A 72,089-nucleotide genomic window follows, 5' to 3' on the forward strand; every position below is an offset into this window, starting at 1 on the left:
ATCCATGGAGGAGAACATGCCGTATCCGCTGGTTGCATCTGCTAACATGTCGATGTTAGGTAGAGGAGAATCATTTTTGGGGCGGCATCTGTTCAAGTCTCTGAAATCCATGCAACACATGATTTGTCCATTTTCCTCGTGTCTGAACTGCAAACCGGCTTGGATCCGGGTATGACATGTAGATGATGGGTGACCAATCTAAATATGGAATTTCTTCATACGTCTAGGAAAATATGTCCTGGTATTCCTTGAGAATTTGCACAAGTATCGTGTGTTCCTCCGCAGACAAGGTCGAACTGATGGAGATAGGCCTAGGATATTCCTCATCCCCGATGTTCACAACTTCGAGCTCATCAGTTGTGGAATTGGTACCGTCCTGCATCTGTCGTGGAGCATCCGGTACTTCCTCTCGTGGCTCGTCGTTGTAGTAGGCTTCCGTACGACCTTTTCTTGGCGAACCTTGGATGTCCTGAGAGTCTTGAGAGTAATCACATTCGAAGACGCTCCTATGTCGATAAGGACCCTCTTAAACTCTGAATCCTTGATACGCGCAGTGACATGTAGGGCACGGTTGTGACCTTCCTCTGGTTGATTGCAACAAAACGTCTCCGCCCGCTAATTCTTCGAGAGGTGTAAAAGTTCGCATAAACTTTCCTAGAGAAACTGCTTCCTGATCCGGCCTCTGGTTCATAGTGAAACTATTGACTTGAGGAGGATCGTTGTGAGGATCAGTCCCCGGTGTAGGAGTCTCCATAACATGACCACTCATATCTGATGTTGCTTCTTTGATCAGGTCCATGTAGGCCCGCGCCGTAGAAGTACCTTCTCCGGGTGCGTTGAATGCGTTCCTTATTGGCTCCAGGGGTCGTCGCGGCTCTTGTGGCAATCGATCAGTTAATGTTTTAAGAAAAGTGAGTACCTCTTTCTGAATTGTAGCCATATCCGCTTGAGTCTTAGCAAGAACTTCCTGCCTCTCCATCAAGTCTGCGATGGTAATGGATTATGGTCCTCCTCTCGTCCCTACGGCTCCTTGTCCTGACGAAGGAGTGGAATCTGTTGCTCTGGTGACCACCGGAGGCGTTACACTTGAGGAGATGTCAGGATTCGCGGCTGCTCCGGCTCTGGTGATGGGAGGCGTTACACTTACTGGAACATCTCCTGCTCCGCTGACGTTGGTGGTAGAAGTGACGGCTCCAATAGATGTAATGACCATAGTGGCTCCACTGACAGGTACATCAATACCGAGACTGTTATCCACACTAGCTCCATCAGAATTGATTGCTGATCCAGACCTGAGTTCTACCATCTTGAAATGGATTGATGATCGAATTGGTCCTAAGATCTACCCTTTTCGAAATTGATAAAGTTGAATCGGATTTTGAAGAAATTGACTTTACGACCGAGAGATTAACCTCCCGCTGTGGTCGCCAATTGTTTATGGGTGAAAACTGTTTCTGCGGTTTTTGGTAAATGTGGGTGTGTGGATGAGAAACGAATCTAAACCCTAAACAAATGCACTGCACGGGAGTGCTTTTGATTCGAGAAATCAATCTGTACAACTCTGGCCTAAACCAAGAAATGGTCGTTCCAGACTTGCTTCTGTCACAAAGTGAAGGAGATGGGGTTGATCTTAGGGAGGGAAGCGAAGAAGGTGTTGAGATTGTGAAGGTGTTGGCTGTGTATGACTTGTATCAAAAAGCTGAACTGGCTTGCAGAATGTAAGCTATCATTTCTGGTGTTTGGATACGGTTGTACCAACACTTGGTTTTTGTCCTGTCTTGGAAATAGGGAGGAGAACCTATTTATACAAGTCATTGAGCCTTACCCACGTCTCTCGTGGGAAGTAGAGGAAGTGGAGTGATGGAGTAGTGGAGTCGCGTGTGTTAGTGTCACACGATCAGTCTTGCCCACTTCTCCCATCATCACTAACCGCCCATGTCTTCCTGACATGTTCTTGTGATGGCGCGTTGTGCGCTGCACGCTGTAAACCGCCAGACCAATACCTTAGTATGTATCCCCCAGTTTGTGACATGTTTGATGCCTCGAATGTGTGGATCGTGGGACCCACAGAAAGTAGCATGTGATGCTTGATTAAATAACTAAGTTATTTAGGAAGTCAATATTTATGAAATATCGTGTGTATTCTATGCATGTAATGCATCGAATATATTCAGCATGTATGAAGCATCGCTGTTTTGCGGATTAACGGAGTAAGTCACGAATTAAGCATCTTAAAATAGAATCACGTCCAGCCTTATTCGAGTGATCGTTTGGAGGTTGTACAGGTAAGCCCTGACTTGGTCGATCACTTTGTGTGGAAGAGTGGTGGACGGTGATCGTGGTGATGCCTGACTGGTCGCCTAACTCCTGTCTTAGGCTGTCCGTCCAAGCTGGCGAAGTTGGACGGACGAGATGACTTGCGACCCACATCTGCGACCGTAAGATTAGGGTTTAGGAGGTGCGCAAGTACCCCTTTTCATCTTGGTCGAATCCAAGCATGGGAGAGGCTTTTGGCAAAACCGATCGGGCATGCGTGTAGACGTCTTGCCAGCGTTCGTGTCTATACCTCACTGTCCAATGGAGATGTGATCTAAGCCACTCAATTTGTCCAGCGAAGTTGAGTGGTCGAGATCGTTTTACGATTAGGACCGCATCACCATCTAGTTTGGGCGCACGAATCGAGGCACCTAGTCATGGTCAGCCTTGGCCGATTGGTCACACATGTAGACGGGACCACGGTGATTGTGTTGGCATGCTCTGGGCCCTTTGAATCTACATCTACACCATCCATCTATGCCTGCGAAGATGGATGGTTGAGACTGATTTGCGACAATGTGATGTGCCGCAAACCCTAATTAGGGTTTCACGTCCACGCTACTTTGGCTGGACGAATTAGCAAGCCACGCTCCTCTTTTGGTGAGGCCGACTATGTGGGGACCACATTGGGCCGATGATGAACACGTCAATACCCGCCTGACGGCTATGGGTCCGATCTAAGCCATCCAATCATGCCGGTGAAGTTGGATGGTCGTGATCAATTTGAGACTTTTAGTGGAATTTCCTGCGACCCTTTAAGCTTTCACGTCGGCCCAACTTCGGGAAACCGTACATGGTTCTGTGGCTAGGTCAGGGAAGGATCGATTATGCAGGCGTGAAGGGGGTCATCCGGTGTGCAGGAAAAGCTTTGTCCAACCGGTCATGGGATAATCCACACCGTCCAATCATGTTGGTGAAGTTGGACGGTCGTGATGAATTTGAGACTGCCATAGGCGGTCTTGTGCGCACAAGCTTTTCCAAGCTGCTCCACACCATCCTAACCATCCCATTCTAGGCTGGTGTTCGGTGGACGTTTGGGAGGCGTGGTATGTATTCTACCGACCAGGGCATAAATGGGCCCGCTGGTGGTCATTAAAGTGGTAGCCTGCTCCTGCTGAGGATCATCTAGGCTGGTTAAATCATGCGGCCAACTTACGTGGTCGTGATTGTTTCTGAGACTGATATGGATAGTCGGATTCAAACATGATCAATCGGGCTAGTATAACACACCGAGAGATGTAGCATGTACGGGTATTTCGTGTATGCTTCATTATTAACACTTGGATATTCGTGTTACTCTGCTGAGAGCAACACTCAGTCGTCATGTCGCACTAATAATGAGAGTTCTGCAGGAAATACAAGGCTAAGAATGCATTAATAATGCTATAAATTCACAGGGTACATGGGATTGTTGCCACATGCTCCATTCTAGGTAAATTAGCAAAGTGAAGAAGTATTCATCATTTTATTAGTGGCTTTATCCTTTGCAGGATGTCAGCGCATAAATTTGGTTTCACAATTTTAGCCCTGAACTAAAATCCACCATCAACACTATGGTGTACCGTTTTAATCATAGCCATTTATTACATACTAGAAATATCCCATGATGTAACGGCACACGTTGTAACATTTATCTTCTATCACGATGAACCCCGAACCTAACTAAATTACCTATAATATGGTGTTAATGTTCGGTGAAAAGATTGAATAAAAGGTTTATCTAATTTAATTATTGATTCTAGTGAAAATATAGGTGGCCTCTAATATATCCTCAAAATATGATTAGGCTGAATCTGGCACATTTCGTATTAGTATTTTATGATATTTTTTAAGGATTAATTATGATGGTTTGTACATGTATATACAATTACCTATCCTTTCGCTTTCCTTATCATTCCAAAATAAAAATGTGAAAAATTATAAGAAGAAAAAGGCCTGCACATAAGGTATTAAAATAAATACGATATCTCATCCCAAAATATATGCGAGTATATATTTTCTGTCTCCTAAAAATACTGACTTTCTCAAAACTATAACTTCCCTCAAATATTGATCGATCTCCGCTACGTCTTTGGTTTTCACTTCAGATAAGTTAGTGAAACCCTTCAAATTCTCAGGTGATGCAGATCAACTGAACGGATTTTAAATCCATTCTTTGATTTTCCATCTCATATCTACTAAATTTTTTGGAAATTGCGATTTAGTGATTTCTTATATCAGATTTATGGTGTGTACGTGGTCGGGGAGAAAACATGTAAAACTCCTTATGTAACTATGATTGTTTGTACATGTTTATTAATTGAAAGTTTTGATTCATAGGAATGTAAAAGTTGGTTTTGATTCTTTGCACCAAACGTCTTCATATCACCAATGTCATTTACAAACAATTTTGTGCTTTGATTTGTTTCTTTGTTTCTAGGTATGCTACAGGATTTTGTTATTTATAAATGATTTGTAAAAAATATTTCTTTTTGATGCATGATTTAACAAAAAAAAAAAACTTGTTATCATGGATTTTCTCTAAAATTGTTTTTTTATGCCCCAAAGAATAACTTAGTTTTCATTTAATTTTGTGGATTTAATTGAAATTTTCTATTGCTAATTTTGAGAAATTATTCGGTTATTCATTTATTTATTTATTTGTAGATGGAGAATACAATGAAGATATAAAATAATGACATAATTAAAGCCAAAAATCTTAATCATTTTTGTTTAGTAAAATTTAATTTTTATTTATGATCCTAATTGTGACAAAACCCAATTAATGTATATTCATAATCATTATAGGTTACAACTCTTGCATCAATCAGATGTCTTTCTCTAAGATAAGACTAGGATGGTCGGATGCAACGTTTTTCTCTCAAAATGTTATCCGACCGTCCAAGGCTCAAAAACCCCTTCTATTTTGTATTATAGATTTTGATTCTAATTTTGATTGTGCCTTTCTAACCGTTAATTGATTTTGTGGACCAAATATGGAGTGTGATCTTGCTGGTTTTGCAAAGTAGTTGTGTTAGTAATTTCTTCGTTACTTCTTGCAACAAAAGGTTATCAACATACAGTTAACCATGCATGGTGACATCGTCACTGCATCTTCCAAGTATTATAAATGCATGACTGAAATGTCTATAAATTGGACGAGAAGGATCATTCTTCTTCAGTTTTCACTCCAGATATTCAAATAGGTATATGACCAAATCCCTTTTGCATAGTACTAATTGTAAGTTCCGTTTGAGGATCTAATGAATACTTAAAAATTTTAAACTCTATATTAGGCAATTGATGACTTTTATTTTAACATTTACTTATCATTCTGTGTTTATGTTGTTGAATGTAAGATTCGGGATTTGACTCTTTAGGGATTCGACCTTTTGTATCCCTTATGGGTCTTCATTTGCGATCGAACTCAGTTTAGCTGGTTTAGAACAAACTAATAACTAAAACACATTTTGAAGAGGTACAAAGCATTATGTACACACACAAATACATATCAAATGGATAACTTTTACAATAAAAGGATTTAAGTTTCATCCATTGTTATGTATTCGTTACATACATAAGGCCAGATGTTCTAATTCAACCCAAATTCTGATGGGTTGAATACTATTATACATGCTATGGTTGGAACTCGTGCAATTCAATGAGGTTAGAGATCCAGTTACGAAATACTCTGTTACTCGTGCATTTTATGTTTCCTCATAATATTATGGTTCAAATTTGATGGAGACACAATCAACATCATTTTTTATTATCATATCTCAACAATATAAAGAATTTTTGTGAACTCACATTATTATGGTATGCCACCAAAAAATTTATCAGTTGTTACAAGATCTTATAATAAATTTATTTCTTTAGATGTTACTCTTCATTTAGAAGAACTTATCACCTACGATAATATTTATCCAACAAAAGTAAAATGTTTACTCCTTTTTATTTTCATATTCATTCTTATTATTACTTATTTAATTGATTCTGATGAATCTGGAGTTGTGTTCAATTCTAATTTTGATTGTCATTTTTTGACAGTTAATTTGGCTAATTGAAATAACACAAACTTTATTAGGCGTGTGTTTTTAGTTAATAACTTATGGTGGAAAATAGTAATGTCCTTCTTAAAATATTATGATTTCAATACATGGGTGAAGGCTATCAAAGGTTATACTCGTCCAATATTTATTATATATGGTATAACCACGATCAAGGAAATCGACAAATATGACGCAGTCGAAGTCAGTGCTGCAAAACCAAATTCTGATGGGTTGAATGCTATTATACATGTCATAAGACATCAAAAAAAATATGGGATATATTGGAAACCGTATTTGAAGGAAATACCTCAGAAAAAGAAGCAACGTCTGAAAACCTAACTTTCGACTGTGAAAACCTTCATATGGCTTATGAAGATTCTAATGAGGAACTTAACCAAAAACTTTCTAAATGTTAAGCGTAGAGTGAATTACTTGTGCGTAAGCGTCTAATTAGCAAAGGAGATAAGTAAAGACTAAGCAGGAGAACATAATACCATATTATTGCTTTAAACTTTTAGTACAATGGACTTTAAAGTAAGTAAAAATACTCGGTACATTGGAATAACAAAGGTAATGGTAGAGAATGGCTTGGTTGAACTCATAATTAATGGTATGTCAAACTTGTTGTAACCTTTAGATGACCAAAATTATATCTTGATTTATAGTCTATTGAATCTATCTGAAACTAGGATTAGAGCATGGTACTTGAGTATCAGAAATCACTGAATACCCTCAAATATTGAAAATTGAAGAACAAACAAAATATCTGTGAAAACTTTATCAGCAAAGGTATGTGAAATCTGACTACCCTATTGACTCATTAATTTTACCATTATAGCTACTGAGATAATGTCGTACGAATTTAGTATATGAAGTATTACAAATAAAAAGTTTTCACTCCAAGCTTATACTTACAAATCTTGGAACATGAACTCAAGTATTAGATTTTCATAGGTTTTATCACTATTGAGGTTGAGAACAATTTTTATTGCTCAAAAAATAATGTTTGTGATATATAAGACTAAAACATCAAATTGCACTTTTGTTCACGAGCTGGTTTTTTGGTTCGCGGACTATATAATTTATTGATTTTACTGAACTCTAAGGCGTACAAGTGTTCACAGACTGGTTTTCTTGGTTCGCGAACTATACAATTTGAAGGTGTTACTGAACACTTTGTAAATTTTATCTTGTGTTTGTGAGCGGATTTATTGGTTATGGACGATGCACTTTTTGGTATGCTCCTGCATTTTTTTCCAAAATAGCTCTTGTTCAAAAACTGATTTTTGAGTTCGCGAACTAGGCACTTTTAAATATGTTACTGGAAAATCCAAACATCAAATGTACAAGAATTGATTTTATTTTTCGGGAACTAGCATGTTTTCGTCTATTCCCGTAGATGACAAAATCTAGCATATACCCAGTACTGACAGCTCCACAGGTCATACGAGCTAGAGGCTGAGAGAGAATCTAGGTCGAGGTCGGGTAGACGATTCTTTAGTACGTGTAATACTTAGAGGACATCATACTCTCATAACCACGACCTGAAGACGGAGACTTAACCAGGTGCACGATCTGAGTTCCGGAACCCACGGTGAAGATAGAGACCGAAGACACAACTAAAAGTTAAGACTAAGAGCCCACGACCTGGAGTAAGAATCACATGCCAAGGAAAGCTACCCAGGTCGAGGAGATCATTCGAGAAGAAAGTGACGTTTGAGTGGATAATGACGTCATCTATAGCTAGATTAGGCGGTTTCCAATTAGGCATACTTCCTGCGTGATATCTACTCTAGTATAAATAGCCAGGAAGGATATGCTTGTAAATCAAGCAAAATATATACAACATTTATTGTTCAATAAGAAATACCTTTCAGTGATTCTCGCTCTTGATATTTCTGGACTGATAGAGAAGATAATCATAATCCCATAACCAGTTCTAATCGAAATAATCACATGTAGTAGTATTGTGATTGATCAGAATTGGTGATCGACTCGACGAATCATCAAATAATAATTCTGTGTAGGTATTTATAGGAAGTCTCTATGCATCTTCATTGGCGCTAGAAAAATCTTTTAACATCTACACTATGATTGAAATATGAAAAAACATTATATATCGTAATCTTGATGTTTGGAAAACCCAAATTTGGGAGAAAATACGATTTTCTAAAAAAAAACTATATGTGCATGATTTGTTGATCTGAAAACGTAGATCTAAGCTCTGTTATGCATAAGACACATTAATTTTAAATTTTTCATGATAACTAACATGAATCGTCTGCATTATAGCCATCTTAATATAGATCTGAGCATGATATGCGTGTATTACATCTAATATTACATTCTAATCATAATGATACATTACTACTTCGATCTGATATGAATCTTGTTTATGATGGATGTTTTGAGATCTCCCTAGTATACTATTTCACATTATCTTAGATTTATCGTCTCACAATTGAAGCATATTAGCTAAGAATCATATAGATCTAGCTTTTTGTTATCTTTTTCTCATCAAGAAAGTGCAAAATGCATGAGCTGAGTTAATCATCAAAAGATTCGGTTCATAGATGTCATAATTCATACAGAATAAGCTTTACCTCATCATTTTGATCTCGTTATAATGTAATAATATTTGCATGATTCTATTTACATGGCATTATAATCTTAAATCGATGCTTTCTCTGATATAAGAATGATTTTGGGAGAAAATCTATGAATTATTGTTCTCATGTTATTTCTTGTCTACGTCTATAGATAATAATTGTTGTTAAAATCTCTCGCAAATATGTGATTTATGTTGAGCATAATAATCTATTATCGAAGGTCGAAACGAAAGTCACAAAAATTTGAGGTATTTTCTTGCATCTAAAAGAAGATGAATATCTCTGAAAGATGAATATCTTCAAATATGAAAATCACGTCGTGAGTTATTGATTTTCATCTAATTCACTTAACATTTTGTTACAAATAATCATAGATCTAACTGCCAAAACAATAAATCTCACTACCATGTCCAAAAAGAATCTTCCAGATTTGGGTATAGAATAATAATTACCCCAAATCAAGAAATATTTTTCTGGGTACAATCTCTCAAGTTTGATTGTCACTCTGTCTAGTACAAACATATGACAAGCTTAACACCGAGAAGAGTATTACCTCCACGACCTGGAGTAACTTCCCCAGGTTGGACACCAACATATGAGGTGGTACCCCCAACGAGGACAATACCTGAGGAATAGAAAACAAATATCTCACCTCAGATACAGATAACACCAACATATGAATGCGAGACAATAATTCTATCGACCTCATGATGGGAAGCTCTAACTGCGTTGTATAATCCCAAGTTGAAAACAATTTCTTGAACCTCCTTACATTCCTCGTCCAACGACCAACTTGACGTTTTTTCATGTAGATTGTGGAGATTCAAAATTCTAGCGTCATGTTCAGGATTCTGCACAGTAAAAATACGTTGTTGAATACGTGCAATATGGCTACACAAAATTTACCAAAAACTGCAACATTTCTATTACCCGGTGACGCCAAATTTCGGCAGCGATGTGGTTCGCATATCCAAATAGGACTTCACCATCACTGTCCTCTTCAAGTGGCAACAATTGGTTTAAAGTGTTTTTATTAGTCTTTTTCTTCGACCCCTTCTACTGAATGTGGTTCCTCAACGTCTTCCTCATCAACTTGGTCATCAAAATTATCTGACTGTTGTTCCTCCATAACAACATTTGTTCCACCAACATTAGGCCGTGAAGGTTCTACGTCTTTGGGTGAATCAGAATGTGGTGCAATTGATTACATGACAACAACTGCTTCCTCATTTAAAACAATTTCTTCCAACGAATTTGTAGTTTTAGCACAAACTAATTCGGTTATAATCCCCTGCTCATTCGTTTTGAAACTGGAATCAAATGTTTGGTTTTTGTTAATTTACTACTAAAAGGTAATGGGTTGCGTCATAAATATAACATAACTGACATAAAAAGTGGCAGTTAATTGGTTACCATTGTGCGAGTTGAAAGCACATAAAATACATAAAGGAAACCTCATATCCATTTTATATTAAACAAATATATATATTCGATTGTTGTAGAACAGATCATGCCCAAAATATAGGCGCGGGCGCGCGACCAATCCCCTGAATTAGTGAAGACAATTTCTATCAAACATCCCGAATGAATCAACAACTTGGGAGTTAGGATGCACAACTTCTAAATCCTGACGTTTGTTTTACCTTTGTTGACCAGTCAAATTAAAGGGTCGTACAAATTATCAACCTAAGTGGCCGAACTAAGCATTGGAATAGTTTTTAAAAAAATAGAAGAGTTTCATATTCAATACTTTTGTTTAGTAAATGGACGAATAACCTGCAAGACCGCCATTAACCAAATTATAAAGAAATTTTACGAAATTACTCAACTCAAAGCAGAAATTTAAAAAACGATAGAAAATCACTTGGGATTTCGTGGTGGTGACATTTATTCCTTTTCCCTTTATCTACTCGCCAGAAAAGGTGTCTCTTAATATTTTTTTCGGACCGGCTACAAAACCAGGATGAAGTAGTACTTCGATTATCAATCTGATTCGTATTTTTCCATAGTTTTAATAAGAAATAGAAAGATGGTTTGGATTATCTTTGATCGACAAACTTCTTCAAATTTGACCAATGATTTATTTACTTCTCGTCAGGCATAGTCTTTTGTGAAAACTACAGGGAGACCCATTCTACAGATTTTCTACACCATGAAACCCACGGGCGGAAAAGTTCACGCGCGCACCCAATTTTCGTGAGAAAATGTCTCCCAAACCCACAATTTATAAATTTTGGTTTCTTCGTATCTTTTCTTATTCTTCTTCTTCACGAGAATTACTTCTTCAATTATTTTTCTTTTCTTCCTCCCAACTGTGACTTACGATCAATAATATTGATAGACAGTATAATCACATGAAGATTGGAAAGAATAGATGAATGCAATCGAAAGTTAGGGTTTGAGGTGATGTTATGAGATGAATCGAGATCTTGTTGTTTGTTATTTTCGAAAGATGTATGAATGGGTTTTTTTATTTAATTAGGTATTATGATTGAGAAGATGGATCTGAGATGTGTTCTGAGATGGAGATAGGGTTTTGTAATTGTTTCAATCAACATAGAACATGAAGAAAAGTTAATTTGAGATTTAGAAAATACAGGGAATAATAATAAAGCTTATTTGAGCTTGGATGATGAATAACGAAGAAGAAGAAGAAGATGCTGTTATGAGTGCATAACATGTCATGCAGTCAAAAAATGGATGCATAACACATTAGACGGCATCTTTGTTATTTTGTGTGAAATTGAAAATTGATGCATAATGCATCATGCAGTCAAGAAAATGGACGCATAACTTGATATGCATCCAAAATACGGCTGCATAATGCATTATGCATCGAGAAAATTGTTGCATAATCTTTTATGCATCGAGAAAATGGATGCATAACCTGATATGCATCCTTAAATATGGTTGCATAACCAATTATGCATCAATTTTTTTATGTACGGACTAAAATCAACCAAAACAATGGCTACATAACTCGTTATAGACGCATAACTTTGTTATGCAGTCGAGAAAATGGATGCATAATTCGTTATGCGTCTGCATAACGTGTTATTCATCTGTTTTGGAGGCTGCATAATGGATATGTAGTCAGTTTTCGAAAATTTTCCTTAAAACGATGATCACCTCCGACTTTTTCGTGAAAAACAAAAATTTGATATTGTTGTTTGTACTCGTTATGTAGCTCTCTTAAAAAGATTTTCAACGATATAAAATTTGTAAAATTCCAAGGCGTGGATTTTTAGATATGTTATATCCAAGTTACGTTGCCAATTATACCCCTGAAAAATTAGGTTGTATAACGAGTTATGCTTGAAAAAATAGTATGCATAACGAGTTATGCATTGATTCTTAATAATTTCGGATTATTTTGGGTGTCACGGTATCTAAAATTAATTGTGGGCCTGACAATAAGAATATTATTTTTTTGGGCCTGCGCCTAAGTTTCCCTAGTCTTTTCCTTAGAACGATTTTTTGGGGACCGTGGTTTTTTTGGTGGGACCATGGTTTTATTTTGGGTAAAGACGTTAGAAGTAAATCTAGGTCACCCCTTATCTAGATATTTATATTAATACCTAAATTGCCCTCCTGATTAATTTTGGGTGATGATTAGTTAGTGTTAATAATAGTTAGTGTAATGATTAGTAAAGATAATTAGTGAGATTAAAAAATCATATGATTTTTTTTAAAGAAGTAGAATTATTGAGAGAGTAAAGTTAGAGAAGATGAAGAAGGAAAACATGAAAAACGATGGATTTTACCAACCACAACCGGAGGAGGGGTATTTGGGTACCCAGGTATGCTTCAAACTTAGATAATGTTGGTTAAATTGCTCCAAATTTTAAAAAAAATGAAATTTTTTATGTAGATTTGGGCCAGTTCGGTTACCATATGTCAAGAATATGTAACCGAACACACCTGAAAGTATAGTTCGGTTACGTTTTCCAAACACGCAGGTCACCGAACTCGCTCGTTAATGGAGGTTTTGGTCGTACAGTGTAATGTTCGGTTACCTAGGATAAAATGGTAGGTAACCGAACTTTGAACTTAACAATTTATTTGGGTACATCTTGTGTGTTCGGTTAGTTCGCAAACTTCAACGCAACCAAGTTTCCAACCGAACTTCAGGTTAAAAGTAACCTAGTGTTAGAAGTTCGGTTGGTTCGCAAACTTCAACATATTTTGCGAATCAACCGAACTGGGCTTATATATGCAATTAGGCAAACGTTCGGTTACTAAGAAATTTATTTCTTGGCGAATTAGGTAGAGTTCGGTTTTGAAGTTTCAAAGGTAGAGTTCGGTTACAAAGAAAACTTAACATTTTTGCGGACGAACCGAACTTGTGAACTTCTCATTATTTTCGTAAACTAAAGTTCGGTGATATCCTTATTTTGCGAAGGAACCGAACTTATGGACTTGTGTTGTTCTAATACAAGGAGTTCGGTTAAACGTATTTTTTTTGCGAAGAGTTCGGTTAAGAAAAAATTAATTCGTGATAACCGAACTTGTCTCTGAAAAAAAACCTCCATTAAACCTCTCTGCAGCTTCCATTTTCAACTCATTTTAATGATTACTTCTCATTTATTCAACCAAAAACGATGACAAGTAATGGGTTTGTGAGAATATCTTTGTTAATGTTTTAAATTAAACTACATATATAGTGGTGGTGGTGGTTGGTGGTGGTGGTAATCGGAGGTGGTGGTGGTAATCGGTGGTTGGTGGTGGTGATAATCAGAGGTGGTGGTGGTGGTAATCGGCGGTGATGGTGGTGGTAATCGGTGGTTGGTGGTGGTGATAATCGGAGGTGGTGGTGGTGATAATCGGCAATGGTGGGAGGTGGTGGTGGGAGAAGGTGGTAGTTATATATATAGGTGGTTATTGGGTTGGTTTTAAATTAAATTAGGTTAAGATAGGTTAGCCATTTCAACGTTTCAGGACACCCCTTATCACTATAGGGAAGGTGGCCTAATAAAACCATGGTCCCCTCAAAAAAACCGGGGTGCCTAAAAAATCTAAAAAATCGTTCTTTTCTTAATAGACTCTGGGCCGTAACCACGACGGTGACCCAGTAGGCCTAAATATTAAGCCCGCTATTAAGAAAATCCTTAATAAAACTTATCAAGAAGGGTTAGAAAACCAGAGAGTGATGAAACTTGGAACCAGCTGAACCTCCTCTTTCTTGTCTCTCAAAAATCTCTCTATCTTTTCTTCCAAGTTTTTTTCCATTTCAGCAGTCATCATATATACTTTATCCCCTTCCTCTCTCCCCTCTTCCTCTATTCAATACAGAAGAGGAAGAAATATGGAGAGAGCAATTTTACTCAGAACATTATCATGTTCTTCTTCAATTAGTGGCTCCAGACTTTTCTTCTTTCGTTCATTCCAAAATCTTACAAGAAGAAGAAATCCCTCTTCTACAATATTTTCTCATAAACAACAACAAAATGGGTTCTTTTCAAAGACCAGAAATTCATCTTCTTCTTCTTCTTCTTCAAATAGATGGATTTCAACTGCATCTTCTCCTTCTTTAATATCACCACTGCAAAGAAGAAAATTTTCTTCGTTTTCTCCGTTAGCTGCTGTGCCCCAGAATGTTTCTTCATCAGGTACTTATTATTACTCTTTTACTTGTTTTGATTCTTAATTTTTTAATTGCCAGTTTTGAGTAAGACCTAAAAATCTATGTTTTTTGCTTTTCTTTTCTAGGATTAGTTCAGAATGATGTAGCTGAGAAACTCGGTTTTGAGGTAGTATCTGAACAAGAAATTGATGAGTGCAAATCAAAAGCTGTACTTTACAAGCATAAAAAAACTGGAGCTGAAATCATGTCTGTAGCTAATGATGATGAGAATAAGGTTTTCGGCATCGTTTTTCGTACTCCCCCGTAAGTTCAATTTGGTTTTGCTCTTTAAAATTTGGTAATATGTTCTATTGGACACTAACTGATCCGTTTGATGAAAACTACAGTAAGGATTCAACTGGAATTCCACACATACTTGAACATAGCGTGTTATGTGGGTCGAGGAAGTACCCATTGAAGGAACCATTTGTTGAGCTGTTAAAAGGGAGTTTACATACCTTCTTGAATGCGTTCACATATCCCGATAGGACTTGTTATCCAGTTGCTTCTACAAATTCTAAGGTGAGCACTGTACTAATAATAGAATCCATGTGGTCGTGGTCTGACATATCAGCTCGTTTTTTTTTTTTTTTTGGTTTCTTTACTGTTGTGTATTAAGAAATTGTCATCTATTTGTTGCAGGATTTTTACAATTTGGTCGATGTATACCTTGATGCTGTTTTTTTCCCCAAATGTGTGGAGGATTTTCAAACATTTCAACAAGAGGGTTGGCATTATGAGCTCAATGATCCTTCTGAAGACATATCTTTTAAAGGTTCTATACTTTTGTCTATTTTGGTGCTTAAATCAGCAAAATCTGTTTTTCCTTTTAGTTTAGCTATGGTTTTTGTAAGTTGACAATTTCTCTTTCCCCTTGTTTATGTCGATTGCAGGTGTTGTTTTTAATGAGATGAAAGGAGTGTACTCGCAGCCTGATAACATAATGGGTCGTGCTTCTCAACAGGCAAGCTTCTCTGATATTTTAATTTTCATCTAATATTTCTTTTTTTTCACATGTAAAGTAACATAAATACTGATTTACAATCACTTGTTGGACTAGAAATCCCAAATCAATGTAGTCTTTACGAATTCCTGTTACCGTTTCTCTTTCAAATGATACATGCTGCATTGGTGACTTTTCGACGGGCTTGTGTGAGATTAATGCGACGTTAAGATCTCCAACATATGCTAATTTATCAGGTCATCTGATATCTTTTTACATTTACACGCAGGCTATGTTTCCTGATACTACTTATGGTGTGGATAGCGGTGGTGATCCACAAGTTATACCCAAATTAACATATGAAGAATTCAAGGTTGGTCATTCATTTTCTGCGTTCTTTGCTTTTTAGTGTAAGCTATTTCTGAGAGTACGGCATATTTATGAAAACTTCAATTTTCAGGATTTTCACCGTAAGTTTTACCATCCCAGCAATGCTAGGATTTGGTTTTATGGAGACGATGATCCAACTGAGCGACTACGTATCCTAAGTGGTATTTATGTTACATTGTTGACTTGAAAGTTGTTTATCAAACTATTTACTCATGAGTATACTAATAATTAATATGTTTAAATTGTATCTTTTTATTTGTTGATATACAGAATACCTCGATTTATTTGAGTCAAATTCAGCTTCCAATGAATCCAAAGTTCAACTGCAATCACTGTTCTCGAAACCAGTGAGGATTGTTGAAAAATATCCTGCAAGCGAAGGTTCTGATTTGAAAAAGAAACACATGGTATGCCTTAACTGGTTGCTATCTGAGAAGCCCTTGGACTTGGAAACTGAACTTACCCTTGGATTTTTGGATCATCTTTTGTTGGGAACACCTGGTGCTCCTTTAAGAAGAATCCTACTAGAAAGTGGTTTAGGTGAGGCTATTGTTGGTGGTGGAATTGAAGATGAGCTCCTTCAGCCCCAGTTTAGCATAGGACTGAAAGGTGTCTCTGATGATGACATTCAGAAGGTTGAAGAGTTGGTCATGAGTACTCTTAAGAAATTAGCCGAGGAAGGTTTTGATGCGGAAGCCGTGGAAGCTTCGATGAATACGATAGAATTTTCAATGAGGGAAAACAACACTGGATCATTCCCTCGAGGCTTATCGTTGATGCTTCGCTCTATCGTAAGAGCTTCAATTTTTAGTTTTTTTTTTCCCAAGTTGATTGTACCAACAAATCTTATTACATCTAGGTTCTAATTCTTAATTGTTCTTTTCATGCAGGGAAAATGGATTTATGATATGGATCCTTTTGAGCCATTAAAATATGAGAAGCCTCTAACTGCCTTAAAGGCAAGGATAGCTGAAGAAGGTCCCAAAGCTGTTTTCTGCCCATTAATAGAGAAATTTATCATAAACAATCCTCATCTTGTTACTGTCGAAATGCAGGTGACCATTTCAATCTGCTATTTTACTTAAGTGTAATTCATACTTCATGTGATATTCTTCTTAGCAATGGTATCTTCAATGACAGCCTGATGCGAAAAAGGCTTCTCTAGATGAAGCAGCTGAGAAAGAAATTCTGGAAAAAGTTAAAGCTGGTATGACAGAAGAAGATCTTGCAGAACTAGCACGTGCCACACAGGAGCTCCGACTTAAGCAAGAAACTCCAGACCCACCAGAAGCTTTGAAAAGTGTACCAAGCCTCTCTCTTAAGGATATTCCCAGACAGCCTATGCATATACCTATAGAGGTAATTAGATATTTCCATCTATATATTTTATCTGTCTAATTTCAGGTGGGGATCTTATGGATAGAATTATCTTAATAACTGTAGATTGGGGAGATAGATGGAGTAAAAGTATTGAAGCACGACTTATTCACAAATGACGTTCTTTACACTGAGATTGTATTCGATATGAGTTCCTTGAAGCAAGAACAACTTCAGTTGGTCCCATTGTTTTGGTAAGCAAACATTTTCTTTTGCAGACACATGGTCGTTGGTCGTGTTTCTTATCTTTATCTCCTCATTTCATCGCTATAGTTTTTTCCAAAATAAAGCTGTCCTTTCAACACTTACTCGCACGTAAAAAGGTTGACGGTCTAAGATGTTGGTTAGAGCTCAACCTGGCATGGTCTTTTCGATGCATCTGGCCGTTCCCCATGTTTCTAGCTCAAATGATTATCTATAATTTACCAAGATCCACACTGTAGAACAAGTATTGACACTTGAGTTCGTTAATTAGTCAATCGTTACTAGAGATGGGCACAAAAGACTTGGATTTTGTTCAACTCAATCAGTTAATTGGAAGGAAGACTGGAGGAATATCAGTGTATCCGTCCACATCATCTGTAAGAGGAAAGGTGGATCCATGCAGCCATATAATTGTCCGAGGTAAAGCCATGGCTGGGCGTACTGAAGATCTATTTAACTTGGTATTTTTCTTTTCCAACTCAAGCTACAAGTTTTTTGTTTTTAATCCTTTTCTTCTTCGTTATGCTTTGTTTGTAGAGTGATTTAATATAACTCTGACAATGCAACATGAATCACATAATTAATTGTAGGTTAACTGTATCCTACAAGATGTTCAATTCACCGATCAGCAGCGCTTCAAGCAATTTGTTTCCCAAAGCAAAGCAAGGATGGAGGTACTTACCGAACTTATCCTGTTTTTCCAAATTCTAATATTGAGGAGCTGAGCACCTCAGCATCTATCTTTTAATTATATGTGTTTCATATTCATGCTACTACCAGAACCGCTTAAGAGGCAGTGGCCATGGAATTGCTGCTGCAAGGATGGATGCTAAATTAAATGTTGCAGGATGGATTTCTGAACAGATGGGTGGTCTTAGGTTAGTTATTTTAAAATTTTAATATCACTTAGTAGTTTGATTCAATTTTCTTATGCGTATTTTCAATTATCTTTTTTGTCATTTGGGAACTATGCTTTAGTTGGTTTGGTATTTTATCTTCTACTTTCTTCTGTAGTTACTTGGAATTTCTCAAATCTCTCGAACAGAGAGTTGACGAAGATTGGGCCGGCATTTCTTCATCTCTGGAAGAAATACGCAGATCCTTACTTTCCAAAAAGGGATGCCTGGTTAACATGACAGCTGATGGTAAAAACCTCGCCAACTCAGAAAAGTTTGTAAGCAAGTTTCTCAATTTGCTTCCATCCACACCACCTACTGGAAATACTTGGAGTGCACGTCTCTCTCCTGGAAATGAGGCCATCGTGATTCCTACTCAGGTATTTGATCTTTGTAATCTTACTTGATTTTTCTCTCGTTTCAGATGTCCGTAAGTGAAACTTACATTATGCCTTCTACGTGTTTGTCAGGTTAACTATGTAGGCAAGGCTGCCAATATATATGAGACTGGTTACCAGCTTAATGGAAGTGCATATGTTATTTCAAAACACATTAGTAATACATGGTTGTGGGATCGTGTGAGAGTCAGCGGTGGCGCATATGGAGGTTTTTGTAACTTCGATACTCATTCAGGTATGACCTTGTTTTTAGGTTCTTAGCTTTTTATTTGACTGTTTCACAATATTTCTGTTGATCTTGTTAACACTGGATTATGTACTTGCAGGAGTATTTTCTTACCTTTCATACCGTGATCCTAACTTGCTAAAGACTCTTGACGTCTATGATGGAACCGCCAACTTCCTGAGGGAGTTGGAAATGGATGATGATACTCTTACGAAGGCCATCATTGGGACCATAGGAGACGTGGACTCCTACCAACTACCTGATGCTAAAGGTTACACTAGGTAAGGATGAGTACCAGTTCAGTCTTCCTTCATACTGGGGGCAGTTTTTATTTCTGATAAACTATACCACACAAGCAAGTAAAAATTCTGTACTATTAGCTAAGTGAGTAGAATAAGTGATTGTGCGTTCAGTTTTCTCCTTGAAAGAGAAGACAGTAAGAAACTAATATCTAGATGATCATTATCCGAGCCTGCCAATTGAATTTAAAAATGAAAACGTTTCCAGACTCTCTTGTTTACCTTTAAAGCTGCCTTTGGTTTTTTGTTTGATGGTCTTCTACTGTTTACTTTTTTTTCTTTTCCAATCTGAACTCATCATTGTTTGTGTTTATACAGTTTGCAGCGGTACTTACTTGGAATCACAGAGGAAGAAAGGCAGCAAAGACGTGAACAGATATTGTCAACCAGGTACCATCTAACCAAATATGTAGACACTAAGTCCTGGGTAAATCATCGGAGGAGTGTTTTTTTGTTGTATAACCAGGGTTCAGGAACTTTAACGATTTTCTGATTTTTGGCTGTTGCCTGAGCCCAGAACAGGATTTTCTATCTGTGACCCTACTGTCTAAAGGTTCTTGGGACTCGTAGTTCATGGTGATGCATGATATCTATATCTGCAAGACCATCGGACTAATACCATCTATAATGTGGCCATAAGTACGGACTGTCATATTAATGATATGTTTCTGGTGCAGTGTGAGCGACTTTAAAGAGTTCAGCAACGCACTCGAGGCAGTTAAAGACAAAGGAGTTGTGGTTGCGGTGGCATCTGCTGCTGATGTTTCTGCAGCAAATGAGGAGCGACCCAACTTCTTTGAAGTGAACAATGCTCTTTGAAGATTATTCTGAGCCTTCAATTTTTCAGAATAATCTTCCAGATTTGAGTGCAGATGTGATGAAAGATCCAGGTAAAATAAATATCTGCCGTCATCATTGAATTTGAGAACTAATACTTCTAGTGATTAATCTCATCCACCAACATCCATTTTTGTGGTAGGACCCAGTGAACACTTAACGGGCTAAACTGACAAGCCTGCGAATTGATTTGACACAGGACGATTATCATCCACGAATAAGAACTGACACATTTAGTAGTGGTTTAAAACTTGGGAGCATCAATGGTGGTCAATACATAAAAGTCTCAACTTCTATAGATATCCAAGGGTTTGCCTTACTGATTGCAGATTCTTCCAATGTTTCAATAGCTACATTTGTACTTTATTCTTACAATTTTTCTTACAAACTTTACAGCTATACAATATACGCATCATTAGAATTGCTCTCATCTCGAAAATACTAGCTTGTTTATTTGAAAAGATTAGAAGAAAGATGAGATGAAAGTGTTACTAGTAGTACTAGTACCATAAATACAACCTAATTCAACAACCCTTAGATTCATTATTCCAGTTGGAGGAATTGCTGATTTTGTTTCAACGTTTAACCAAGTGGGGTGGTCCTTTGCTCCATGACCATGATTCTGAAGGAGAATTTGGCAGTGGTGGAAGCAACATGGCGTTCTTGCACAACCCAAAAGGCCATCCTTCACAGTGACAAGGCTCTTTTGTTTTTGAACACCTTTCATTAGCATCAAAGAACTTTGTAACCTTTTTACTAGAACAGCGAGATAAACAACTCCTAGGCGAGAAGAAAACCTCCCTACTTCCATGTGAGCACTGAGAGAAGACCTCCCCACTTGCGCTCGAACACCGAGAGAAACAACTACCAGCAGAAAAGTAGGTTTCTTTCTCCTCGTCATCTTCTTCTTCTGTTTGTGGCAAATTTGGGTTATTGATGAACTCGGTATTCATGGAATTTAAGACCTGAAGAAGGTTCTGTGTTGTTGTGTATCCATTTTTACGCCTCAACCTTGCTTCCATAGCTCGAGCTCGAATTGCACGAATAACCACCTGAAGAAAATATATGAACGTAGTTATGAAAAACAAGCACTGAGAGAAGACCTCCCCACTTGCGCTCGAACACCGAGAGAAACAACTACCAGCAGAAAAGTAGGTTTCTTTCTCCTCGTCATCTTTTTCTTCTGTTTGTGGCAAATTTGGGTTATTGATGAACTCGGTATTCATGGAATTTAAGACCTGAAGAAGGTTCTGTGTTGTTGTGTATCCATTTTTACGCCTCAACCTTGCTTCCATAGCTCGAGCTCGAATTGCACGAATAACCACCTGAAGAAAATATATGAACGTAGTTATGAAAAACAAGCATGAATACAATCTAACATATAATCAGAATCAGCCTTGCTATAATCGGTAATACTTCTTGTTCATCATCAACACCATCGTCGTCATCGTCAGTAATTTCATACTCCTCTTCGATGTTGAATAAGGTGGGAGAATTTGAACCGAATGTGCAGCACTGGCAAAAGGCTTGTTTCAGGGCTTCACGGAAAAGATGGAGTGGTTTCCCAGGATGTTTAGTTTCTTCTTCTGCATGTGCAAAGAAACTCATGCTGCTGCAGGCCAGAATCCAGAGAAAGAGAGACGGAGTCATTCATGTGGGCATAAATATTAGCTCATTTATATAATGGTAAAAGATCAAGAAACGTTTGATGAAATTAATATTAACATCAATTAAGTAGAAAATGTCTTTGTATGACAATGGCTTTGCAGCTTAAAACCCTTGGTGGTTTCTACTCTTTAAGGCAAAGATTTCTGTTTTGGAAAGAGTATGAGAAACTCATCAAATAGGATTAGACCTCCTCTCTCTATCTCTCTTGGGAAAACTCTCCTTTTCCATTAGTGACGTTGCTATTGATGTTGCTGTTTGAAAAAAGTAATGGTGAATTGAGTGGACAATAAATATTCAGATGACGGTTTGTTTTGAGTAAAGAGAATATATATAGAGAGAATAGTAGGTTTCCACTTTTTATGTTGATGGCGTTTTTTCTCTACTTCCAGCGCCACTAGTGGAGTTGGTAGTTTTGTTGTTCTCAGTTTTTACTTTACGTTACGTTTTTGTAAGTAAGAATACTTGGACATCATACCAAACCGTGGTTGTTTTCATCGTCTGTGAAACCGTGTTTTCATCAATTTCAGGGTCATATAGAAGTTGAGTAATTCAACCTGTTACCTTGGTTTCAGATTGTGATCATCGGCCTAGAATAGAATTTGCATTTCAATCACACGAACAGGAAAAGAAAAAACTTGTTCATTAGACGGCTCTGGGAAAACAAATAAAAAAAAATCATACTCTGTTGATGTTGTATACCCCTATCATTTACCAAAAGAATGTGATTTAAGTATTGACGCTTTGCATCATAATTACTCTGTCTCACAAACTACACATCCACCCACTGATCAAACATCTCCGTGGCGTTTACAGTAAGGACTTGGAATATATATATGAGCACAAATTCCAAGTAAAATACCTAATTGACAGTGTAGGAGGATTTCGATGGTTAATGATTCAATTAAAATGCATCGATCTCTCCAGTGCGTATATCACTCTGATTGTAGAGATGTATACTTGAGACTGAAGGCCCATTGTCATCAAAATTTTAAGCTCGCCTTGATCATGTGCTGGTAACACCAGATAGCCAAGGAACAAATACAGGTGCTGTTGAATGAGAACGTCTGTACGATTCTGCGTACTTCCAGTGGAAAGTGACTTTAGGAACATCTGCCTGCATTTTACAAATCAAATAGTGATGTCAAGATTTGAAGCATATGGATCCCTTAAATATGAACAGCTTTTATATTAATATTTAGCTCATATACAAAATGATTTGTGCAGAAAATCTATGGTTTAAGGCTCCTGCAATCCTAGTATAAAAGGGAAATAGCACGCACAGTTCAAAGAATGTAGTCATTCCTCTACTCTCTATGATGATCAATTACAGTTGCCACAAAATTGCACGTGTTATTTGAGCTATCATATTTGAAACCCTTCCCCACAACAGATTCATTTTGCAGTAGCTGGTCTATGGTGAAATGAAGGATGCAAACTACACCTAATCCTTCTATGTTTAACTCAGCCACTATAATCTAAAAGTGAATCTTAATTATGTTTATGGATCACCTGATATATGGTGATACTGACCAAAAAAAGGGAAATAAAGAAATGGGCTAATGTGAGGAATACAACAAATTTTTACCTGTTTCAGCCAGCATTCCTGGAATTTGTGTTCATAAATATCTGGTGAGTGGCAGCCATGCTCGGACGGGCAATAAACCCATATATTACATTTCATTTCACCTTCTCTTGCATTTTTAGCTTGATCTAAGCAAGCCTGGCAACAGTCAGCAGCAGTTTCTTTATGATGTGTAAGGCCCCATTTCACAGCAGCACCGCCATAATCAGTATGCAACTCAGCATTGCATTGTGGTGGAAGCGGACGGCCAGCTATTATGTTGTCTTCTAAACAACGATATAAAGATAAAAAAATAATATTTAGTCTCAAAGGATTTTCTACAAAATGATAACAAAATAGAGCACTGAGAGATGTCTGAAAATTTAGAGAAGAAGAATATAGAGAGAACGTAAACAAGGATAAAAATGAAATCTGCAAATGATAAACCAATCAGTTTTCGCTCACCAGGTTCTTCTTCAGGTCTGTCATCGTGTTCTTTGTGGATGATTTCAGCTGGAAACCAAACACCAAGATCCTCCAAGAGCATGTTCCAATCAGACTCCAAGGCTTTTTTCAGCTTAGCTACAGAAAAGTGACCTTCACACAGTAAGCACCGTGAATTGGGATTCAAAATAGTAAGTACTCAATGACACAAATTCAACGAAAGCAAATTCTAGATAGAGGAAGAAGAGAATACTGGCATCTTTTGCTGAAGATGGTGAACTTGAGTTTTCTTTTCCAAGTTGGAACTTATTGGTTTCTTCTAGTTTTTCCTTACGCCATATCTCAAGTGCTTCTGCCAATTGAGAATAAGGCCATAGTGTTCATCAGAAATATTCATCAAGAAAACAACACGAAAATTATGCTATTTGCAAAATCAATGAAACAAACTATTACACAATAAAACACCAAATAAAACCTTTCACTTAATACTGAACATGCCTCCTCCGCCTCTTCGTTAAATATGAAAATTTGATGGTGGCAATAGTATATTCGGTTAAACCTTCCACTTATTAGACCGTATGAAATTAAGAATGATGAAATTGCTGGTTTAAATGAAACAAGATATTCATCTTATTATACTCTCATTGAAAGCTCGAGAAAATTTATTAAAGCAAGTTCGCAGCGGAATTCATTATCTACATGATAGCTAGCCTACCATATACCTAGTTGAAGGAAGATACTATGGTGGCCATACATATACTGATTGCTACATCACTTAACTTTACAAGTTGACTATGAAGTATCAAAAAATTGAACTACACGAATACTATTCAAAACCAAAATGTAGAAATAACAGAGGATATTTCAGCAAACCCCACCTCTTTGTTCGCTTAAAGACGCAGTTTTATTCAATCCTTTCAACCTTTGGAGAAGCTCATCAGCTATTTTTTGTTTCACAGGCTTTGATAATTTAACTCCCCTTTTCCCTCTAGATAATTCCTTCTTGATTCCCTTCACCTTTTCAAAAAATTTAAAGTCAAAATCCCTCTTTGAATGAGCAGAACAGATCTAAAGATTAAATCAACAAAATTAAAACCTTTTTATAAAAAGAAAAATTAGGTCTTTCTTACCAGTTTAATAAGGTCTAATGGTTGAGCTGCTTCTCTTATCCGAATTGATTCTTCCATTCTCTTAATCTGATCTTCTGTATACTTACCAGCTACATCAAAAAAAAAATTTAACCCACTATGAGAAATGGGTTTTGCACAAAACACAATAAATTTGATTCCTTTAGGAAAATTAAATCAAAAATTAGAGATTGGGAGACTTACTGAAGTAGGGGGATAAAGCATTGTCGCCATTGTTGTTGCTACTGGAAGTGTAGATGTAATAAAGAGAATGGATAATATACAGAGCAGCAACCAAGTTAATTGAACAAATAATAATTGTAGTTTTCTTATATGATGATGAAAAACATCCTCCTCCTCCTAATATCTTCCCTCCTCTCCATACAGATAACTGCCCCATTTCGATTTCTTCTTCATCTCATCATCTTGTAATCTCCTCCACTCCTTCTCTCTTCATCCAAATCTTGTTGATTTACAAAAACAGACAATACCCAGAAAACTTTTTGAATTGTTTTTCCGATATAATTATGATTTTGCACAGAGCACGAATCGATCAATCTAATCTTTACCAAAACGAGTAAAGTAACGAGTGTTAAACAGAGTAAACAATTCTCTCCCAGTCTCTCTCTATCTCTTCTCTTTGTATCTTGTATCTTTTAGATCCTCTGTTTGATTTCATTCAATGTCGGACAACTACTTTCTTTTCATAATATTTCTTTTCGGGGGTTATCGTCCGTTGGATTTTCATTTGTAATGTTCCCTTATTATAAAAAGAGACAATCTTGATATCCAATGTTTAGAGATTCACGTTTAGATTTTTAATCATACATCAAAGAGATTCAAGTTTTTATCTAATGCGACATGCCGTCCACATTGCCTTTCAGAAAGGTTGCTCTTCTGCCGGCCGGCAATGCAACAACTTATCTTTTCTTTTTTCTCAAGGAAATTTAAGCCCTATGGACTATGACTGCATTGACTAGTCGTTTAGCAACACAAAAATGAAAAGAAAAGAGTGCGCAGTTGCTGCTGCTACTACTAGAGCATTAGAGTACTCAAAACTTAAAAGTGAGCATTGAAACTTTCTTTTTCTTAATTTTGCCACACATTCATGATTTAAGATGTAATCACAAATACAAAAAAACTAACTTATAAGCAGTCTAGCTTGCTGTTAATATATATTCTTATTTAAGGATAATATATATTGTTTCCTAGTATATAGAATTTTTGATTTATCGTAATATTGGGCTCTATATATTCATGAGCTGTGTAACTAGAATTGTGAAGATTATCATAATAAGAATTATCTTATTCTCGATCCTGTATTTGTGAAGATGGTATCTATGAGCTAGGGTTCTTGAATCATGGGTAGTGATTCAGAATTATACCAAAATAAATCAAAACAAAAAGGGCATATGGAATACAAATCTGCTCCTATTATCGTTCAATCTGAAGGTGCACCATTCAAGGATGAGATTGTTCTTGATGAAACAAACTATGATTTGTGGTCACAAATCATGGAGATGCATATTGCTGAAAAAAGAAAAAACCTCCTTTATTATGGGAAGGACAAGAAAACCTACCGAGGAAGATCCAAGATATGAGAAGTGGCACACAGATAATCAAAAGGTCAAAAGATGGTTGTTGATGTCTATGTCACCTGAAATCATGAAGAGATATATTCGGTTACCTACTGCTAGAGAGATTTGGGATGCATTATCTAAAGCCTTTTATGATGGAGATGATGAGATGCAGGTATTTACTCTAAATCGACGAGCGTTTTCGGCAAAACAAAATGGCAGAGCACTCTCAATTTACTATGGAGAACTAACTGAAATATTTGGAGAGCTGGATCATCGTGACAAGGTGGTTATGGAGAATTCTAATGATATTGAAGCCTATCGAAAATCAATTCAGCACCTAAGGGTGCATATATTCCTTGCTGGTTAGATGAAAGTTTTGAGCAGATCCGTGGTGAAATCTTGAGAAAGGATCCTATTCCTGAATTGGAATCATGTTATGCACTAGTTCGTCGTGAATCTGTTCGACGTACAACGATGGCAAAAGAATCGGAAGAAGTTGAACCTGCTGCTACGGCAACTCGAAACCGGTACTATCAAAAAGGGTCTTTTCAGAGATACTCAAAGACTGAGGTGGACAAGTCATCACTTAAGTGTACACACTGTAATTAATATGGACATACATTTGACATGTGTTTCGAGTTGGTTGGATATCCAAATTGGTGGGATCAACATCTGGAGAGGAAGAAGGAGACAAAGAAAAATTCTGGTGCTCCAATGGCTTCAACAAAAAAGGGAAAGGATTCCATGGTAATATCTGCATCAGTAGCAAGGACAGGTAACGATGGTAAGTTTTTAAATGTTTCTTCACTTGTTTCGAATAATTCATGGATAATTGATTCCGGTGCCACATACCATATGACATGTGATTCTAAACAAATCTCTCCCCTTAAACCATCCTTAGAAAAAACAGTCTCTACTGTAAATGGCTCACAAGCTCCAATTATTGGTGAAGGGTCAATATCTCTCACTGAAACTTTAAACTTAGATTTTGTCTTAGTAATTCCTACATTAGACTGTAATCTCCTATCAATTTCCCAAATAACTAACACTTTACATTGTGTAGTGATATTTTGGCCTGACTGTTGTGTTTTTAAGGACATCACAACGAAGCAAACAATTGGTTATGGTGTTAAGTGTGGGAAGCTATATTATCTGGATTTGGTGTCAAGTAGTTCGGATAAGCTGCGTCAAACTCTTCTTGCTGATGGTTTTGAGGGTGAGAGACAAAAATCTCAAATTTTGTTATGGCATCGACGATTGGGACATGCATCGTTTGGTTATTTAAAAAAATTATTTCCTAGTTTGTTTGCAAAACTTGATATTTCTAGTTTTCATTGTGAAGTATGTGAACTTGCAAAAATCCATCGTGCTTCTTTTCCATTATCATTCAATAAGAGTCCAGTTCCTTTTATGATCATACACTCTGATGTTTGGGGGCCATCTAAAACTACTACCATGGATGGTTCAAGATGGTTTGTTACTTTTATTGATGATTGCACTAGAATGACGTGGGTGTGTCTCATGAAAAACAAAAGTGAAGTTACCGCCTTGTTTCAAAAGTTCCATAAGATGATTAACACTCAGTACAACAAACAGATTCAAGTACTTCGGAGTGATAATGGTGGTGAATATATGGATTCTGACCTTCAACATCATTTGGAGGGACACGAAATTATTCATCAAACTACTTTCTCTAATACGCCTCAGCAGAATGGAGTAGCAGAGAGAAAGAATCGTCACTTACTGGAAGTGGTCCGTGCTTCATTGATAGAAGCACATATGCCATTGATGTATTGGGGAGAGGCACTTACTTTTGCAGCATATCTTATAAATCGAGTGTCATCCAGTACCATTGTGTTCCAAACACCCCATCAAGCTCTTGCTGAAGCAGTTGTGGCTCCAACTGTTCCTAATTTGCCGCCTCATGTGTTTGGTTGTGTAGCTTATGTTCATCTGCACAAGAACCAACGTGATAAGTTGGCTCCTAGAGCTCTGAAGTATGTATTTGTGGGATATGCGACAACTAAAAAGGGACACCGTTGCTATCATCCTCCAACCAAAAGAATGTTTGTTACTTTGGATATTGTATTTCATGAAGATACTATGTATTTTTCATGTGAGTCTGAACTTCAGGGGGAGTACCATAAGGAAATTCAGACTCTTAACTATGATGAAGATATATCGGAAATTGATGTATCTGTTATTGTCAACTCTGATGATATGGTAAGAGAATCTGTTGATGAAGGTTCTTTAAGAGAAGAGACAGAAAGTACAGTATTGGATCGTGATATAGAGATTCAAGATGAGGTTATGATAGAAGAGATTCCAGAGTCTACACTACCTCAAGAAGATGAAACACCAAACCAATCGTCTGCTACGGATGTTCTTGAATAACCAAGGAAACAACTTCCACAACATGTAAACAGAGGTATTCCTAAACCCAGATATGAACTTGCAATCTCTAGTAAGGTTAAGTACCCTATGAGTCATTATGTCTCTCACCATCGTTTGTCTAAAGCTAATAAGGCATTCGTGAATCAACTATCTATTGTTTTTATTCCTAACAATGTGCAGGAAACATTAGCTGATCCAAAATGGAGAGAAGCTATAGAAGAAGAAATGAGGTCCCTTTTTCAGAATGATACTTGGGATTATGTTGATTGTCCAGAAGGAAGAAAGATTGTGGGGTGTCGTTGGATTTTCACCATTAAATACAAGGAAAATGGTGAGATTGAACGTTATAAAGCAAGATTAGTTGCTAAAGGGTACAGCCAAACTTATGGTATCGACTATACAGAAACTTTTGCTCCAGTAGCGAAAATCAACACAGTACGAGTCTTGTTATCCCTTGCTGCAAACTTGGATTGGCCTTTGTAGCAGTTTGATGTGAAGAATGCCTTCTTGCATGGTGAATTAACTGAAGAAGTTTACATGGAGCTCCCACATGGTATTTCAGTTCCAGGATCTCATGGTAAGAAGGTATGTAAGCTAAACAAGTCATTGTATGGACTAAAACAATCTCCAAGGCCTGGTTTGGCAGATTCACCAAATCTATGAGGAACTTTGGATATCGTCAGAGTAATTCTGATCATACTTTGTTCATAAAGAAAAGGAAGGATAAAATTACTGCTCTTATCATATATGTAGATGATATGGTGGTGACAGGAAATGATCCAGAGGAGAGGAAATCTTTGCAAAGATACTTATCAAAGGAATTTCAAATGAAAGATCTTGGTTCATTGAAATACTTCCTTGGGCTTGAAGTTTCTCGATCTGGTGAAGGAATTTTCTTATCACAAAGGAAATATGTTCTTGATCTGCTAAAAGAAGTGGGCATGTCAGCCAGTCCATACACCTTTAGAAGAAAAGGTAAATTTGTGTATTGAACCTGATCAAGTTCCTGCTGATAAAAGGAGATATCAAAGACTTGTGGGGAGATTGATGTATCACTCACACAAGGCCAGATCTTGCTTATGCACTCAGTGTTGTTAGTCAATTCATGCACAATCCAGGTGAACAACACATGGATGCAGTTTTACGTATTTTGAGGTATTTGAAGTCTGCTCCTGGAAAAGGAATTTTATTCTCTAAAAATGAATATTATAGAAAGGTTGTGGCATATACAGATTCTGACTATGCAGGAGAAATAGATGGCAGACGTTTTACTGCAGGCTACTTTACCTTTGTGGGAGGTAACTTAGTTACTTAGAGAAGTAAGAAACAAAATATTGTTACACGATCAAGTGCAGAGGCTGAATTCAGAGGTATGACAGATGGCATTTGTGAAACTTTGTGGTTGAGGCTTCTCCTTAAGGATTTGGGGGTTCCTCTCAAGGATCCTATTACTTTGTATTGTGATAACAAAGCTGCGCGTGATATTGCTCATAATCATGTTCAGCATGATCGTACTAAACATGTGGAGGTTGACAGGTTCTTCATCAGAGAGAAGCTGGACAAGAACATTATTGAGCTGTCACCGGTTATGTCTGAAGAACAACTTGCAGATATTCTCACACATAGAGTGTCAAGCAAAAAATACTTGAGTTTTCTGGACAAGTTGGGCATGTGTGATATCTATGCACCAACTTGAGGGGGAGTGTTAATATATATCCTTATTTAATGATAATATATATTGTTTCTTAGTATATAGGATCTTTGACTTATCGTAATATATTGGGCTCTATATATTCATGAGATGTGTAACCAGAATTGTGAAGATTATCATAATAAGAATTATCGTATTCTCGATCCTATATTTGTGAAGACTTGCTTGCTGACCGAATCCAAAACTAACCCATGCATCAACTAAAGTACAATCCAAAAATAATCTATATAATGCTTTCCCTGTCAAGAATCGGAATTATACACGCCTCTTCTCCTCCAATCTTGCTTTCCTCATTCTCCTTTCTTCTGACAGTAATTTTGCAAATCTTCAAAAGAAAGAAGGTAAGAATAAATATGTGTTGACATACAATTACAAAGAATTTTAGATAGGTTTGGTTAATTACACTACCTAGTGAGAGCTTGTTCATTAGTCCCTTCACTCTCAACTGCTTCATTCAAACCAGTGTCCAGATTCACTCTTGAAACAGGCTTCTTTAACAGCCTTTCACCTATCTTCACAAGCATCTCCAAGTTCTTTTTTGTTGCTTTATCCGTAGATGACGCATCCCCACTCAGTGAGTCATCCTACATTTGCAAGTCGATTTTTTTTATCACAATCTTTTTGCATCAATTAAAATGATATATGCATGGTAAGAAGGAAACCAGAATAATCTGTGTACCTGAATCCTAAGGTAATTATCCTCGCATCGACTTGATCGAAAAATATAAGACATGTGCAGATCAACCATGTCTCCACTTGCTGACATAAATGAATCAACTAAAGGGCATCCTCCTTTATTCAGTAACCAACCAAACATTCCCCACTTTGCAGCCCTTTTCGAGTTGTATTTTTTCGCCATTTTTGAACTTCCAGTTCCTAGTGAGATGCAAACAAATCGTCTATAATCTAAAACATGTTCAGCTGGTAAGTCTAGTTCTTCTGGTGGCTTTTCTCCTACAGGCTTCATTGCTAACAGTGCCTATTTCAAAGAAAATTTACAGTTAATTATGAAAGACAGATTCGACGAATGGATGAAAGTTATGCAGTATATTGAGAACAGCGTACATAATTCTCTTACAGGATTATTTGCTGCCACCCCTCCATCAACAAGATGAAATTCCCTAACGTTCCCTTCTGCATCCTTGGTTTCAAAATAATGTGCAGGAAAATAAGTTGGCGCCGATGAAGTACTTACACAAATATCTGATAACAAAGCATTCTTAAAAACATCTGTCTGAACCTGCAATATGTATAATCACATGTTTGAATATTGGAAGAACATGTAAACCTTAAACATTAAGTTTCATAAGTGATCATGAGATGTTATACCTCAAAGGATGAAAAGATCACTGGCTGAAGTAGTTTAATATCGAATGTTGGTATAATGACATGAGTTAAAGTTTCTTTAAGTCTTCGATCCCCAAGAATTTTCTGAAGTAGCTTAAGTAGATACTTCCCGTCATACTTAGGTCCAATTAAGGCACCCATCATCTTAACCAAAGGGTAAACAACTCTTGATTTACTATAATAAATAGCTGATATTAGTAATATAGCAACAATCCTAACTATAACGACACTCTAAGGAAACAAAATTTACGAAAACATGTGATTTTTTTCCAATATACCATAATTCCAGCGTAAACGAATTTACGTGGTAGTACTTACGTTGATTGAGGAAATATTTTGGGGCAATGCTTAAGGTAAAATGGAGTAACATCTTTTTCCATGAAAAGAGGGCGTTTATGTTGATCAGGTGCAGTTAACATGGCTGTTATTAGACCTCCTGTGCTAGTTCCAGCTATCACATCAAAATAATCTGCTATTCTTGCATCCTCTCCATCTAGTTCCTGTTTCATACAAAACCAAATTATCGCTACATAGACAGAAAAGTTCTAAGTTAAACAAAGCCATTGTCGAAATTTTGTTATACTTGCAGTTTTGCTTCAAGAAAAGCCAAGATGGTTGCCGGAATGATGCCTCTAATTCCTCCTCCATCAATGCTTAGAACAGTTAGTATGTCTCCATGAACAAGTGGAATGTTTTCAGTAATCTTAGTACTAGAACTTTTATCCATGTTTCTGTATAACTGTATATGTGAAATAGAATAATTGAACCGAATGACATATCAAAGACAAAGAGTAATGTCTATTTATAAACTGAAACATGTTAAAATGTGATTCCAGTGCAGATGGATAGACATGCAATGAATATCAAACGGTGAGACTACTCGCTCCTAGTTAGTCGTGATAGTCATTTTGGCATTTGGCAACTGAATCTTATTCGAAGACGCAACGCAAGATGCATTCTCGGACCGATACAAAGTATTTATTGATATCTGCAAATGAGATGATTACGTATCCTGTTACGCGTGAATAAGTATATCCTTCATGAGTGCGTAACGGAGAGTAAGTAAATAAAATTGCTTGCACGTAACAAAACCAGAGAAGAAATATACAATTAAATACTGAAGGAGATTATAATCGAAGTTAGTATCATCACTAATAAGTTTCTCTAGGTAAACATAAAGACACACGAAACAACTTTATATACAAACAAAACAAAATGAGTCAAGTTTTAGCAAAATATTTTGGTACATTATGCTTTTTGCTTTTAATCAATTTTCTTTATGTTTCTCTTGGTTCTATTCTGAGAAAAAGTACGGGTTTCTCGGTTCGGTTATCAAAGTGAAACTTGCATTGCAAGGGTAGAACAAACTTTCTTCTCCAGGTTCATAACACTCACAAAAATAGTAAAGCTTATGCAAGCATAGTTGAAAAAACCTCACCTAGCAAAGTTGGAAAAATCTCACCCCTTTTTTCAAATCCTAAAAAGAGATAAGATTTTTTACTAACAATGAACATGATCATGTTGATGATTTTAAGTTAACCCACAGTTTGAACAGTTTAGATATTCATATACGTCATCTAATATGCCCTTATGAGAGGGAAGTTCAATTTCGAAAAACAGGGGATTTGCTGGAGATTTTGGTAACCCAAGTACCAAACAGCTCACATCAGAAATTCAACTGAATTCATGATCTTTTCTTTGTAAGCCCACTGAGACAGTGACCTATGTCACCTATCCAAGAACGGGCTGGGTTAGATTTTGAAAATGTAATTGAAAAATTTCTTGCCTATTAGGGTTTTAAACTAAGACTCACCAACCTTCTATTGCCCACACTTCCTGCCACCTGTAAGTCTATAAATATTCTCAATTTCTCTGCAAGACTCAAGTGGTCCAAAACTCACAAAACACAAAATGATGATTGGTGGTGACCTGGATATGAAAATTAATCATCTTGGCAACTCTAGGTCTATATGCGGGTCCCAAAAGCTTGATAACAGGACAATGTTAATGTGGGAAATAACAATTCTTGTCCCCCACCAATTACATTTAGATAAATGCAGACAAAATCAGACCTCACCCATCCCATCCCTATTCATACCAAAGAAATATTACTAGGAGAAACAAAGGAATGAAAAGGGAATCCAATGCTCCATAAGTGAGCATCCTATAGGACAAATCGACACTGCAGTACGTTAACAGTGCGCATTAGCGATCCGTGCATTATGTATTTGTATGTACAAGGGCTACTGAGTTTTACCTGAACATGTGTCTGTTGCTATACTTGACTTGTGCAATTTGCGAACGATCTGCATTTGACGAAGTTTTGCAGAGATATGCAGCCTCACATATAGCTCCTCTTCTGCAGTACACACAGAGAGAGATGTGATTAATTAAGATTCAAGTATACTGTGTTTACAAGGATATAATTATAACTAGCTTACCATGTACTGGTGTGTTCGTACAAATCCAGTATTTAACAAAACCCTGTTCTTCATCTGGTCCGAACTCTAAACAGAGCTCTCGGTTAACACACCTAAACCGTAGCATCATTGAATTGGGTTTGATCATGGCCAACCAATAAGACAACTGCATAAATGTTGATGTTATTTGGAATACTTCAATTCAGGTGTTATATAGCACGACTATAATCAATACAGAGCTATGTCAGAAATTTTACTTGTAAACAACACTTGTGGATTCAGTCAGGACCAGCTCTTTTATAATAGACAGATGATGACGATTTTAGCTAACTAATTGCTTGCTCAGTTTAATGGTGATAATAATATTATTGAGAACTAACTAAATAGAGCACTAAAAAAGGATACAGAATTGTATTGAGAATAGTCCCAAATGTTCTGTGAGAACTAGTCCAACTCTTCCATTACCTTTTTCACACTTACGGAATCATCAAATTTCCCAGTTCTGGCATATATGTTGGAGAGTGTCACATAATCCCCAGGGTTTGGTGGTTCGAAACTAAATATAGATGCTCTGCAGCTATCTTTCCCATGTCGATATTTTGGTGGGCAGGCATCTATTCAACATATATGCTGGAGCTGGAAGCTAAAATGCCCCTTGGCAGGCAGAGCATCTATTCAACATATAGAGCTGCTCTTGAGCTTGGCAGGCAGCACCTACCAGGATCAAACGGTGTTTTATTTATGACATCCATTGCGTCCTTAAATCTTCTAGCACGAGCAAACAAATCCACGACACATCCATCGCGATCTCTTATGGGAACAGTGTTGAATTCATGATTCATGCTATTGAAGAGGTGGAACCCTTGTCCAACAAGACCTGCATGGTTATAAGCTGTGAGTGCAAATGTGAAATAACTGAATTTGGGTAGTTGATTGGTTCTGCATTGGTTGCACAAGCTCAAGAGCAGCTCTTCCATGGCCATGAGTTCCATATGCGCCTATCATTGTGTTCCATAATACAACATTCTTGTGACTCATTTTTGTAAAAAAAAAAAGCACAAGCATCTTTGACGAGGCCACAGTTGCAGTACACATTGATAAATGCATTCCATACTGCAACCGCCGAACTGAAGTCATTTTTCACGAAGTGGGCATGAATTTGTTTCCCAGGAATTGGATCACACACGGGTAAAACAGTGGATAATGTAATCTCATTGTACTCAACTCCAATCAACTGCATTTCACAAAACATTCAAGTGCTGCATCACCCATTTCAAGATGTGTGAAGCCGAAAATCGTTGGATTCCAAGTAACAGCATCAGATTTATCCATTAACTCAAAAACATATCGCCTAAAGTGCCTTCCTAATTCAGCATACATGGTTGACAATGCAGGCTCAGGTGAAAAGAATAACACATCTCTTTCTAGACTTCTAATCTGCATGAATTTCTCATCCATTTTCAGTATTCCCAAAATCTGCATGACGTGATAGATGATATGGATCAGGAAAAACTCCTCCTTCATACATCATATCCCTGAAACATCCTCAAGGACACTTCATGTTTGCCAGTTCTTGAATAACCAGACATTAAGGTGATCCATGAGATAATATTAGGCTCTTTATTATGTTCAAATATCTTCAGAGCCTCGTCAAAGTGCCAATGCAGTGTGAATCCATGATGGTATTCCAAGTAATCAAATCAGGCTCAAACCTATTCAATTTCATGGAATAGAATAATTCGATATCCAGATTAGCAGACTCGTTACAACATGGTCAGAAATCATCGAATTCCATGTCGACAACTCTTATTGTAACAGTTGATCAAAAACCCGATGAGCATTTTAAACATCTCTGAATCTTGTATACATATTAATCAATGAATTACAGACCTCCAATCTGTTTTCAGCACTCGAACTAAATTATATCTGTGTGAACTCCAATTGCTTTCTTCAAACACAAAGATTGAGCACACGCCTTCGTAACTTTCGGGAAGGCATATGAATCAGGTTTGATATCCCGCGATCGCATTAAGCAGTAGGTCTGCAAGGACTGCATATACATTCCGTTTCTCAAATGGTACGCAAGAGTTGCAATCCACCCGAACACATTTGGTTCAGACATTTTGTCGAGCAGGTAATGCATCAATGAAAGATTATCATAGTCTGCATACATCTGAACCTAACCCATGGACTATAATTTGTTGATGAACTTGATATCCTTGTTTCAATGCTTTCAAATTATGCAACATTGAATTGGACTAATCCATCGAGAAGGAGATGAAATACTTGTATGGTTTTTGAAGATAGGTGAGATTCCATCTTAAGGATCCATTTTTTCATCCGATTTGAATTAGTTAGCTAAAGCTTTTATATGGATTTTGGCGGGTCAACACAAAGAAAGTTTGCGGGCGATCTCTTGGTTCCAATTTCTGCGCTCATGCCCTCAACGGGCACCACTGTGACCTGAGACTTCAACAAGGGGAAGGGGAACAAATGAAAGCACCGTAGCCCGTTGGATATTTGTCTTGTTACAAGCCCATGAGTAAAACTAAACTCTAAAACCGATCTACAAGTTGAATCCCATTTACTTATAAACTACCAATCATACTGCATCTGAACAACGTGGGACCAAGGTCCCAACAATATTCAATTATAAGCTTGTCTTGAATAAAATAACGGGTCGCGAGTTATAACCCTAAAGTATCACTATCCATGCACAAAAACTCCACCAAAACAAATTGTTTACAAAAATCTCATTTAACATAAACTGTCTATATTACCCCTCTAATATTTAAATCATCCCAACAAAATCAAAAATTAACCGTCTTTAAATTTTATTATATTATCACCACCAACAACAAACCACTGACCACCACCGAGTAACAACCACTGCCCGGTGCCGCCGCCGCCGACCACCGCCGCTGCCGCCCACCGTCGCCGCCTCCCACCACCACCACCACTGTCGCCCACCGACGCCGCCCACCACCACCACCGCCGACCACCACCACTGCCGACCACCACCAATGTCGTCGACCACCACCTCCGCCATCATCACCACCGCCGCCGGCGACCATCACCGCCACCAACCACCACCGACCACCACCAAAGACCACCGTTGACGACGACCACCACCGTCGGCGAGCAACACCACCATTATCACCGACCACCACCACCAACCAGCCGCCACCACCACAAACAATTAATTTCATTGATCAATATTCAACAAAATGAGAAAAAAATGATGAAACCAAACAGAAAAAATGATGAAACCAAAATTGGTTTCACCAAAACTAGATGAAACCGAAATTGGTTTCATCATTTTTCTACATATTGTCATTTCACCAACACAAACTTCAATGATGAAACCAAACACGCCGACTTTCAAGTCAAGCAGAATATAACTAGGAAAAAATCAGGTGAAACCAAAATTTGGTTTCATCATAAAAGAAACACAATAAGATGAAACCTACCACCACCGTCGCCGCCACAACCACCAGCACAACAATCACCACTATCATTACCTCCTCAACTAAAACTACTTTCAACAAAAAACAATCCACCTGTGTCTCACCATCGAAGATTGGTTTCATAGAGATCAATATTCAACAACTGAAAAAAAACACGATTAAACCTAATTAGGTTTCATCATTTTTCCACATATTGTCATTTCACCAACACAGCTTCAATGATGAAACCAAACCAAAATAAACTAGGAAAAAATCAAATTGTGATAGTGTATAAAACAAATTCAGATGAAACCAATTCTTGATTCAATAGAAAAATATTTATTACCAACAAAGTTGGTTTCACCGATAAAAGTTAAAACAAAATTAGATGAAACCAACATCGGTTTCACTAAAATTAGATGAAACCGAAATTGGTTTCATCATAAATTTACTCTTGAGTGTTTTAATTTTCCTTTTCCAACACAATATATCTATTGTGATGGTGCATATATTTCATTTTATTCTATCTTGGAACCAAAACTTGTTCAAATGCAAAATTATTTTATCACCAACAACAATGGTCTCGTCCAAAAATATAAAACAACATTAGACGAAACCAAAAACGGTTTCACCAAAACTTGTTTCATCATAAATCATAGTACCACCAATAATTAGTTTCGTCAAAATTATTTTATCACCAACAACAATGGTCTCGTCCAAAAAGTTAGTTTCACCGATAAAAGTTAAAATAAAATTACATGAAACCAAAATCACTTTCACCAAAATTAGATGAAACCGAAATTGGTTTCATCAAAAATTTACTCATGAGTGTTTTAATTTGCCTTTTCCAACACTTTCAGAGAACAATTGTGTTGGTGTATATATTTACATCCCAAACATCATCTCTTGTAAGTTCTTGAGCCAAAATTATCATTAAACACAACAAATCGATCAAACTGAAACAATCACGACTTCAAATTCGGATCTAAAATTCATTGGAATGTAAAATCAATTCAACCCAAAAAAAATCAAAATCGGGTCCAAACTATCATAAAAATATAAACCCGATGACAGATTTAACAAAGATGACCAAAATTTTATCTAAATTTCAAAATAAAAAATCAAATGGATTCAACAGAAACTCATATAAAATTATAATTCAACAACAACTCGTATGAAATCAAGTAGGAAATTAGTACCAGATTGAAGTCATGGTTTGTGGTTGTACAACCACTATTGAAGAAGTGAATCAATGGACGAAGAGATGAGCACCAGATTCCCTATTCGCCAAACAATATGTTGATTTGTTGTTATTTTACTGACATCCAATTCCTCTTTTTCTTCTTCTATTTCAAGTGATTTGGAACCCTAAGTTCTAAAGTGATATGGTGTTTACGGAGGAATAAATAAACCCTAAAGAAGTTAAGGAGGAGGTGATGGTGGTCTTGGAAATGGTCGTCGATTTGGTGGTGGAGCGGAACGAAGAGGAGGTGATAGATATGAACATAAAAATAGAAGAACAAGAGACGGATCTGTTCGTGGAGGAGACGGAGGAGACAAAGGTGTTGTTGATGGTGGTAGCAGAGGTGTTGCTTCTGGTTTTCGTGGAGCTATTTGTTGTTGCTGGTGGTGATGATGGTGGGGAGAAGGAGGCGGAAGAAAGAAGAAAGAAGAAAAAAGAAAAGAGAGAAGAAGAAGAAGAAATGAAGATAAAAAGGGTATGTTTGGATTTTTTAAAAATAATAAAAACTAAATTTACTCATTATTATTTGACATGGGGTTTTTGTGCCACTTTTTAATCAAACAGTTTTTATTTATTAAAAATAATATGGTTTTATTTTTTGTACCACAAGTTTGGTCACCTTGGGTTTTTATGTCTAGTTTTGATAAAACAATACCAAAAACGTAGTCAAAGATACAGGTTCAAGGTTAGGAAACAAAATTGCGAAAGATCTTAAAACACGAACCTAACAAACCTAACTAAACTAGTCAACAGAAGCACCATAAGGACGAAGTAGCCCAATCAAAAAGTGTGCACATAACAAACCAACCTTATTGGTTGGTTTGAAATATACAGTTTTTTTTTCTAATCGAAAAAGGTTATATCTTTATTGAGAAGAAAAGAAAAAAATAAACTCAAGCCAAGCAACAGGCCCAGAGACCAGTATACATTTACACGTTATAACTCATAACCACCTCCCAGTGAGATTTAAGTTATCTGAAACTTATACATTTAAACTCATTCGAGGATCTGCACTGAAAAAGAAATCTCTTTATCTCGATGATTATTGATTCGGTTTCCCTGCCTCTTTTTTTTTCTATGACTCTCCAGTTACGCTCATACTAAATTTCCCAGACCACAACAAATTGAAGCAAAGGCTAGACTTTGTGTAAGAAAAATAGTTCTTATGGACCCGGCTTGTGTCAATTCTCAAAGAAAAATAGTTCCATATTGTCTTGATGACAGGACAAAGCAGCAACATATGATTAACTTCATCTTCATATATATTACAGAAGCAACAAGTTTCGTGTTGAATGTCACAAACCTTCCTAGTTAAACTATGCACCGTTGGTATTGCATTATGTATTGTCATCCACACAAACAACTGAGCTTTGAAAGGACATACTTTCTCCAAATAACTCTACCAGCTTTGGATAAATGTCTTCTTTTCCATTTTTAATAATGCAATCTTACACCCTACTTTGTTTGACTGTTGATCCAAGTGGCATGCCCAAATACTTGAGAGGTAGAGCTTCCACCTTGCAACTCAAATTTTTTGTAGTTTCAGCAACCTTATTATCTACTCCTATAATAATCACAGTACTTTTTCCAAGTTCACTCTCAGCCAGTTATTGCTTCATACACTTGTACTATGAGAAACAGATTTTCCACCATTTTCTCTTTGGCATCTAAAAAGATTATTGTGTCATCAGCAAACTGTAGGCGTGACACACTAATTTAAGAGTGAATATTGAAACCGGATATCATGTTTAATATTTCACCTTGTTGTAGAAGTTTAGTTAAAATTTCTGCAACTAGAATGATTAAAAAAGATGAGAGAGAGTCTCATTGCCTCAATCCTTTTTGATGTCTGAATTTTTTGGTAGAGTTTCCATTGGCAAGAATAGAAGATTGTATAGATGACATGCACCAAAAATCCAATTTCTTCATTTTACACCAAAACCCGCTCCTTCAATCAAACTGTCATCGATGCAGTGCCGATTAACATTATCGAAGGCCTTTTTGATGTCTAGTTTGCAGAGTATAACATGCACTTTTGACTTGATTCTTACATCAATGAGCTCTTTTTCTACTAATATATCATCTTTTATTTGTTTACCCTTGATAAAATCCCTTTGGTGCTCTGAAATTAGCTAGGAAAGTACAATCTTGAGCATATTTGCCAAAGTTTTGGAGACTATCTTGTATATGCTTCCAACAAGACTACTAATTGGTATAAAGTGTTGAGGAATGCTGGACTCTTCTCTCTTAGGGATCAAGCTTATAAATAAACAGTTTAATCTCAAATCCATTTTTTAAGATTCATAGAAACCCTTAACTATTGCCATAATGTCATCCTTGAGTATTAGCCAAGCAACTTAAAAAAAAACTATATTGGATAGCCATATGGGGTTGGCGATTTCTTTCCACATTGCTGAATGGTTGATTAAACTTCAACATCCTCAATTGGCCTTTAGATCCAAGACTTTTCCTCCACTGACATTTTTACTGAAATCAGATGTGTTTAATTGGGCCCTCCATGTATGTTGTTCTTAAAATAACTTTTAGAAGTAATTAGTAAATTAGAATTTTGATATCATGTTGGTTGAAGATATCTCCCCCAACTATCACCAACTTATGCACTGTGTTTCTTCTAATCTTCCATTAGTTGATGAAGATATTTGGTGTTACATTCACCTTCCCTAAAGTGTTTAGATTTAGCTCTAGAGAGCCATTTTATATGTTCATCCATTCCTAGTTGTTTAAGTTTAACTCTCCATCGAGCTCTATCAGTGAATTCCTCAATTAAAAGTGCACTTGCTTCTTATGTAAGGTTGCAAGAACGGATCTTTTCCACTAACTCCTGCTTCTTCGCTCCAACTTGACTATAGTTCTCTTTACTCCATATTTTTAAGAAAAACTTCAAAATTTGTAGTTTCTTCAAAAATACGAATCCAAGAGATGAAAAATATAGCATACTCTTCCACTAAATTTCCATATTACTTAAATATGTCTTATTTTCTAACTAATATGTTTCAATTATGAAAGGGAGATTAGATCTAACTGAAAAAGCGGGGGTATACAACAACCACACACAATATTTCTCTTAGAAATCTGTATGGACAAACTCCAATATACTTTTAAGAGAATCAACAAGACTCAATCTACAAAAAGTATATCAAAGAGTTTTATCTCTCTTTCTCGATTCAATTTTTTCTCAAGCAAATAGAAATCTGCGAGTCTAATTGAATACAAGAGAAATCACTTGATTGATTCAAGGATCAATCAATTTCAATCAACAACCAAAGGTCAGATTTCCAATTGATTGATTCAAACGCACAACCTATGATATTTCAATTATATAAAATATAATGCGGAATAGAAATAACACATACACCAGAAATTTTGTTAACGAGGAAACCGCAAATACAGAAAAACCCCGGGACCTAGTCCAGATTGAACACCACACTGTATTAAGCCGCTACAGACACTAGCCTACTACAAACTAACTTCGGTCTGGACTGTAGTTGAACCCCAATCAATTTCACATTGATTCAAGGTACAGTTGCGCTCCTTACGTCTCTGATCCCAGCATGATACTACGCACTTGATTCCCTTAGCTGATCTCACCCACAACTAAGAGTTGCTACGACCCAAAGTCGAAGACTTTAATAAACAAATATGTATCACACAGAAAAGTCTACAGAATAAATAAATTCGTCTCCCACGGATAAACCTACAAGTTTTGTTCCGTCTTTTGATAAATCAAGGTGAACATGAACCAATTGATAACCCGGACTTATATTCCCGAAGAACAGCCTAGTATTATCAATCACCTCACAATAATCTTAATCGACGCAGCGAAAGAAGATATTGTGGAATCACAAACGATGAGACGAAGATGTTTGTGACTACTTTTCTATCTTGCCTATCGGAGATAAAGATCTCAAGCCAATCGTTACGATTGTACTCAAAACGATAGAATCAACAAGATCAGATCACACAACTACGAGAAAGTAGTATCGGGCTGGCTTCATAATTCCAATGAAGTCGTTAAGTCGTTAACCTGGTTTTTAAGAAGAAACCAAAGGTTAAAAGATAATTGACTCTAGATAATACAACTAGTATCACACATGAGGTGTTGGGATTAGGTTTCCGAGTTGCTAGAGTTTTCCTTTATATAGTCTTTCAAAGCAGGGTTCGCAATCAATGTTAGCTTGGTAACAAAGCATTCAATATTCACCGTTAGATGAAAACCTGATTAGATTCAAGCTAATATCTTTCAACTGTTGGATCGAAAACTTAGCTTGTTACACACAAATGAAATGTACAATTTTGGGTTTATGTAACCGTACCCAAACATGAACATTTGTTGGTTCAACAATAGTTAACCAAAGGTTAGCCATATGAGCACTTTCATATTAACCATGTTCTTCTTCACCATAACTAGTTCAAATGACTCAAATGAACTAGTTAGAGAGTTGTTCAATTGCAAGGAAATATTATGTAACTACACAAGACACGGTCGAAGCAAAACGATTTGATTCACTCGAATCGGTTCATGAACTATATAGCCACGGTTTGCATTTAGCATTCCTTAGATAATATAAATAAGTTCACAAACAATCGTCTTTAGATATAACCAGCTTAAGTTCGCAGACTTAGTTCGCGGACTTAAGTTTCCGGAAGGAGTTCTCAAACTCCAACAAATTTTCTCGGGTCGAAAACTTCCGCCAGTTCGCGGATTGGGTTCGCGGACTGAGTTCACGGATCTTGTTCCGGTTCTCTTGATCAACAAAGTTCGCAAACTTCGGTTCAAGGAAAAATGACTTATACATATATGTGTTGCCACACAATGCTTATTAGCATCATTGGTTATTTAATCTAAACTCTCATTTCAACCATTGAAACATTCTTAGAGGACATTTCATCAAAGTAAGCAATTTTCAAGGTGATTGAAACGTGTCATGACTTTCGTCACTAGGTAAAGATGAACTTGGCAAAAGCAAAAGCTTACCAACACATATTTCGAGAAATAGATAGGCGAGATAAACTCGGTTCGAAATAGCAAATGTGTATAATCAAAGTCTATATAGCAAAACGACTTTTATCTCAAAATAGGATATAGAGTAGATAGAATTTTGAGTGATAGATAAGTTCAAGTCTCCACATACCTTTTAGTCGATGAAGATCCACCAGTTCCTTGAGTAGTCATTCGTCTTGTATGATGATTGCCATGGAGTTCTTGAGCTCAACTACACTTTCTATCCTAGTCCAAGACTTAGCTATAGTAGACTAGAAATCAAGAGTTATAGTTTTGATCACTAACATTGACAAACATACTTGAGATAGCAACACATGCGAGTTCGTCCGAGCAATGCTCTAACAATCCCCCCTTTGTCAATTTTAGTGACAAAACTAGAATACAAAAATAAATGAATTAACTTTTGTAGCTCTTATTCCACATGCCTAATCTTCAACATTACTCGAAATCTTCGTCACTTCCAAGTACTCCAATGATCCCAAAGGTTTTAATTTCAGCATCATCGTTGTTGAAAATCCGTAGCTATAACAACGAGAAAAAAAGAGTTTTCAATCATTGTTATACAGTGTCATAGTACTATTATACATTATCAAAGTTCAATTGCATCACAACTTCGACAACAATACTATGGTGATATGTATCACTCCCCCTTAGTCAATACTCCATCTCACATGGAAACCACTCCCCCTTACATAATGATCCGAAAACCATATGTATTTGTAGTGTGAACTACATATTAATTCTCCCCCTTTTTGTCAATAAAATTGGCAAAGGTCCGAAAACGGGATCCTAATGAAATTTCCGAAAGAAACATTTCATGACCAAAAGAAAGCACATATCATCTTATTTAGATGCAATCATATAGCCGAAGCTAAATGCATTCATCAAGGAGTTTATAAAGATACAAGATAACCCCTATAATATTCCACAGCCGCACTCCCCACAAAGATTTGGCAATTAAGCACAAGTTCAATTAAGAACTGATAAGTGCATAATTCATATGATTTTAGTGTCCATTCCATACTTGTTTTAGCTATTATTCTTGCATGTATTCGTATTATTACCATTGTTTTCTCTTATTTGTCTCTATTAGGTGAATCATCCAAAAAGGAGTTACACAGAGTGCTGAAAAGAGCTAAGAAGATAAGTATCCCAAGTATCCAAGCGCCCAAGTCCAAGAGAAGTGGAAGAAGTGCGACGAAAAGGAGCAAAAACGCTCAAAATCAAGAGAAGTACCAAAGACCGATCTTAACTCATTCAAATTAAGGATTTCTCATCATCATATTGAAGATAATTAAAAGATAAAAAGAATGCAAAAAGAATGAGGTCATTCCGAGTTCGGATGAAGAAGTTGTAGCCAAAACAATTTTCATTGAATACCGAAGACAGTGAAGTCCGCGAACTGGGTTTGCGAACCGAGTTCGCAGACTTATTTCCGAAAATATCTGCTGGAATTTGAAGTTTTCGGACAGGGTACGCAAACTTATCAAATGGAAAACGTGTATTCACACCTTGGAAGGCCTAAGGGCACGTTTGGAGTCGTTATGTCGTATTTTCGGGTCGGGTTTCTAAACCTAACTAAATACTTGGATGCCAAGCCATGTAAACCTATAAAAAGTTATGAGGTTATGTAAAAATATTGAATCTCATATCACAAGTTCTACATCAAAACCTAGGATTTACCCCTTGTGGATACCGTCGAAATCCGTTAAGATCTCTAAATATCCAAAATGGGAATCATGTGGAAAATTATTATATCGAAGTTGTCACCCAACTTAGGGAGTTGAGACCCAAAATATGCACTGGTCCAATATTCAGAGATAGGTCCGGGAATCAAGAAACGGATTAGGAAGGTGTGAGACACCTAACCCGTCCAATCGGGAGATTGGCCTCTACTTTATAATTGGAATACTAGGGTTTGAACTGTAAAAATATAAGAAAATGACATAAAATTATTACCTGCAAAAGAACATAAAAAAATCAGATGCACACAATTAGATAATGATTAAATCAAATTCTAACTAAAAACTATTATTATTATTATTGAAATTAAACCTACTAAAGAATAACAAACCGAATTATTATTATTATTAACTATTTATTATTATTATCGAACTCCTAATCTAATGAATTAATTAACTAAAGCCTAAACAGGATTAATCACACAAATCAAAGTATAGATCATATAAACCAAAACAAATGAGTCCAAACGAAATACTTTTCATATCAAATGTCGAATACAGTACCCTGTACTCAATTAAATACCAAGCAAGAAGCCTAGCCTATGAATGCAATCCCACGAAAGATAAAGAATGTCACTGTATCAAAATTTGGATTCAATAAAACAAAAGAAAATCATTAGTCCAGTATAATAAAACTTTAACAACGATAAGAATGAAGTGATATGCATGAAAAACCTCTCGTTGATTTTCCGGCGTACCAATACAATAATAGATTTAATAATATTTAGCACTAACCTGTTTTCACAAATAGATGATTATTATGTTACTTAGCTTAATAGTAGAAATCCAGCAACGTTGCAGCAAATCGTACCGAATCCGTCCCAAATAACTACCGATCTTCCTCTCTTTTTTCTTTCTAGAATTTTTTTTCCCCTACCGATTTCTATTCGGCCTCCTATTTACAGCTTTCTTCCGTTAACAATTACCCTAGGATTAAAATGACCAAATTCTGATGGCTCATATTAAAAACCTAAATTCTCTAACCAAATAAATCATTATTATTTTCAATTAATAAAAATTCTCCAAAATCATTTTTAATCTCCTTTACTAAAATAGCCAAATATCATTAAATCTCAAGATTTTTGCTAACAGGGAATGTCTTCCAAACAAAGCTAATTAAGGTGTCGTCATTTTTACTCATTTGGTTAACGGGGTGAACGTCCAACTTTGGACTAGATTTAGCGGATACTTAGATGGTGGATTTCCAAACTAGTGTGAACCGATTAATGGACTATCCTCCAGCTTAAGTGTACACCTTGGGGACGGACTTTAGGACTTGGTGGAAAATGTCTATCTCTCAGCCTTAAACGTGGGCACATATACGGTATTTGCCTGGACCATATTTCGCCGAAGTGCTACTCCAAATTATGTACGAAATTAGGGTGTCTACACCCCTTTATGGGGAAACCATTGTGGCAGAGGTTTGCGTGCAACCGAATGGCAGAGCCAAACACCCTATTTCGTACTGCCCCTCAAAAACTGTTGAAATCCCTTTGAGTTGTCCGGTGCCACACTGTTGAGTTCGCCCTGAACATCTTTAAGTATTTAATTTTACGCATATGTATACATCCTCATGACTAATTAATTAAGTCAAGAAGTTTGTAATTGTTGCATTGAGAAAAACAAGGAAACACTTACTTACCTTTTACAAATATTCTCTCTTGCAATAGATGACTTCTACTTTCGCCACTTTCTTCAAATCCCATTCTCTTGAATCACCCTGTTAACTGCCGCAAATCTTTGTGGTCTTTCAATTCTTTACTTTCTTCCAGCGGGAGGCTCCTTCTTTAAAGTGCAAAGTTTCCCGTGAAGACTTACAGATTGATATTGTAGATTTACCAATCAAAAGATCTAAGAATCAATGAGTTGGAGGCTATGCTTCACACAAGAGGAGAATGTTTAGTAGTACGTGCCTTTATAGAAAATAATCCTAAAAAGAAAAGAAAAGAAAATCCAAAAAAGAAATACAATAAAATACAACTAATTGTATGGAATTATTGCCTCAGTCAATCTAAACGGTTTAATTTCTATTATTATTATTATTTTTTATGTTTACCTAGATTTTTCCTCATCGGCTTCCACACAACTAGATTTTTTTTTTGAAAGAAAACCTATAAAATTGAAAGCAAAAATACTTGACTAATTTACAAATGAGCTTATCCTCCGATATACCATGTGGGAGAGTGAACATTGGAAATATGCTATTACTGTTGAATTCTGAGAAGAGTCAATCTGATCACCTCCAACCATCCCCAACGGTTTGATGTTTTTCCCAAAAATTTCCAAGTACAAATATGTTGGTTTCCTCTCTCTATCTTTGTTTCGTCATACAACTTATTAGTCTTCAAATGTTGACCACTGCTTCTCTAATTTCTTCGAATACTGACCATGCTTCTTATTCTTCTTCAAATGCCGACCAATTTTCTCAAGTGGTTGTTTATTAACTACACAACTTTTTTTTCCATAATTTTTTTCTTCATATTTTTTTCCATTCTTTTTTCTTTTTTTCTTTCATTTTTCTTTTCTTCTTCTTTCATTTTTTTTTTGATCCACCTAGGGATGTAAATAATACCCGAAAATACTCGGCCTGCCTGTATCCGTCCGAGCCCGCCTGTACCCGAAGTAGCCCAAAGCCTGTTAGGGCCCGCCATGGACCACCCGGCCTGGCCTGGATTAATTTATTGGGCGGTCTCGGGCTTTGCGATTAATTATGATGCCCGGCCTGATACCCGGCCTGTTGCCCGGCCTGAAAGCCTTCTATGTGCCATTAATCATTTAATATCCTCTTAAAAAGACTTAAAAGTTACAATTTTATAATTGTCAATTTTGTGTCAAGAAAAATATATAATTGTTTTTTTACTTATAATTAACCTTTTCAAAACATTAATGGTAATATATTTTCTTATTAGAAAGTTTATTGTACTCTAATTAATTATTTATTATAGGCTAAAATTAAAAATTTGTCAGTGTAATTTAAATATAAAATAATACTATCACTTACGATATGCGATGTTGGAAAGGAAAGGATATTGTATTTAATACCGTTCATTTGAAAATTTAAACTTAAAAAAAAAAAAAATTCAAAATAGTGGCATGTCCGGCCCGATCTGGCCTGCCCGTATAAAAAGCGGGCTTTGGGCGGTCTTTGGGTAGCAAATTATCTACTTGTGCCCGGCCTGTCCGGCCTGAATTTGTTTACGGGCTCACAAATATTAAGCCTGGCCTGCCCGGCCTGTCTTAGTTTTTGGGTCGGGCGTCCCGGCCTGCCCGAATTTACACCCCTAGATCCACCCGTTTGGACGTCCGTTGTTCATATAACTTTAGGAGATGACTTACATGACTAATGATGACATACAAATTGACTGACATCTCTCTCTAAATAAAAGACTTAAATACTGTAATGACATGGGCCCAGTTTGATGATGGCGGTGCCCCTAGATTTTTTTTTTCATATATATATATATTTTCTTTCTTTTCATATTTTTTTTTCTGTTTTAGATCTATCCGTTTGGACGTCCGTTGCGCATAGAACTTTAGGAGATGACTTACAAGACTAATGATGACATACAGACAAACATATCTCTCTCTATGACTTCAAACCAAACACTACAAAGACGGAGACGTATTCGACTGACGTGGGCCCCATATGATACGGCGGTGGCCCTTTTGATGGACTGACTCAATAATAATTCTCGATTTTTTTTTGACTGACTCAATGACACTGAATAATTCTTGATTTTTTTCCTTTTCTTTTCTTGACGGAATTAATAGGACTGAAAATAATAATTCTTGATTATTTATTTTATTTTATTTTATTTTGATTGACTAACTAATGGGGACAAACACGGTGATGACTCTGCCCCTACTGACACTATGAGAGATATTGGACTCCTAAAAAAATTCTCCTTAAGTTTTATGAGCGTTCACCGCCCTTAAATAGATTTGAGCACTTACCTAGGTATGGTATTTCTTGGGTTGAGTAACACTTGCTGGGCCTGGATCATGTTGACTGCCCGGATCAAATGGTTGAACAATTCTTCTATTTTGTATGATTCTCATATCTTCTCCACATTCTGCTTGCTTCATCTTCTTGAACCCTGTGTCTGAAAAATTATTCATTACCTTCTGATTAACTACATTCTTGAACCTTATGCTGGGAAAATCATACATTTCCTTCTGATTAAACCTTATGCTGGGAAAATCACTCATTTCCTTTTGATTAAACCTTATGAACCTTTTGTTGGAAAAATCATTTGTTGTCTTCGGATTAATATCTTTCTTGAACTTTGTGCTGGGAAAATTATTGATTATCTTATGATTAGTAATTGCTTCCTTGAACCTTATGCACCGATTATTATTCATTGTCTTCTGATCATTCTCTTTATTGAACCTTCTGCTGGGAAAATCGTTCACTTCCTTTTGATTAATTGTTTTCTTGAACTTTATGCTGGGAATATCATTATTTGCATTCTGATTAGTTGGTCCATCATTTTTCAAATTTAATAACATGTTCTTGTAAGAAATTGTTTCCTTAGGTAGAAGATTCATCGTCTTGCCTTTATTTGGTGGAAAAATCTCATCTTCATGTGTTTTGAATCTCTCTTCCTTCTTATCATTGGTCTTCAACATCCATTGTGGTCTTAACTGCAGTGGTTTCTTTTCTACTAAATTCACTACATCTATCTTCTGTTTTGGCACATTCTTGCATTGTATCCACATTTTGGTCGTATCCATCTTCTTTCTCTGAGGTGCCCTTAAAGGTTGATTTTCCTTGTTTTGATTGACAAACCTTACTTCTTTAGCCGATTCAGGTTTTTCTTTTTGGTGGTTCCACAGTCCTCACGGCTTGTCAGTGTTCTCAAACACTTTATTTATACCAAGTATATTGTCCTCCAAAATATTTTTCCTGCAAACAAAATATTTTTGGGTTTTTAATTTTTCATCATTTTTTTTTGGATTTTTTGAAATTTTAGAAATAAAAGACGACTTATTTACAGATTCAGGTGGTGCACCCTTAATCGGTCGGATTAACTCAACATAATGAGTTAGAGACTTACCTGACTCAGCTTCTATTGTTCTTACCACTTTTTCTTCATTTTGTTCTTTTACAGACTTCAATCTGAGTGATGGTTGTGTAGGAGGCGTGATTACATTTTTATCCCTGAGATGAGGTGGCTTGTAAATGTCTCCATTTCTTGCTATATTTTGAACTCCATCACCACCCTTAGTTCTAAACGGATTTCACCTTGTAGATGAAGATTGATTTGTTGCATATACTGGATCATCAGGCAAGATATCTGAGAGGTAGACTGGACTCGCAGGTGGTTGAACGGGATAAGACAAGATCTCTGAAATATGAACAGGCCTGATGGGTGCCGCCCGCTTTCGTAGAAGGTCAGATATATGCACATGCTCTGCTGGGAATTGGTTGGAATTTGGCACGTTCCTTGGTTGCTCAACTCCATAATAATCTGCCATTAATTCAGACAAAATAACAGGACGATTATTTGTTGAATTAAATGAGTTCACAGTTTGTACCTGATTTGTGAAGAGTTCACTGATGTGGATGGGCCGATTCATCGCAGTTTCTTGCTTGTAGATTGAGTCGGCTAAATTGGTTTCATTTTCCGCCAATACAAAATTGACCATGGGTTCCCTTTGATGATATTGCAATGAGTGTTTTGCTTCTGCAAAATTCCTCTGAGGACGTCTATATCTTCCCTGATTCCAGTTCTGGATCTGCCCCTGGTATGGTCCCGTGGGTGATGCAATTACTGATGCAACTGACACAATATTCACTTGATTTTCATATGTAAATGTGGCCCTTTCGCAATTATTCCCATTAGAGTCCTATGGGTTGGTCAACCTTGTCATTTTGCCCATGTCCAATGCATTTTCAATCTGTGAACCCGCCTTCCATAAAGAGTGTAATGTTGGATGGTAAGATGATATCAGCCGGTTCCAATATTCATGGTTCAAACAATTAATTATAATATCTACCATTTCTTCTTCGGTTAATTTCTCATCGAGCTCTAACGACTTAGTCCTCCAACGTGGAAAGAATTTTGTGAATGCCTCATTGGGTTCTTGCCTGACTGCCTCTAAGTGTTTCCGAGTAAACTGAATTTCTGGGACCAACATAAACCGTCTCACAAACATATCGACCATATCCTTCCAAGTCGAAACTAGAGTTGAGTCTGTATTCATCAGCCACTTTAAGGCCGTACCGGTCAAACTTTTTTGGAACAATTGGACTAACACCCCATCATTAATACCTAACGGTTTCAAGTACCCAACATACATGCGAATATGGATTTTCGGGCACCCAGTTCCATCATATCTGTCCATATCCGGAAATTTGAATCCAGGAGGTAAACGAATATCGGGATAAGGATGTAACCCATGTGCATCTATTGTACCCTCATCCATTTTCCGCAAGGTCCTTTTGATATTTCTGAGCCTCTGGGCTAATTGTCTTTCTCGTGTTGTGGTCTCATCCATTTCATCAAAATTTTCATTTTTAACCTCTTCAAAAATGTCCTCTTCAAAATTATTCTTTTTAACCTCTTCATAATTATGATTATTTTTTCCATTTCCCATATCAGCCCCGACATGTTTTCCTGTGGACCCAGTAATGGCCTCGAGAGTCAACTTCTTTGTCTCGGCTTGCATCTTGGCTTCATATTCCGAGAACTTGGTATACAACATCTTCTGGAGTTATTCGCACAACCAGGACACTGCCCCAGCATCGCCAACCATTTCTGATTCTATAGTCATGTTCCTGTTTTCAAGGAAACAAAAGAATATATGGTAACACAGGGGTGCTTATGCCTCGGATTTTGTGCAACAATGAATGCATTTTATGCACGTGCATGCAGGTTTTACTAACTCTTGGGTAGGCTTGGGTTACCTTAGCAAAATATACCGCAGACGTAGCCAAAGGCTAGTCTTTAGTATTGGGCTAAGGCTTGTGGTGTTCGACTGATAAAGCCCAAAAGGTTCAGCTTTACTAACCACGGATTTTCCTAAGATTCGGACTCGGACGATGCAAAATGAAAATGCAAGGTGAATGGGTGCATGCAGTGTGTGTGTGTGCAACACCGAGTAGTGTCAAATCAAAACCCTAAAATCCTAATTATGTTTCAAGTTAGACTCTCAAGTTCCCCAGCAGAGTCGCCACTTTGGATACCGTCGAAATCCGTTAAAATCTATAAATATCCAAAATGGGAAGCATGTGGAAAATTATTATATCGTAGTCGCCACCCAACTTAGGGAGTTCGGACCCAAAATATGCACTGGTCCAATATTCAGAGATAGATCCGGGAATCAAGATACGGGTTAGAAGGTGTGAGACACCTAACCCGTCCAATCAAGAGATTGGCATCTACTTTATAATTGGGATACTAGGGTTTGGACTGTAAAAATATAAGAAAAAGACATAAAATTATTACCCGCAAAAGAACATAAAAAAAAAATCAGGTGCACACAATTAGATAATGATTGAATCAAATTCTAACTAAAAACTATTATTATTATTATTGAAATTAAACCTACTAAAGAATAACAAACCGAATTATTATTATTAACTATTTATTATTATTATCGAACTCCTGATCTAATGAATTATGGATATTAACTAAAGCCTAAACAGGATTAATCACACAAATCAAAGTATAGATCATATAAACCAAAACAAATGAGTCCAAACGAAATACTTTTCATATCAAATGTCGAATGCAGTACCCTGTACTCAATTAAATACCAAGCAAGAAGCCTAGCCTATGAATGCAATCCCACGAAAGACAAAGAATGTCACTGTATCAAAATTTGGATTCAATAAAACAAAAGAAAATCATTTGTCCAGTATAATAAAACTTTAACAATGATAAGAATGAAGTGGTATGCATGAACAACCTCTCGTTGATTTCCCGGCGTACCAATACAATAATAGATTTAATAATATTTAGCACTAACCTGTTTCCACAAATAGATGATTATTATGTTACTTAGCTTAATAGAAGAATTCCAACAACTTTGCAGCAAATCGTACCGAATCCGTCCCAAATAACTACCGACTTCTTCCTCTCCTTTTTCTTTCTAGAATTTTTTCTCCCCTACTGATTTCTATCCGGCCTCCTATTTATAGCTTTCTTCCGTTAACAATTATCCTAGGATTAAAATGACTTAAATCCGATGGTTCATATTGAAAACCTAAATTCTCTAACCAAATAAATCATTATTATTTCCAATTAATAAAAATTCTCAAAAATCATTTTTAATCTCCTTTACTAAAATAACCAAATATCATTAAATCTCAAGATTTTTGCTAACATGGAATGTCTTCCAAACAAAGCTAATTAAGGTGTCGTCATTTTTACTCATTTGGTTAACGGGGTGAACGTCCAACTTTGGACTAGATTTAGTGGATACTTAGATGGTGGATTTCCTGACTAGTGTGAACTGATTAATGGACTATCCTCCAGCTTAAGTGTACACCTTGGGGACGGACTTTAGGACTTGGTGGAAAATGTGTATCTCTCGGCCTTAAACGTGGGCACATATACAGTATTTGCCTGGACCATATTTCGCGGAAGTGCTACTCCAAATTATGTACGAAATTAGGGTGTCTACACCCCTTTATGGGGAAACCACCATGATTATTCTTTGTAATATGAGTAGTTAAATCTTTTGTTGATTAAGGATGAATTCAATGTTCCAAGAGTTAAGTTTTATTAATAATACAAACCTATTGAGAGTTTTTATCATCATCGTTTGTTTTTACTATATCTAGGGTTTATGAGTGATTATTAGATTGGTTTGGGTGCGCAACCAGATTAGTCTGTTGATTACTCTATTGTTAGTGGAAGTTCGGAGATAAGTAATCGTCGAATAACTTACACAAGTAAAAATCACGAGACCTTACAGAGGGATTCTGTGGAGGAATCGTGTGTGAAGACAACACCAACAAGTAAACCTTGATCTAAGAGTTTAACTACTGGGAACAACCTAAATTCACAAAGCTTAAGGCGTTCGATTGGATTACACCTTGAGTGTTCTACTACTTGGTGGTTCGTTGGATAGAATCTGGTAGTCGAGAACTTCTGTATCCAGTGATTGAAGGAGTTTTGGGGTTCGTTGGATAGAATCTGGTAGTCGAGAACTTTTGTATCCAGTGATTGAAGGAGTTTTGGGGTTAACACTGATCTAGCTGTTATTCTACGGTTGGTGATGAATGGTTCTTACGAACAATAGATAAGTATATTAATCCAGTTATCGCTTCGTAACGGCGAAGGATTCCTTAATCATCTATTTTCTTTATTATTGTCTTTTTACTTATCTCACAACCCCCCTTTGTTATTTACTTTATTTTGCTAATCAAATAACCTATCAATTACAGAGCTCTCTGTGGGAACGATCTCTTACTACCGCTATATTAGCAGTTAATTAGTGGGAAATACATATTTATTAATTTGTTGTGCCTACGACAGCCATACAAATTTTGGCGTCGCTGCCAGGGAGCAGTTGCTAATTGATTTGTTATTTGTTTAGCTTGTTTTTATTTTTTAGACTTTTGTTTTGATTTTCTTTTTCTTGTGAGTCGTCATGTTTCCTTACGGAAATAACATGTACGGAGCACAAGATTACACATACAACAATGATAATCAATATGGTTTTCAATCTCATTCATATGACAACTACCATCCATCCTATGGGTATAATCAAAACCAATCTTTTGGTTATGATCAATATCCCACAGATCATTATGGATATTCACATGCATATCAACAACCTTATGACGGGTATGTAAGTGAGCAACCATAAGGATGGGAGGATAGTTGTGCTTCTAATGATAATTCTTCTAGTCTGGCAGATTTAATGCACCAATTTATGGATAAGCTGGACCAGCATATTCAAATAAAGCACGATCTCAACAAAAAGACTGAAGAATTACACCAATAAATTCAAAGGAGCACAGAGAATTCTCAAATACAAATGTCTCAACTTAGTGAGATAAGGAACGAAAAATAAGTTTGGTCTCAAAACCAAATTAATTATGAAGTTCCAAGGGATAACAACGAATATTTTGGAGATGAGCAACCTTTTGAAATTCCTTGCAACAATGATGAAGTTATTCCAACTCCGGATCTTAATAATGATCACTCGCCTATTCAAAAGGAGGAGCCTTGGTATGACCAAACTATTGTTATGAACAGTGTGACATATTCAAATGCATATCAACGTTACAATGAACATCCATATTACAATGTTTTTAGGCCGGTTGATTTGCAAGAAGTAGATCCGATTTCTCTTTTTCGGAGACTCATACGGAAGACCCTAGTATTTTCACCAATGAACTATACTTCCTAGGAGAGGATTCTGATTCTGATGACGAGGTTGACGAAGAGATTGGGATTGAGAATGAAACCAAATTGATTGAAGTCGTGGAAAATCCAATTGAGCTAGATAATAATAGTTCTATAGAGGACCACGATATACTTGAGGTAAATAATTCACTGTTAATTACGAACGAGGATCCGAAACAAGGTTTGTCTAATCCTTTGCATAATTCTATATCTATTGATCCTTTTCCTCCAATTAAAGTAGCTTCTCAAAGAGTTGTTAACCCAACTTTTAAGAAAATACCTCACTTAGGTTCGGAGTTGTATGCTTCAAAAGTTTTAACCGATTATTTTTCTTCTAAGTATCCACCACTTGATGTGTTTGATTCGAGTATTGTGCAGGTTCACCAAGCTGAGGAACCTTTTGAAGTTCCCGAATTCTATGTTCTTTATCCACTTTCGAGTGTAGAAAGGACTAAGTGTGGGGGAAACTTCAATGAAGTGATAGCTTCACTATTTATATCTTGTGCTAATGTTTTTGTGAAGTTGTTATTTTAATTGAAGATTGTTATTTAGAAGGATTATCAAATTTTCAGATTGTTGGTGTACGGACGATAACAATAACGTCGGGCTTTGACGACGTTAAATCAAGCGCTGGGTGGTAGGCAACCCTTCGGTTTTGTATATTTATCCCTTTTGTTTTTAATTTTCTTAGTTTTTCATATCATATCTTGCATTCCCATCTTATATTTTACAAGTCCTATATCTATAATGAAAGTTTTGACGAATTCTCGTCAGAAAATTCTGACTGCGCAGTTGTCACGAAAATAGCTCTCGAGACTTCATAGGGAGTCCAATTTGAGTGGTTGACCCCAAATTTTAAAGAGGACAGAGATACATTTATTTTCCAAAAAGAAAATCTGAATTCAGAGTCTGTTAAGTTGGAGCGATAGGCCTGGACATTTGAGTTTCGATATTTTTACAGAACTTTTTCAGATTGCATGTCAGTCATTCCAGAGCCCATAAAAGTCAGACCATTTATCGAAACACTGTGACCTTTTGACACGTTATATAAAAGACGAAGGCGAACAACTTTTGTTTATGATGTTTTTCCTATTTCCCTACCCATTTGTACAGTTTTCGAGTTTTTCAGGGCTGTTATGTCAGAAATCAGAATTTTCGGTTTTGAACATTGAGGACAATTTTGAGTTTAAGTGTGGGGGAGTAGTTAAGCATGTTTGGTTTGCATATAAAATAAATTAAAAAAAATAAAATAATACTCTTTGATTTCTTGCATTCTTGAGACTTCATCTTTTGGAGTTAGTTATGAGCTAATTAGGATGACGCTCTAAACCTTTAAGGTTGAAACAGTTCTTCCAGTTATAGATTAAGTTCAATTTATTTCAATCCTTAATAATATACGTTCATAATTGAATGCGAAACTAAGCTATGGTAGTCGTTTTAAAGATTCATCCTCGTAATTAATCATTACTGAATCACTTTCTTTTTATTTTTGCAGTTATATGTTTCTCTAAAGTGATTTGGTGGGATCCTGATACTTCCATGAATGTTGTAGCAAGGTAATCATTGGTTGAGTTTATATAAAATCCCCATAGACAATTGTCTAACACTCATAAAGAGTGAGCCGAAAAAAAATTAAAAATTAAATAAATAAATAAATAAGGCTCCTCTTCATTTATCGACACTAATAAATGATAAGTCCGGAATTTTGGACTAATCATAGTCGATGAAAACAAAAACCTATCATCATTATATATCAAGTCAAAATGACTATTGGTGAGGTTCTTGACACTTGGATAGCAGTATGTGTGAAATGTTGTCCATGTCTCCGTCGTCTAAGCAAGCGTGGAGTGCAGGATCCAAGGAAACTATCATGTACTTGCTGAAGGGAAACATGCGCTTAGAGTATCTAATCATGTGGTCAAGTTAAATGGGTGCTTCTCTCAACTATTGTGCTATAAATATATATCCTTTGACGAAATTCATACAAGTATTGTGGGTAACATCTTTCACTCTAGTCAACATTTACACACTTCACTTTTCTATTTCCATTTTCTTATCTATCCATGTGATTTCAGTATACGAGTGTTGTGACAAACATTGCAACAAGTACGATGACTATCTTAGTAGAGTTTTGCAATCAGGTTGAATGTCATACGTAAGTAATTGCTTGTGTGTGATGATTGGAATATTTGTGGGATGTTTGTAGCTAAAAAACATATGCAAGCTAATTATTTGGCTTTTTACTTTGTGTCTATCCTTATTGGTTCTTCCAAGGCGAGATATCGGAGTAAGTTTTGTGGGTATACCTCTTGTAAACCCTCACGAGACTATAACTCGTCCACTAGGGACACCTAGGGGTTTAAAGGCTTGTTATTCATGCTAAGAGTAACCGTATCCTCACGACATGGAGTTTTTGTATATAGGTTTAGTTTTATTTAGTTTGCTCGGGGACTAGCAAAAGCTAAGTGTGGGGGAATTTGATAAGTGCGTAATTCATATGATTTTAGTGTCCATTCTATACTTGTTTTAGCTATTATTCTTGCATGTATTCCTATTATTACCGTTGTTTTCTCTTATTTGTCTCTATCATGTGAATCATCCAAAAAGGAGTTACAGAGTGCTGAAAAGAGCTAAGAAGAGAAGTATCCAAGCGCTCAAGTCCAAGAGAAGTGGAAGAAGTGCGACGAAAAGGAGCAAAACGCTCAAAATCAAGAGAAGGGTCAAAGACCGATCTTAACTCATTCAAATTAAGGATTTCTCATCTTGAAGATAATTGAAATTATAAAAAGAATTCAAAAAGAATGAGGTCATTCCGAGTTCGGATGAAGAAGTTGTGGCCAAAACAGTTTTCATTGAATACCGAAGACAGTGAAGTCCGCGAACTGGGTTTGCGAACCGAGTTCGCAGACTTATTTCCGAAAATATCTGCTGGAATTTGAAGTTTGCGGACTAGGTACGCGAACTTATCAAATGGGAAACGTGTATTCACACCTTGGAAGGCCTAAGGGCACATTTGGAGTCGTTATGTCATATTTTCGGGTCGGGTTCCTAAACCTAACTAAATACCTGGAGACCAAGCAATGTAAACCTATAAAAAGGTATTATTTTATGTAAAAATATCGAATCTCATACCACAAGTTCTACATCAAACCTAAGGTTTACCCCTTTAGGGGGAAACCACCATGATTCTTCTTTGTAATATGAGTAGCTAAATCCTTTGTTGATTAAGGATGAATTCAATGTTCCTGGAGTGAAGCTTTATTAATAATACAAACCTATTGAGAGTTTTTATCATCATCGTTTGTGTTTACTATATCTAGGGTTTATGAGTGATTATTAGATTGGTTTGGGTGCGCAACCATATTAGTCTATTGATTGTTCTATTTCTAGTGGAAGTTAGGAGATAAGTAATCGTCGAATAACTCTCTACACAAGTAGAAATCACGAGACCTTACAGAGGGATTCTGTGGAGGAATCGTGTGTGAAGACAACACCAGCAAGTAAACCTTGATCTAAGAGTTTAACTACTGGGATCAACCTAAATTCACAAAGCTTAAGGCATTCGATTGGATTACACCTTGAATGATCTACTACTTGGTGGTTCGTTGGATAGAATCTGGTAGTCGAGAACTTCTGTATCCAGTGATTGAAGGAGTTTTGGGGATAACAATGATCTAGCTGTTATTCTACGGTTGGTGATGAATGGTTCTTACGAACAATAGATAAGTATATTAATCCAGTTATCGCTTGGTAACGGCGAAGGATTCCTTAATCATCTCTTTTCTTTATTATTGTCTTTTTACTTATCTCACAACCAAACTCCCTTTTGTTATTTACTTTATTTTTCTGATCAAATAACCTATCAATTACAGAGCTCTCTATGGGAACGATCTCTTACTACCTCTATATTAACAGTTAATTAGTGAGAAATATATATTTATTAATTTGTTGTGCCTACGACAGCCAATACAAGAACTCTCCCCCATAATATGTCATTCCCAAAGGAACAACAAAAGCGACCTTAATTTCAAAAGAAAAGAAGGATTTCTTTGGATATAACAAATCACATACAAGTATGAATTTGAATCCAAAATACTCAATTAAATTAACCACAAGAGAACCCATGATTAAATTAATCGGAATTCTCAACATGAGTAAACTTATGGAGACTCAAAAATACACAATTAGATTAATCACAAGAGAACCCATAATTAACTTAATCGGAATACACAACAAAATTAACCACAAAATAAAATCAAATTGGTCATGATCGACATAAGAGAACTTACGGAGCAACAACTAAATAACCAAACAAGAATGATTAATTTAGTTGAACATGCTCGACATAAAGTATCTCACGGAGCAACAACTAATCTAAAAATAACTCTGTTGATTGTTCTCGACATAAGACACCTTATGGAACAACACAGTATGTACACAAAAATTGTGGATCGGAGATCGACCTTATATCGTGGAATAAGCAAGGATTCATTCTATTTTCCATCACCATTTGCACAATGACATACAATAGACATAATCCTTGAAAACAAAAGATTTTAACCTATCTTCCATCAATATTTCACATAATAGGCTTAACTTTTGTATTTGTCAAAAGTTCATTCCTTCTTTTATCAATACATGCATATCGACATATAAAGGACTTAACTTTTGACAAGGTATGGGACAATCACAGTTCACGGATGTAAACACACATATCCCATAACAAATTTCAATATATAAACCATAAAGATTAATACTGCAAAAATCATCTTCCAAACAATTTTAGAATTTAAACCAATAAATCTAAGACATGAAGATGAAAACGTTGGACATAGCTATGTGAAATCACAATAATGGTTATTCCAAACTCTAGTTATTCTTCTAAACAAAATAATAAAATAGAAGATTTACTAAACAGATAAAAAACAAACTACTCATCATCTTCATCATCGGAGACACTCCAAGATGCTTGAATCATGTTCAATTCTTCCTTGAGCTCGGGAAACTTAGCCGCAACCACTGACAATTGTTTTTGAACGCACATCACCATTTAATTGATCTTACACACACCCTTGTGAGTTTTTTTAAGAATACTCAAGGTGGTAGGGTCACAACCGTCAAGGGAAGCATCTCTTTGTCTTTTACACACATTTTCCCTTATGCGTCTGAAGGTACATGGACGAACCGGTTTGGGAAACCCGAGAGAGTTGCCAATTGAATCAAACCCATGATCACGGAAAATTTGACCAATCAAGCATGGGTAACCTAACATCTTGATGGGTGAAGTCATCGAGATCATTTGAGAGATGATGAATCCATAAATACCGAGACTTGGAACACCTAATTCAAGGAAATAGACCAATTCCGCAAACTCGTGACTCCACCAAGAATTCTCAATTGTGGAGGGACACAAATTGGAGATACCAAGTTTTCCAAAAGCCATTAAAGCAATACTAAGATCATTAGTAGGAAACTTTCCTTGATTCCAAGTCACCTTATTTCCGCAAAGCCCAAGAGATATATCATCACGTGATGGTTGTTCATCACTTGGTCTAGGTAGACGAAAATTTCCCAATGGAATTTTGGTAATCTTCAAAATTAATTCTCTATCAATAAGAAATCTTTCTCTATTTATCATGGATTTTAATTCCATCTTATTGAGATCAACATCATGAATGTTGGCATAGAAAATTCTTGTAAGAGAATCAAATCCTTGACCAAGACCATCAAAGATGTTTCCAAGATTGAATTTTTTAAAGCAAACTAAATCCTCCTCATGCCCACTAGAAAGATCCAATTTCTTTTCTAGGATAAAACCTTTAGATGAAATCTTTTCAAAAATTCTAGCACAAGAATCATTCACAAACCTAATCCTAAGAGAATTTTGGTCACAAAAAATCCATGCTAGAGGTATTTGAGCTTTTAGAACTTCTTTTTGAGCTCTTAGAATTCATCATAAGATCTAAAATCAAGAAGGACCAAGAGGAAATCACTTACTTGGAATGAACCTTGAACACCATTTCTTTTGAATTCTTCAAAGAAGTTTTAATGGAGGAACCACAAAAACCCTAGGTGTTCACGTACCGGACTGTTGGGATGAAGGAGAAGGTACGCGAACTTCCTTCTTTTATATGCCCAGCTAATGGGCTTGGACCCGTTTAGGAGACCGCGACCCACAAAAGGAAATGTAGGATTTCTTAGGCGTTTGAAAACCAAGATAAGCAAACAATCTTATGAGAAAAGAAAACACTAACCCAAGTACACACAAAACAAACCGTTCTTGCCCTATTTCAAGAATATATACAAATGGGGTAACGCCAATCAAGTTACCAGGTGGCGAGATGTGCAGAGAGATTCTCATGCACCATTTCCGGTTGATATTTGTGAAAGGTACCAGTGATATAATCATAGTAATGATGATAATCATGGTTGACTGAGCTTTCTATTTTTCTCTTTGGATGACTAGAAAGAAGATTCTTCCGATTTTTAGTCCGTACAATATTGTTTGTATGTACAGACCTTTATCGGGATAATTCTTAGACTTAACATAATTAAGTTTTTCTAAGAATTTAAAAACATTTTCGAATGCTCTGAATAGATCTTTGTCAATTGATCCATTATGAAAGTATTCCTCAAAGAGATTAAGAGTTAATCTGGTGAGAGTCCATATCTTTGAGCGCGAAGAATGTTTCCTCAATCTTCCCTTCTTTTTATTTTTTCCTTTAGACTGAATCTCATCATCTAATTTATCCTTTTTAGATGAATCGATATTATTATGAGAAACCGGAGGTTTTACCCATAATAATCTTTGAACAATCTTCAAGGAATGCTGACGTGCGTTACAGATGCCAAGAGAAAGTTTTCCAAAGAATTTTCCCATAAGAAAAATTTCAAGGACCCAACAAACACAAACTTATCAGGTTTAAGGTGTTTGCCTGCTCTGATACCAATTGAAAAAGCGGGGGGTACAACAACCGCACCCAATATTTCGCTTAGCGATCTGTATGGACAAACTCCAATATACTTTTAAGAGAATCAACAAGACTCAATCTACAAAAAGTATGTCAAAGAGTTTTATCTCTCTTTCTCGATTCAATTCTTTCTCAAGCAAATAGAAATCTGTGAGTCTAATTGAATACAAGAGGAATCAATTGAACGATACCAAAGACCAATGTTCAAGGATCAATCAATTTCAATCAACTACCAAAGGTCGGATTTCCAATTGATTGATTCAAACGCACAACCTGTGATATTTCAATTATATAAAAATATAATGCGGAATAAAAATAACACAGACACCAGAAATTTTGTTAACGAGGAAGCCGCAAATGCAGAAAAACCCCGGGACCTAGTCCAGATTGAACACCACATTGTATTAAGCCGCTACAGATACTAGCCTACTACAAACTAACTTTGGTCTGGACTGTAGTTGAGCCCCAATCAATCTCACACTGATTCAAGGTACAGTTGCGCTCCTTACGTCTCTGATCCCAGCAGAATACTACGCACTTGATTCCCTTAGCTGATCTCACCCACAACTAAGAGTTGTTATGACCCAAAGTCGACGACTTTAATAAACAAATCTGTATCACACAAAAAAGTCTACAGAATAGATAAATCTGTCTCCCACAGATAAACGTACAAGTTTTGTTCCGTCTTTTGATAAATCAAGGTGAACATGAACCAATTGATAACCCGGACTTATATTCCCGAAGAACAACCTAGTATTATCAATCACCTCACAATAATCTTAATCGACGCGGCGGAAGAAGATATTTTGGAATCACAAACGATGAGACGAAGATGTTTGTGACTACTTTTCTATCTTGCCTATCGGAGATAAAGATCTCAATCCAATCGTTATGATTGTACTCAAAACGATAGAATCAGCAAGATCAGATCACACAAGTACGAGAAAGTAGTATCGGTCTGGCTTCACAATCCCAATGAAGTCTTTAAGTCGTTAACCTGGTTTTTAAGAAGAAACCAAAGGTTAAAGGAGAATCGACTCTAGATAGTACAACTAGTATCACACAGGAGGTGTGGGAATTAGGTTTCCCAGTTGCTAGAGTTCTCCCTTATATAGTCTTTCAAATCAGGGTTTCCAATCAATGTTAGCTTGGTAACAAAGCATTCAATATTCACCGTTAGATGAAAACCTGATTAGATTCAAGCTAATATCTTTCAACCGTTGAATCGAAAACTTAGCTTGTTACACACAAATGAAATGTATTATTTTGGGTTTATGTAACCGTACCCAAACATGAACATTTGTTGGTTCAACAATAGTTAACCAAAGGTTATCCATATGAGCACTTTCATATTAACCATGTTGTTCTTCACCATAACTAGTTCAAATGACTGAAATGAACTAGTTATAGAGTTGTTCAATTGCAGGGAAATCTTATATAACTACACAAGACACAGTCGAAGCAAAAACGATTTGAGTCACTCGAATCAGTTCATTAACTTTATAGCCACGGTTTGCATTTAACATTCCTTAGATAATATCAATAAATTCACAAACAATCGTATTTAGATATAACCAGCTTAAGTTCACAGACTTAGTTCGCGGACTTAAGTTCCCGGAAGGAGTTCTCAAACTCCAGAAGATTTTCTCGGGTCGAGAACTTCCGCCAGTTCGCGGACTGGGTTCGCGGACTGAGTTCACGACTCTTGTTCTGGTTCTCTTGATCAAAAAAGTTCGCAAACTTCGGTTCAAGGAAAAAGGACTTATACATATATGTGTGGCCACATAATGCTTATATCCATCATTGGTTATTTAATCTAAACTCTCATTTCAACCATTGAAACATTCTTAGAGGACATTTCGTCAAAGTATGCAATTTTCAAGGTGATTGAAACATGTCATGACTTTCGTCACTAGGTAAAGATGAACTTGGCCAAAGCAAAAGCTTACCAACACATATTTTGAGAAATAGATAGGTGAGATAAACTCGGATCGAAATAGAAAATGTGTATAATCAAAGTCTATATAGCAAAACGACTTTTGTCTCAAAATGAGAGATAGAATAGATAGACTTTTGAGTGATAGATAAGTTCAAGTCTCCACATACCTTTTAGTCGATGAAGATGCACCAGTTCCTTGAGTAGTCCTTCGTCTTGTATGATGATTTCCATGGAGTTCTTGAGCTCAACTACACTTTCTATCCTAGTCCAAGACTTAGCTATAGTAGACTAGAAATAAAGACTTATAGTTTTGATCACTAACATTTACAAACATGCTTGAGATAGCAACGCATGCGAGTTCGACCGAGCAATGCTCTAACACTAACAATGGTAAATGTAGTCAACAGTACAAGTGAGTGGTTAGAGACACCTGTGGAGAGCAAAGTTTGAGTAACATTGGGGTATTTTCTTTCAAAAGATGGCGTATTACTATCTTGTCCAATCTGCATAATATAGGATTTGCTTGCATATTGGTCCAAGTATATATAAGACCACCACCCATATAAAGAATCAATGAGGTCTTGTTGCGCCATAAGTTGGTTGAACAATTTTTTACATGCTTTTGAACCACCAGATTTATTCTGTTCCCAATTCTTTCTCATCCGCACACTCCAATTTCTCATCGTCCCATATCGTTAACATACCTCTCCCAAGACCCTGAGAAGATATTTAGTGCAGCGGATATTACTGAAAATAGAAAAAAGAGATAGTTTGTTCATACATCGAATTATTTCTAGGAATAACGACTATGAATATAGATAATTATTTAAACCTCGGTTTCCCGACTATTAATAAAAATCAGAATTAAACTTGAACAAGTTCAATAAAATAATTTAATTGATCAAATCAACAGTCTAGAATAATAAATTTGCGTACTCTTAAATAGACTTGGGAAAAATCATAACTTGTCCAACAAGAAAGGATGAATAAAACCCAAAACCGACTCGAACCCTAGTTTGCTATATTTAGTAAATTTTAGGTTATCTAAAATAATAAAAATACTCTATAAGTAAAATTCTATGCCACAAACGGCGACCCAAACGGACTCCTAACGAAGAAGTTATTAAGAAAACAATAACTTTCCTAAAACGCCCTTTTGAGGCCCTAAATGATGGAATTTGGTTAAATTCTGAAGACCATGCGACAAATTTGTATGTCTTGATCGTTGGGATGTTTCCCATCAATTTAGACCCTACTTGAGCTGAAAAGAAGGTTACGAGGTGTCTAAATTATGGAAAATTAGTAAAACATTGAGAAGGTTATGAGGTGTATGAAAAGAACCTTAAACCTAGAATATATTATCTATAATGTTTATTATAATCCTATAAGGATATTGTGATACTGATGGGATATCTTTTTAGATGAATCTTGTAAGGGATGGAGTGATTCAGTCCTCTATCAGACAGAGGAATACCAGACATATTAATCCAATGTGATAGTACCACGTCAATTGCAAGAATTGAGAATCATTAATTGCAACGACAAGAGTCGACATATATGGTGATAGAAAGGCATTGTTGATGCTATGAGACTGGATTATATATGGTCTAAAAAGAGTTTTCGTTGATCCTTTAACGAAGGGATTCTTAAGAAGGTGTGAATAAATCTTATGGGATGAAGTTGATGCCATCGAAAATTGAGTCATTTGTGATGGATACCCCCTAGAAACAGGTTCAAAGGGAATAACGATTCACAAATGATATGAATGTAGTTGTTCGTGATGTATACCTAACCTATAACTCAAGATTTCATAAGTAGGTTTAAAAGGTAATCTCTACCTATGAGTGGATATCCTAAAATGTAGGTTCAAATGGGGTTTAAGTCACGGGTAATATGTAGACACAAAATCATTCCTTTGACAATTCATCACACGACATGATATCCTGAAGCGATTTAAGGTTGGGTTTTTGTTTCTAAAACTATTAATGATGTCTATATCTCTATTTAGAGTGGGGTACTTAGCTACAAGAGTACTCTTGATAGACTCACCTATATGGATGTAAAAGTGTGGACGCTTTCTATGCGAATTGATAGGTGTCTAAAACACCTAATTTTATATCTAGTATTTATGCTTTCTTTGTTGTTATCCTTGTAAATTGCATATCTTATGTTTGCTTTTGAGTTTATTAGGTGCAATGGAGTCATTACGAGCAAAAGAAGGAGAAAACGTCTATTTGGAGCCTAAAGGGAAAAAAGCTCAATGCACTTGAAAGCGATGTTTGGATCCAGCTGAGTGCGCAGCAAAGAAGCGGAAGAATCAACTGTCAGTTCCCCACAACTGACATTGAGAAAGAGATCGAATAGGCAGTCAGTTCTACGAAACTGACAGGCCAAATGACAATTTCATAGCCCTTATCCGAGTCTGGGTGCTTGAAGTAATTTTTATCATTACCCTAAACCTAAATTCAAGAGAGTTGTCTTTCTCTTGTCATTAGAGTACACTGAAATTGAGAGAGAAGGAAAACGAGAAACAAGGGCTGCTGTAAGAGAGAACCTCAGAAGAGAAATTCAATTGAAGAAGAAGATGATGGTGAAAATAACAGTGAAGAGGATAATCTACTACTGTAGTTCGAGAAGAAGGAATTGGAGATAAATTTGTTGCCTACGGTGATGATACTCAATGGAAGAATTGGTGATGATTTAAAGTTGGGTTTGGTTCAGATTTACTGAGATTGGGAGGAAGATGAAGATTGAATTGATGATGAGGACTAATGTTGAGATTCAAGGTCTATGAAGAATGGGTTTGCTGAGATCAGTTGTTGTTGTCGATTGTGGTTACAGAAATTATGTTGCTGGTACAGGGAAGATGTTGATGGGTTTTGTGTGATGATGAACAGATCGTCTAACAAGTGAAGTTGAGTTCAAATGAGCTCATAAAAGAAATTCAAGTTGTTGATTGTTGAATTGAAGATGGGTGTGATGTGGATTTGAATTTGAACAAGAAGAGCTGATGTTGTCATCATTAATGTCTGGTTTGAAATGGAAATTAGGGTTCAGATCGAGAGAAGAACAGATGAACTGAAATTGAGAAGATTGTGGTGGAATTATTGGTTGAACTTGATCTGTGTTTGGATCTTTATTCACAGGTTAGAGTCTGAGATTGGATGGGTCTTGTGGATGAACTCAGGTGAAGATAATGGGTTCTGAGCTTGAGGTTTTGGCTTGAGTTGATGTTAGTAATGGAAGGAACTGAGCAGCAGGGCATTGCAGAGTTGTTGTTGCTGAGATTGAAGCAGGCAGTGATGCTGAATGGATTGCAGTTGAAGCTACAAATTGGCAGTATTGAACTGGTGGTGTTGTTACTGGAGATGATATTGCAGTTGGAAATGGCCGTGACTGCTACAGTCAGGAAGATGAGAAGAAGCAGGTGCTGCTGCGAAGAATGGGTTAAGGAAATGGACCTGTAGATTCAAGTGTATTGTTACCTGAATTGAATTGCGGGTATGGATCGAGAAGATGATCGGCTGAAGCTTGGTGGATGTTGCAGTATGAACTTGGAGCTTTGGAGGAGAGCAGCGATTCTACTAGGGTTTGCTTTCATTTTTATGTTTCATCTTCTTCATTTTTTTATTATTGATTATGATGAATTCAAAAGCTATGAGTAGCTAAAAAACTATTATTCGTTATGGGATAAAGTTGATTTCTCAACATGATATTTGATTCAATGCATTAGTTTTGTCTCAATAATTTATTTTTTATGATTGTTGGCTTATATTGTCATAAGATTTGATTGTTTGTTTGGTTGAGTCCGGAATCAATCCGATTTGCATTCATTTATAAAGCTATATTAGGGTTTTTAATACGAAAAAGTTGTTTATCCCTGATTATAAGTAGCATAATTGTGGGTAGTGCTTGTAGTGATATATCCTACTAGTCACAAGTGAATCATAACCTTGGTTAAATCAAATTAGTGCTTTTACACGTTTGATTGCCTAGATTAGTCTCATTCCATATAACTTAGTGCTTTTAGGGAGTTAAACTTAATTGTGCTTTTAAACTTTAGGTTGCTTTCTAGGAAGAATTCACATATGCATCTTTTAATGTGGTTGTGATGAAATCAGGGAATTGGCGAGATATACTTGCGATCAAGGTATCCTAGGACTTTTAGTAACTGAGAGATTAAAATACCAATTCTAGTCATTGATGAAAATACATGTTTGTGAATGATACTATCCCGTGACCAATATCTTCTCCTTATTGATTAGTCCAATCATTACTTTGCTTTGATTTACTCTTATTGCTTTTCTAAAACAAAAATCCCCCCTTGGTTACTAAGAAACTAAAATTTTATGACAACAAAAGCCTCTCTGTGGGAACAAACTCTTTCTTATCGCATACTATATTTATTTTAGATTAAGTAAGAAAGTGAAATTATTTTTGACGCATACGACAGCGATCAAATTTTGGCGCCGCTGCCGGGGAGGCATCGGCTTGTTATATAGTTTTGGTTTCTTATTTTTACGTTGTTTTAATTTCGTTTTGAGAATTGTGTTTCGGGTACCTTACTGAAATACAAACTGGGAGAAGCAATGGGTGATGCAAATCACACACTCAAGGAGCTAGCTTCTCATAATTTGGATCAACAACAATGGTGTGTTGAAGCAACTTCCACTTTTGATATCAAGCCAGGGTTGATCAGTCAAATACCAAAGTTCGTGTATGGGAAGATCCGAACAAGCATATTATGGAGTTTCAATGGTTGTTGACAAACATGATACCTAATGGGGATAATGCAGATGAAGGAATGCTGCGTGCTTTTCCTTTCTCTTTATTTGATGCATCTAAAGATTGGTTATATTACTTACCGCCTGATAGTATTACAACATGGAATGGGTTGAAGAAACTTTTCTTGGAGAGATATTTTCCTGCGTCGAAAGCGACTCAAATTCGCAAGGAGATATGTGGGATGAAACAAAGTGTGGGGGAATCATTGTGTGAATGTTGGGAACGGTACAAGAGATTGGTAGCAAGCTGCCCTCATCACCAATTTAGTGACGCAATGATTATCCTATACTTATATGAAGGTATCCAAGCGAGTGATAGGAATCTTATTGACGCTGCAAGTGGTGGTGCACTTATGAACAAGACGGCGACACAAGCTAAAGAGTTGATTGAGAGTATGACAGCAAATTCTCAACAATTTTCAAGTCGTGGATCAGAGCCACCTATCAAGGGATTTAATCAACTTGACGAGATTATTGAATTGCGTCAACAAATGAGCAATGTGATGGCAATGATGCAACAAATTGCAGCCGTGGTTGTGAAACCGTCACACCAAGCGTATGAGAATGTGGAGCAATTCAATGCTATTTTCTCAACTCAACCATATTTTACTTACTCCAACACTTACGAGCAAGTTGCAAGTGCAAGTTCTGTTTACAACCGTCCGAGTGAGTTCCAACAACAAGTGCAACAAGCCCAAAATTCAGAATTGGCAAAAATGGCTACTTTGGTGGAGGCTCTAATGTCTGTGGTACAACAAAATCAAAAACTAGCGAACTTAAATCAATAGAAAACGGATAACATAATTAAAGAGTTGCAAGCACAAGTTGGTCAACCACAGCAACAACAACAACCTCAAAATCAAGGGTCCAATATGGAAGAGTTGCTGAAATCTTTTATGCAAAGAACGTAGGTTGCGGTCAAGGACTTGCAAACACAAGTTGGTTCAATGGCCGAGGAGATTAATCAGTTGCATGAACAAAATGGTGAGAAACTCCCTTCCCAACCTCTTAACCCAATAGAGGGTGCCAATGCTATTACGTTGAGAAGTGGTACACAACTTGTGCAACCTGAAATTACTGATTCGGGTGAAGAAGAAACCCCAAAGGAACCAGTTTTGGAGGAAAAAAATGTTGATTTCCCCCAAACTTCCGAGGTATATAAATCTAAGCCTAAACCTCTTGTTTCTACTTATGTTCTCCCTCTACCTTTTCCTGGCAGGTTTGCTAAAGCTAATAAGAAGGTGAAACAAGATAGAGATGTTTGGGATGTTTTTAAGAAGGTCCAAGTCAATATTCCACTCATTGAAGTAATTCGGCAATCTCCTAGCTATGCAAAGTGTGTAAAGGAATTGTGCACTAACAAGCACAAGATAACCGGTAATGAGGTAATGAGTGTGGGGGAAAACGCTTCGGCGTATCTTAAAAAGAAACTCCCACCTAAATTGAAAGATCCCGGTAGTTTCACTATTCCATGCACTATTGGTAAAAAAAGGTTTACAAAAGCTATGTTAGATTTAGGAGCTTCTATTAATGTCATGCCTACTTCAATTTATGATGATTTAAATCTTAGCCCTCTCAAGAAAACCGGCATAGTTATTCAACTTGCCGATAGATCTAATGCTTACCCGAAAGGGATTGTTGAGGATGTTTTGGTGCAGGTAAAATGACTAATATTTCCAGTGGATTTCTACGTTTTAGACATGAGTGATGTGAATTCATCCTCGTCTACACCTTTACTGTTGGGTAGACCATTTTTGAGTACCGCTAGAACGAAGATTGATATCCACAATGACACCTTGACTATGGAGTTTGATGAAGAAGTCATACACTTCAACATCTTTCAGGCGAGGAAACACTCAATTAACATTCATTCAGATTTCCATAATGTGTTGGAAGCCGGCTAAGGCGTAACAAACAAGGAGATAGTCGGGCCGACGAATTTAAACCAAGAGCTAAATGGGAGGCAACCCATAGGATGAGTATTTCTTGTCTTATTGTTATTTTATTGTCTTGTTTTTACTTTTTCTTGTCTTGTATTTACTTTTTCTGATTTCTTGTGATATTATCATGCAGGATTTCCCACCTTGACTTACTTTGGATGACTCAATTTACATTGAGGACAATGTAAAATTTAAGTGTGGGGGAGTGGTTAAGCATTTGCATTGTAAAATTTTCA

General features: G+C 36.5%; 4 protein-coding genes across 12 annotated transcripts; 1 reads left to right on the forward strand and 3 right to left on the reverse strand.

The window, feature by feature from the left end:
* The first annotated feature begins 14,096 nt into the window (after positions 1 to 14,096).
* LOC113297398 (presequence protease 2, chloroplastic/mitochondrial-like) lies at positions 14,097 to 20,677 on the forward strand. Of its 3 annotated transcripts, none has more exons than XM_026545851.1 (20): positions 14,097 to 14,565; positions 14,666 to 14,843; positions 14,927 to 15,101; positions 15,222 to 15,354; positions 15,473 to 15,543; positions 15,812 to 15,895; positions 15,983 to 16,073; positions 16,183 to 16,703; positions 16,803 to 16,967; positions 17,053 to 17,271; positions 17,356 to 17,483; positions 17,765 to 17,954; positions 18,084 to 18,167; positions 18,274 to 18,371; positions 18,508 to 18,769; positions 18,860 to 19,022; positions 19,114 to 19,294; positions 19,631 to 19,702; positions 19,990 to 20,202; positions 20,292 to 20,677. In XM_026545851.1, exons 1-19 carry the CDS (start codon positions 14,262 to 14,264, stop codon positions 20,129 to 20,131), a joined length of 3,261 nt encoding a protein of 1,086 aa, XP_026401636.1. In that variant the 5' UTR covers positions 14,097 to 14,261; the 3' UTR covers positions 20,132 to 20,202; positions 20,292 to 20,677. The 3 variants fall into 3 exon arrangements, with proteins under 3 accessions (XP_026401636.1, XP_026401643.1, XP_026401649.1); XM_026545858.1 differs by having other exon boundaries at positions 20,349 to 20,677; XM_026545864.1 differs by having other exon boundaries at positions 20,299 to 20,575.
* LOC113297438 lies at positions 20,417 to 22,002 on the reverse strand. Its single transcript, XM_026545909.1, has 2 exons — positions 21,566 to 22,002; positions 20,417 to 21,474 (listed from the first exon to the last, which is right to left on the reverse strand). The coding sequence occupies exons 1-2, from the start codon at positions 21,797 to 21,799 to the stop codon at positions 20,725 to 20,727; spliced, it is 984 nt and encodes a 327-aa protein (XP_026401694.1). The 5' UTR covers positions 21,800 to 22,002; the 3' UTR covers positions 20,417 to 20,724.
* Positions 22,003 to 22,438: 436 nt separating this feature from the next.
* LOC113297418 lies at positions 22,439 to 25,721 on the reverse strand. 4 transcript variants are annotated; one of them, XM_026545884.1, is made up of 7 exons: positions 25,154 to 25,721; positions 24,953 to 25,041; positions 24,701 to 24,839; positions 24,076 to 24,174; positions 23,844 to 23,975; positions 23,403 to 23,662; positions 22,439 to 22,931 (listed from the first exon to the last, which is right to left on the reverse strand). In XM_026545884.1, the coding sequence occupies exons 1-7, from the start codon at positions 25,347 to 25,349 to the stop codon at positions 22,821 to 22,823; spliced, it is 1,026 nt and encodes a 341-aa protein (XP_026401669.1). In that variant the 5' UTR covers positions 25,350 to 25,721; the 3' UTR covers positions 22,439 to 22,820. The 4 variants fall into 4 exon arrangements, with proteins under 4 accessions (XP_026401669.1, XP_026401661.1, XP_026401686.1 ...); XM_026545876.1 differs by having other exon boundaries at positions 23,403 to 23,665; positions 25,154 to 25,707; XM_026545901.1 differs by having other exon boundaries at positions 23,844 to 23,960; positions 25,154 to 25,706.
* Positions 25,722 to 30,694: 4,973 nt separating this feature from the next.
* LOC113297445 (patatin-like protein 2) lies at positions 30,695 to 35,418 on the reverse strand. Of its 4 annotated transcripts, none has more exons than XM_026545941.1 (10): positions 34,867 to 35,418; positions 34,423 to 34,567; positions 34,239 to 34,340; positions 32,565 to 32,613; positions 32,300 to 32,481; positions 31,964 to 32,156; positions 31,713 to 31,874; positions 31,314 to 31,613; positions 31,043 to 31,218; positions 30,695 to 30,959 (listed from the first exon to the last, which is right to left on the reverse strand). In XM_026545941.1, the coding sequence occupies exons 3-10, from the start codon at positions 34,244 to 34,246 to the stop codon at positions 30,890 to 30,892; spliced, it is 1,140 nt and encodes a 379-aa protein (XP_026401726.1). In that variant the 5' UTR covers positions 34,247 to 34,340; positions 34,423 to 34,567; positions 34,867 to 35,418; the 3' UTR covers positions 30,695 to 30,889. The 4 variants fall into 4 exon arrangements, with proteins under 4 accessions (XP_026401726.1, XP_026401704.1, XP_026401710.1 ...); XM_026545919.1 differs by having other exon boundaries at positions 32,565 to 32,969; XM_026545925.1 differs by lacking the exon at positions 34,867 to 35,418 and adding an exon at positions 34,659 to 34,827 and having other exon boundaries at positions 32,565 to 32,969.
* Between the last annotated feature and the right edge of the window lie 36,671 nt (positions 35,419 to 72,089).

This window comes from Papaver somniferum, chromosome 1 (genome assembly GCF_003573695.1).
Source record: "Papaver somniferum cultivar HN1 chromosome 1, ASM357369v1, whole genome shotgun sequence".
In the NCBI taxonomy this organism is placed as follows: Eukaryota; Viridiplantae; Streptophyta; class Magnoliopsida; order Ranunculales; family Papaveraceae; genus Papaver; species Papaver somniferum.

Excerpts from the sequence above, each read along its gene's own strand:
- LOC113297398 (XM_026545851.1), top strand. The coding sequence starts at position 14,262 with ATGGAGAGAGCAATTTTACTCAGAACATTATCATGTTCTTCTTCAATT. Across the intron at positions 17,272-17,355 it reads CTATGCATATACCTATAGAG|ATTGGGGAGATAGATGGAGT; the intron begins GTAATTAGATAT and ends TAATAACTGTAG. Across the intron at positions 17,955-18,083 it reads CTGAAGATCTATTTAACTTG|GTTAACTGTATCCTACAAGA; the intron begins GTATTTTTCTTT and ends AATTAATTGTAG.
- LOC113297438 (XM_026545909.1), bottom strand. The coding sequence starts at position 21,799 with ATGACTCCGTCTCTCTTTCTCTGGATTCTGGCCTGCAGCAGCATGAGT. Across the intron at positions 21,475-21,565 it reads GTGTTGATGATGAACAAGAA|GTGGTTATTCGTGCAATTCG; the intron begins GTATTACCGATT and ends TATTTTCTTCAG.
- LOC113297418 (XM_026545876.1), bottom strand. The coding sequence starts at position 25,349 with ATGGGGCAGTTATCTGTATGGAGAGGAGGGAAGATATTAGGAGGAGGA. Across the intron at positions 25,042-25,153 it reads TGCTTTATCCCCCTACTTCA|CTGGTAAGTATACAGAAGAT; the intron begins GTAAGTCTCCCA and ends TTTTTGATGTAG. Across the intron at positions 24,175-24,700 it reads GTCTTTAAGCGAACAAAGAG|AAGCACTTGAGATATGGCGT; the intron begins GTGGGGTTTGCT and ends CTCAATTGGCAG.
- LOC113297445 (XM_026545919.1), bottom strand. The coding sequence starts at position 32,708 with ATGGATAAAAGTTCTAGTACTAAGATTACTGAAAACATTCCACTTGTT. Across the intron at positions 32,157-32,299 it reads AAAATATTTCCTCAATCAAC|TAAATCAAGAGTTGTTTACC; the intron begins GTAAGTACTACC and ends TATTTATTATAG. Across the intron at positions 31,219-31,313 it reads ATAATTACCTTAGGATTCAG|GATGACTCACTGAGTGGGGA; the intron begins GTACACAGATTA and ends TTGCAAATGTAG.